Source organism: Malus sylvestris, chromosome 10 (assembly GCF_916048215.2).
Source record: "Malus sylvestris chromosome 10, drMalSylv7.2, whole genome shotgun sequence".
Classification (NCBI taxonomy): domain Eukaryota; kingdom Viridiplantae; phylum Streptophyta; class Magnoliopsida; order Rosales; family Rosaceae; genus Malus; species Malus sylvestris.
In genome coordinates this window covers 15,049,319-15,121,407 of record NC_062269.1, presented here as the reverse complement: position 1 = coordinate 15,121,407, position 72,089 = coordinate 15,049,319, and the positions used below count along the sequence as shown (strand labels likewise).

The window sequence follows — 72,089 nt, the reverse complement described above, 5'->3', positions numbered from 1 at the left end:
GGTGCAGCATAGACTTTAGGGAAGGTTTAGGGCTTCTAGAATATGTAATTAAATGTCCTAACATATTTTGGAATCCTTTTGTGGTTGGAACATAGGTGAGGAAGGATTAGGAAACTTCCAAACCAAGAATAGAAACTTTCAGGAATGGAAACCTCCAACTTTAGAAACTTTGGTTTCCAATTCTGAACTCTTTGTTCTTCATTTTCATTTCTTCATTTCATTATTCATTCCTAGCCTCCTTTGATCTTCAATTTCATCCATCTCCCTTGCTCCATTGATAAGTTATCCATTCCATGCTCAAAACTGCTCCAAAAAAGCTCCAAAATGCATTTTTTTGCCTCTTTAACCTTTTGGACCTACAAACACACAAAAATGGCTTTAAACACTAAAATAACTATGGAATAACAACAAAAATGAACAAGAACAAGCTAACTAAGTCGCATAAATATGCTCCTATCAAATTCCCCCACACTTAGCTTTTGCTAGTCCTCGAGCAAACTAAAACAAACAAAACAAACAAAACAGAAACTAGACCTTCCAACATTTGCCTCAGGTATTTTCAATGAAACATAACATGCCAAAGATCACCACTTCACATAGATTTAAGCAATCCTTACCCTCGAGCATACTTAATCATAGTCACCATTCACTAGCTCACATTTAATCAATTAAAACAACATTTTGAATGTAGTAACATGCCTTAGAGAATTCTCTCAATTCCTTACTAGATATGCACTCAATTTTCACTCAGATTTTCTGACTACTCACCCTACACTAGGTATATGTGAGAAGATTGATGTAAACATGAAAACTAGTACTCACATATGTTATAACAAAGAAAGCAATTTTCTGGAATTATGAATGCATGTATATATATGATCTGATGAGCGGAATGCCACTACTTAGATACAAGAACCAGTGATATCATATGCTTATACCAATTCCAAACTCCACATATTGAAACACACAACACTCATGATGGAAGTCAAAGGTTGTAACGGGGCTTAGGGAATTGGCTAACAAAGAAAGGTAAAGATAGACAAACGTTCTTAAAGCAATAGTGAACAAAGTAATGATTTTGACACTTATAATTCACTTTTGAATGCAAAAATCCACTTTAAACACAAAGGGAAGGTTCATGCAACACTTAGAGTCAAATTCAAACTTTTGGACCCTTTCTTCAACAACCAACACTTGTGAGCTCATTCTCACTTATTTTCAACTTTTTTTTTTTCTTTCTTTTCACACATTTTTTTTTCTTTTTCCATTTATGCCGTGCCTTTTCACTTTGGTACACAAAACACACACTTTGAAAACCCTTCCACCACACTTGTTTTCTGCAATAATGTCACTCAAAAGGAATTCCTTCTCCATCATGCTCCACTATACTTCAAGAACAAGGGTATGGAAAGTCCTATTATAGGCTAGGTAAGGATAATGTGTTTAACAAAGAAAATAGGCTAAACAAGGCTCAATGGGGTTTAAACCTACAAAACAAATGACAAAGGTGGGTTTGACTATTTGGCTTTGGTTCACTAAACAACTTCATCTTGAATATTTGTTATGCAAATCAATGTCATGCTTTGAATGGAACGGGCATGAGTTATAGTATTTGGATCTATAATGATGAAACACATTCTAAGTAGCAACCAAGCAAAGAATAATGAGATCATGCAACGACTTAGAAAACAAGAATGCACAGATTAATAACTCTCCACATAACGTTTAGGCTCAAGTCTCTCAGGGATGTAGCTTTAGTTTGAGTTTTTTCCTTCAAGCATGTTACAAAAACTGATTTTATCCTTTGTGATTACATGTGAATTCGTAAACTATAACTACAACCAAGCATAAACCAAAGAGCATATCAAACTTCCATCCATGTTTGTAACTTTCTTTAACAGTCATGTACTTAAAAACCAAATCCTCACCATTGTGTTGGAAGGTACCCTAAGACACAAACAAACACACAAAAACAACTCAAAAACAACTCTTTCTGGGTTTTCAAAACAATTTTTACAGTTTTTTTTCAAATTTTTGGATTTTTACTTCAAAACACATCAAAACAGCTCACTAAAAACACTGAAAAACAGTGAGAAACAACATTGTAAGTGATAGGGGAATAAAACCCACGAAAATCATGCAAAACATCTTGTTTACCCCCCCCCCCACACTTAAACCAAACATTGTCCTCAATGTTTCAAACATAAACTCACATAAAAACAATCAAACAAGCAAAAAATAAACATGGAACAATAAAACAGCAAAGGGAAGAATTTAGGAACGCAAATCTAAGTTTAGAGTGAAAGTTCCATCTTCTCCTTGTTGTTTGCATGTGTTGCCTCCCAAGAAGCGCTTGCTTTAACGTCTTGCAGTTGGATGATGCCACTTCAATGAAACTCCAGGAGACCCCACGGCATGGAGGGTGATATCATCTACTTCATGCTCCTCGAAATGATCGTAGTAAGGCTTTAACCGATGTCTGTTCAATTGGAATTCATGGCGTATTCTTTGACTTCAAATCTGGACTGCATCATAAGGAGATACGTTACAAACGGTCCAATCCACTTAGAAAGTAACTTACCGGGGAACAACCATAAACGGGAATTGAACAATAACACTTTCTGCCCTATGGAGATGTTTTGCCACGAATCATCTTGTCATGGAAAACCTTGGTCTTCTCCTTGTAAATGCGAGAATTCTCATACGCCTCGTTCCTTATCTCATCAAGTTCATTCAATTGGAGCTTCCTATAAAGTCCCGCTACATCTAGGTCCATGTTGAACTTCTTAATTGCCCAATAAGCTTTGTACTCCAATTCGACGGGAAGATGGCATGGCTTGCCATAGATGAGCCAAAATGGGGACATCCCAATGGGTGTTTTGTAGGCCGTACGATATGCTCATAGTGCATCATCTAGACGTAAGCTCCAATCCTTCCTTGTTGGTCCAACAATCTTCTCCAAAATCTGCTTGATTTCTCGATTAGAAATCTCGGCTTGCCCATTGGTTTGAGGATGATAAGGTGTTGAGACCTTATGCTTGACATTATACTTCTTGAGTAGCACCTCAATGGTCCGATTGCAAAAATGAGACCCTCCATCACTTATGAGCACTCTTAGCATCCCAAATCTGGAAAAGATGTTGGTCTTGATAAAATCTGCAACCACTTTAGAATCATTAGTCCGAGTGGCTTTTGCTTCCACCCACTTCGACACATAATCAACTGCAAGCAAAATATAAATGAAACCATACGAGGAAGGAAAGGGACCCATACAATTAATACCCCAAACGTCAAAATTTCAACATTGAGGATAGGAACCTGCGGCATTTGATCTCTTGCACTTATATTTCCTGTTCTTTGGCACTTATCACATGTTATGCAAAAAGTTCTAGCATCCATAAAGATACTAGGCCAATAAAATCCACATTGTAACACCTTAAGTGTTGTCCTTTGTGTGCCAAAGTGACCACCACATGCATATGTATGACAAAAGCTTAAAATTGAATGAAATGCAGAATCATGCACACACCTACATACAATCTGATCTGGGCAATATTTCCATAGATATGGATTATCCCATACATAAAATCGTGCATCATTCATGAGCTTATCACGTTGGTGTCGAGTGAAAGTGCTTGGAATTCGTTTAGCCACTAAGTAATTTACCAAATCTGCATACCAAGGTTCACTTACCTTAATGGACAACAATTGTTCATCCCGGAATGTTTCTGAAATAGGCAAGGACTCCTCCTCATATACCATACGGCTTAGGTGGTCAGCCACAACATTTTCACTCCCTTTTTTGTCTCGAATTTCAATGTCAAACTCTTGAAGAAGCAGCATCCATTGAATTTTCCTTGGTTTGGCTTCCTTCTTGGTGAGCAAATACTTCAAAGCTGCATGATCAGTGAAAATAATAACTTTAGTACCAAGTAAATATGATCGAAATTTATCTAAAGCAAAGACAACGGCAATAAGTTCTTTTTTCAGTGGTAGAATAGTTTAATTGAGCATCATTTAATGTCCAGGATGCGTAGTAGATAAAATGCATCTTTTTGTCCTTCCTTTGGCCTAAAACAGCCCCTAACGCATAATCGGAAGCATCACACATAAGCTCAAAAGGAAGGCTCCAATCAGGTAGAACAATGACTGGGGCCATGGTCAGCAACTCCTTGAGGTGGTTGAAGGCTGCCTTGCATTCTTCGTTGAAGTCAAAAGTCACTTCTTTTTTATGGAGGTGGCAAATAGGTTGGGACACCTTTGAGAAATCTTTGATGAATCTTTGATAGAATCCTGCATCTCCAAGAAAAGAATGAACTTTTCTAACTGAAATAGGAGAGGGTAAGTGGCGTACAAGATCTATCTTTCCTTTATCAACCTCAATTCCTTTTTCAGGTAGGCACAAGCTCATTTTCGGCATTTGGCACCACAGTTACTCCAGATTTCTTTGGAACACATTGAACTGGTAAAACCCAACGACTATTCGAGATTGGATAGATCACTTCACAATCAAGTAGCTTGATTATCTCCTTCTTCACAACTTCCATCATTGGAGGTTAAGTCGGCGTTGAGCCTCTCGAGATGTTTTAGACCCCTTCTCCAAAAGTATACAATGCATACATGTGGTAGGGCTTATTCTCTTGATGTCGGCCAAGGTCCAACCTATGGCTGTTTTGTACTCCCTTAACACCCTCACCAACTTGTCCTCCTCTTGTGCCGTGAGTGTGCTTGAGATGATGACGGGCAACGTCCCCCCAAAAAGACATACTTCAAATGGCTAGGTAACAGTTTAAGTTCAAGGGAAGGTGGCTGTATCACTGAAGGAAACATTTTATTAGTAGAAACGGGAATTGAAAGTGGGTTAGAAGACTTACCAACATGACTTGGCAATGTTTCAAGGGCTGCAAGTATCTCGGCCTTGTCCTCACAAGTAGGTGAAGGAAATTTTGTGAAAAAACATGTTCATTTGAGCAACATCTATAGCATCCAATTAACAAATTAAAAGGCGGAATCATGCTTGTATGCACTTAAAAAACAAAACATTAACCATGAAATTCAAAGCCTAGTAGTTAGGTGAACCAAGACTCAACTCAAAAGAAAGTGAGTTGAGAAATTTATACCTTTGTAGATTCCTCTTTGCAAAAGCAAAGGATAATCACCCAAGAGATAGGGCATTCATTCTTTGCTTCTTAGATCCATGGATTTGGATGGAAAAATAGGTTTCTCCAAGTTCCCAAAATTGAGAACCTCTAAGTCTCCACACCAAGGTAAGATGTGAAGAAGAGATGAGTGACCTTGGAGGAGAAAGATTACTAGCTAATCCCTCTAAGGGTGGCCGGCCTCTTTAGAGAGAAAAGAGAGCTTGTGTTCTCATCCTTTCCCCAAAAGAAAACCCTAAATGAATTTTGGCTATAAAGTCATATTTATACCTTTATTCACTTGAGTGGCAAACTTGTAATTAAAGCAAGTTCACTACCCTTCCTCTAAATGGCCGGCCATAGGGTTCTATTGGGCTTTTTGGGCCTTTGTGAATTAAGTTGTCATACAACTTAAGTTAATGGGCTTGACGTTCGAAGCCCATTGGGCCTTGAGGCCCAAAACTAACCCGTGGTCTTTTAACGAACTTTATTCGTTTGATTAATTAACATATTAATTAATCCTTGCCATAAATATATAATCAAACCATTTAATTATTCTTACTCATCTCTTTTGTTTCTTCAATCTCTACTTTACACGGTGTACGATCCATTAGGTTCCATTTAGCGAAGCAGTGAGCGATTAAAACTCTTTCAAATCGATTGTGAATTGAAACTTACTTTCAATTCTCCCCTTAGTGATTATACACGTTTAGGGCTTCCACAAACCATGAGTGACACCTAGCAGTATGTCATGGTTACCCAAGCTAATCAGAAGAGGTGGAGAACCTATTCAGTTTAGGATTACAATGCAATACGGTCTTTCTCTAATACAATACTCTTGATCACATTGTTTGGTTTGATAGTTTATTCATGTCTACTATCCAATGTGATTCATTTTACTTATATGATTACTTTGAATGTGATTTGGAACGACTTCCTAAATCTCATTCATACACTGGCCAGAGATTCTTAATCATATCATAGAGTATTCTCCCTCAAACGGTTAGAGATCCCTTGTTGCGCATTCACTTGCCTCCATGGCTAAGTGGCTTAACCCCAACTATGCCGTGGACACCCGCGAATGGAGTGACTTTGACATAATCAAAGATCAAGGACCTAACCACAAAACAACTATGATGCCTCAGCTCAAAGGACTACTTTGCATTATCCCAACCATAAGTTCTCATGTGACATGAGTATGAGAACTCTTCGTTGATCGTGTTCAATGAACTCATTCCTTATTGAGCACCTACGTACTTGTCTTGGTGTCAGTCACACCAATGACTCGAGACCAGTCACTCTCACTAAGAGAAGACATAGCACATACTGATCTTAACGGACTGTGAATGCCCAATTGGCAATCCTATGATCATGAACGCTTAGGATATGTATACGAAAGAGAATGGTCTCATGAATCTAACTTCTTTAAATTACATTCTCCTAATTACATATTCATTGGACTTATCATTTAAGCATATAACATTTATATGAGACGGCTTAAAACAATAATCTTTGCCCTTGATATTAAACTAAATTAGTTTAACATGTGAAATGTCCGTAAAGTATCATCATATGATTGGTTTTAGGGCACATTTCCAACAGTAGGCACGGCAAGGAACTCCTCATTCATGCCGTGGGTATCCTTGCATTCTGCCCCTTCATTTTTCACTCCCATTCCTTGTACAATGGTGGTTTCAAGGGTGTCCTCATTCAAATTATCAAAATATACCTGCACCAATGAATCAATTATATCAATTGAAAAATAAGAATGGTCTTCAAGTGGATGTTTAATGGTTTCTGAAATATTAAAATTAATAATGTCCCTATCCAACTCCATGGTCAAGGTCCCTGTAAACACATCAATCTTCGTTCGAGCCGTCTTCATGAATGGTCATCCAAGCAAGATTGGCAATGGGGAAGAATGGCTTGAATCTTCCATCTGTAGAACATAGAAATCTGCTGGGAAGATAAGATGATTAACCTGCACCAAAACGTCTTTCAAAACTCCCTTTGGATAGGCATTAGAACGATCGGCCAATTGGATAATAACTCCATCATTTTTCAACTCCTCTAAGTTCATTGATGCATAAATGGAGTATGGCATGACGTTAATGGATGCACCTAAGTCTAACATGGCATGCACCAATCTAGTATTCCCAATAACGCATGGAATTGTAAAACTACCCGGATCTTGGCATTTGTGTGGGTGTGTATGGCCTTTGGTAGAATCCCGGAGGTTGCTGCCTAAATGCACTTTGTTGTTGGGTTAGTTGAGGCTCCCTCCACTTGAAATTCGGATGATCTTTCCAACTTGGATTGTATGTATTAGAGAAGGGCTCACACTTTGGTTGGTTTTGGCTCCCAAAACCCACGACATTGGCAGATTCCCACTCTCCATTCTCGATCAATTGAGGGCACTTATCTGTGAGATGTCCATGAATTGAGCACACGCCACAAGAAGCTACACTTTGTACCTTTGGTATTTCAACCACCTGCGAAAAAAGAGTAGTAAGATTAGCCATTTGATTTTGAAGTTCAGAAATAGCACTTACCTCATTAAAATGTTGCTGCCCGTGGGTTGTTTCTTTGACCAACGCCTTCATATTGTTGAGCATTCAAAGTTCGGTTAGCAATTAAGGTCTTAGCAGCCGTGGGTGTTTTGTCCACCAAAGCTCCTCCTGCTGAGGCATCCAACATTTGGCGTTCAATTGATAGAAGCCCTTCGTAGAAATATTGAAGAAGAAGCTCCTCTTTCATTTGGTGTTGAGGACATAAGGCAACAAGGATCTTGAATCGCTTGTAGTATGCTCAGAATGATTCCCCTTGGTTTTGTTGAATGCCACTAATAGTTTTGCGTAGAAGAATAACTCGAAAAGTTGGGAAAAACTTCTCTAAGAACGGCCGTTTCATGCTCTCCCAAGATGTGACAGTTCCGAGGGCTAGTTCATACAACCAATCTTTAGCCTTTTCCAAGAGAGAAAACAGAAAAGCCTTCATTATCAGAATGCTCCCATCAACATTCACAGGAGTCATGCTCGAACAAACAACCTCAAACTCCTTGAAATGTTTATTAGGATGTTCCAAGTACAACCCATAGAACTTAGGAATATGGTGCAATAGGCTAGACTTTAATTCAAACTCGTTGGTCTTGTCTTGGGCCGCCCTTGGATATTGAATGCATAAGGGCATGGCATTGTCCAACCCCGAAGCGGAAATTTCTTTGATTGTTCGGTTGTCCACTACCATAACTTGTTCTTCCTTAAAAATCTGAGTCGTGGCCTCCTCTTCCATTTGTACTTCGTCTTCTTCAAGATCTGGTGTAGGTTGAGGTGGTTGGGGCTCTTGTTGATTCCTCTTTCTTTTCAAAGTCCTCTCGAAATCGTCGTCAAAGTCTAAGATATGCTCACGAACCGGTTGGGAACTCCGAGTCACAAACTAGTACCTAAAAACAAGAAAACAAAACAAGGTCAAAAGCAAAAACAAAAACATACGAAAATAAACAAAAAGAAATAACAAGGGATTAGCAAAGTTGCTAATCCCCGGCAATGGCGCCAAAAATTTGATGCAAAATATATAAGCACACAAATTAAACCCTCTTTTGACAATTGTAGTATATGTATAAGTAGGGATCGTTCTAGACTGGGGATTAGGAGGGATTGCTACAACACTTGAAACTGACTTGAAAACGTAAAACTAAGTTTGGAACACTAAGCTAGACTCATGATGCGAAAATTAACTTAACACACAAATTAAACCCTCTTTTGACAATTGTAGTATATATGTAACTAGGGATCGTTCTTAAACCGAGGATTAGGAGGGATTGCTAAAACACTCTAAACTGACTTAAATACATAAAAAAAAGTATTAAAAACATTTGAATAGACTCAAAGGATTCAAAACAGGTTCAAAAGACTCAAAACAACTTAAAAAAACACTTAAAACTGCCTAAAAACACCAACTAGGCAGTTTCTGATTCTAAAACAATTCTGGACGAATTTTGGTTTTATATTGATTCAAAACACTTAAAAACACAATCTAAAACAAGCTCTAACTAATATGACACAACAAAGTAAAGGGGGATTTGGTTTTGGACGAAAATAAAGTAAAATAAAGCAAGAACTAGAACTAGATAGATTTGCACGAAATTGGTTGAATTAGATGAATGATGGGTTAGCTAGAGGGTTCTTCTCCACACATGACACACTTGCATTCAAATTGAATTCCAATTGTTTCTTTCAATAGACCATGAAACTCAATACTCAATACTTCAATGACACCTAAAACATTCCAGCAACTCTAACTTAAATGGCAAGCACGTCCAAGGATTCTCCTTCTTCTTCTTTGCTGCGGCACAAGGTGTTTTGATGGTTTGGAAGGTTGTTTGTATGGAGGAATGGATGGGAACAGGTATGGTGGTGTTTGGAAAGGTTTCTGATGGTGTAAGGATGCGGCTAAGGTGTATGGAAGTGGATGATGATGAATGGTCCCCCAATGACTCGACTAGGGTATTTATTTAAAGACTTTAGGATATTTAAGGCTAGGAAATAATTTAGGTAACAGAAATTAAACCAAAACATAAAGGGAAATAGGAATTTAAAATCAGAATCTTGAGAAAAAGTTAAGGAAGGTGCGGCTAAAGGGAAATAGGAAAGGGAAAGGCTTTTAATTGAAAAGAGAATGTGATTTATGGCAGCAAATAGGAAAGGGATGGCTCCCTTTCACGGCAAGGGAGAAGAAAGAGAGACAACGTGCGGCAAGGCCTTGTATGGTGCAAGGACCCTTTGGTTTGTGTCCTGAAATGCATAGGAAACCTTCAATATTGCTGGACCTTAGGGACATTGAGGATTAGGAAAGGTCAAACCAAAATAGGAAACCTTGGCTTAACTTTCCTACTTCAAATAGGAATCCTCATTCTTCTAGGAATCCATCTTCAATTAGGAATCCTTCTTCAATTAGGAATCCTTGCATCTTTTGGTCTTCAATTTCGTCCATCTCACTTGCTCCAAGCATATGATATTCATTCCATGCCCAAAATTGCTCCAAAAAGCTCCAAAATGCACTTTCTTGATACTTTAGCCCTGTGGTCCTACAAACACACGAAAATGACTTGAAATACTAATTTAACTTAAGAAATAACAACATAAATGCACAAGAACAAGCTAACTAAGTCGCATAAATATGCTGCTATCAAATTCCCCTACACTTAGCTTTTGCTAGTCCTCGAGCAAAACAAAACAAAATAAAACAAAAGAAACAAAACATACAATCTAAACCTTGCAACATTTGCCTCAGGGATTTTCAATGAAACATGTCATGCCAAAGATCACCACTCACATAGATTTAAGCAATCCTTACCCTTAAGCATACTTAATCATAGTCACCATTCACTAGCTCACATTTAATCAATTAAAACAACATTTTTAATGGAGTAACATGCCTTAGAGAATTCCCTCAATTCCTTACTAGATATGCACTCAATTTTCACTCAGCTTTTCTGACTACACACCCTACACTAAGTATATGTGAGAAGAATGATGTAAACATGAAAACTAGTACTCACATATGTTTTTCAACAAAGAAGCAATTTCTGGAATTATTAATGCATGTATATATATGATGTCATGAATAGAATGCTACTACTTAGAAGCGAGAACCAGTGATATCATATGCTCATATCAATTTCAAACTCCACATATTGAAACACACAACACTCAAGATGGAAGTCAAGGGTTATAATGGGGCTAAGGTATTGGCTAACAAAGAAAGGTAAGGGAAAACGAATGTTCTTAAAGCAATAGTGAGCAAAGTAATGAAATAGAGACTTAGAATTCACTTTTAGAATGCAAAAATCTACTTTTAAACACAAGGGAAGATTCATGCAACACCTTAGGGTCAAATTCAAACTTTTGGACCCTTTCTTCAACAACCAACACTTGTGAGCTTATTCTCACTTATTTAGAACTCTTTTTCTTTCTTTTCAACACACTTTTTCTTTTTCCACAAAATTTTCTCTTTTTTTTTCTTTTTCTATTTATGCCGTGCCCTTATTTTTGGCACACAAAACACACTATTTGAAACAATCTTTCCCCACACTTGTTTCCTGCAATAATGTCTCTTAGAAGGAATTCCTTCTAAGTTATGCTCCACTATACTTCAAGAACAAGGTATGAATGGTCCTATTCTAGGCTAGGTAGAGATGATGTGGTTAACAAAGAAAATAGGCTAAACAAGGCTCAATGGGGTTTAAACCTAAAAATCAAATGACAAAGGTGGTTTCGGCTAATTGGCTATGGTGATGACTACTAAACAACTTCATCTTGAATATGTGTTATGCAAATCAATGTCATACTTTGAATGGAACGGGCATGAGTTCTAGTATGTGGATCTATAATGATGAAACGCATTCTAAGTAGCAACCAAGCAAAGAATAATGAGATCATGCAATGACTTTAGAAAACAAGAATGCACAGATTAATAACTCTCCAAATAAATGTTTAGGCTCAAGTCTCTCAAGGATGTAGCGTTTGTTTGAGTTCCTTCCTTCAAGCATGTTACACAAACTGATTTTATCTTTTGTGATTACATGTGAATTCATAAACTATAACTACAACCAAGCATAAACCAAAGAGCATATCAAACTTCCATCCATGTTTGTAACTTTCTTTAACAGTCATGCACTTAAAAACCAAATCCTCATCATTGTGTTGGAAGGTACCTTAAGACACAACAATCACACAAACACACAAAAACAACTCTTTTTGGCTTTTTCAAAACACTTTTTTCAGATTTTTTTTTTCAAATTTTCGGATTTTTACTTCAACACACACCAAAACAGCTCAAACTGCACTAGAAACACTTAAAAACAGTGAGAAACAACATTGTAAGTGATAGGTGAAAAAAACCCTCGAAATTGCATAAAAACACTTGTTTACCCCTCCCCCCACACTTAAATCAAACATTGTCCTCAATGTTTCAAATATAAACTCACACAAAAACAAACAAACAAACAACAAACTAAGCATGGAAAAATAAAACAGCAAGGGGAAAAGTTTAGAAATGCAAATCTAGGTTTGGAATGAAAGTTCCATCTTTTCCTTGTTGAATGCATGGGTTGTCTCCCAAGAAGCGCTTTAACGTCTTGCAGCCGGACGAAGAATTCCATTCACTCCTCATTGGAGCCCACGGCCTGAAAAGGGATCTTCTCCACGACATGCTCAACAAAGGTCTCATAGTATGGCTTCAAATGATGCCCATTCACCTTGAATTCTTGCCCAGTTTTCAAGCTTTTGATATGGACTACACCATGAACAAAAACATTAGTAATAACAAACGGACCAACCCACTTTGAACGTAACTTACCAGGGAATAAATGAAGACAGGAGTTGAATAACAACACTTTCTGCCCTATTGAGAAAATTTTGCCTTATATCATCTTGTCATGGAATGTCGTGGTCTTCTCTTTGTAAATTCGAGCATTCTCATAAGCTTCATGCCTAATCTCTTCAAGTTTACTCAATTGAAGCTTTCTATGAATTCCAGCTTGGTCCACGTTCAAATTGAAGGTCTTGATAGCCCAATGTGCCTTGTGCTCTAATTCCACGGGAAGATGGCATGGTTTGCCATAAATGAGCCGAAATGGAGACATACCAATGGGTGTTTTGTAAGCCGTACGATACGTCCTTAGTGCATCATCCAAACGCAAGCTCCAATCTTTTCTATTTGGCCCAATGGTCTTCTCCAAAATCTGTTTGATTTCTCAATTTGAAAGCTCGGCTTGGCCATTTGTTTGGGGGTGATAAGGCGTGGAAACTTTATGCGTCACATTATATTTCTTAATCAGTGCCTTAATGGTGCAATTGAAAAAATGAGACCCCCCATCACTTATGAGCACCCTAGGCATCCCAAATCTGAAAAAAATGTTAGATTTCACAAAATCTGCAACAACTTTAGAATCGTTAGTTCAGGTGGCTTTTGTTTCCACCCACTTCGAAACATAATCAACCGCAAGTAATATGTAATTGAAACCAAAGGATGAAGGAAAAGGACTCATAAAATCAATACCCCAAACATCAAAAATTTCAACAAGTATGGGAACCCGCGGCATTTGGTCTCTTTAGCCTATATTTCTTGTCCTTTGGCAACGATCACATGTTAAGCAAAAGGTTCTAGCATCTTTAAACAAAGTAGGCCAATAAAATCCACACTCAAGACCTTAAAAGCTGTCCTTTGGGTGCCAAAATGACCCCCACATGCATAGGTGTGACAAAAACTTAAAATTGAATGAAATTCGGACTCATGCACACACCTACGTAGAATCTGATCTGGGCAATATTTCCACAAATATGGATCATCCCAAACATAAAATCTAGCATCCTTTTTAAGTTTATCATGTTGGAACTTGTTAAGAGTGGTGGGAACTTGTTTAGACACCAAATAATTGACCAAATCAGCATACCAAGGCTCACTTACCTTAATGGACAATAGTTGCTCATCTGGAAACATTTCTGGAATGGGAATGGACTCCTCTTCATGCACCAATTGACTTAGGTGATCAGCCACCACGTTGTCACTCCCTTTCTTGTCCTTAATTCGAATATCGAACTCTTGAAGTAGAAGCATCCAACGAATGAGTCTTGGTTTAGCATCCTTCTTTGTGAACAAGTACTTCAAGGCTGCATGATCAGTGAAAATAATGACTTTAGTGCCAATTAAATAAGATCGAAACTTATCTACTGCAAATACAACAGCCAAGAGTTCTTTTTCAGTTGTGGAATAGTTCAATTGAGCATCATTTAAGGTACGGGAAGCATAACAAATAACACGTGGCTGCTTATTTTTCCTTTGTCCTAAAACAGCTCCAATTTCATAATCTGATGCATCACACATGAGCTCAAAGGGAATGCTCCAATCTGGTGGAGTGATGATAGGTGCCGAAGTGAGCAAGGTTTTGAGATGTTTGAATGCTTCCTCACACGCCTCATTGAAGTCGAAAGGTACATCCTTTTGGAGGAGACGGCAAAGAGGTTGTGCAAGCTTTGAAAAATCCTTGATAAATCGTCTATAGAAACCTGCATGCCCAAGAAAAGAACGAACCTCTCTTACCAAAGTTGGAGAGGGTTAAGGGAAATTTTGTGAAAATCATGTTCATTTGAGCAACATCTATGGCATGCAATTAACATTTAAAGGCGGAAGCATGTTTGTATGCACTCAAAACAAAACATTACCCATGAAATTTAAAGCCTAGTAGAAAGGTGAACCAAGACTCAACACAAGAACAAAGTGAGTTGAGAGATTTTATACCTTTGTTGATTCCTCTTTGCATAAGCAAAGGCTAATCACCCAAGGAGAGGGCCTTTATTCCTTGCTTCTTAGATCCATGGATTTCTTGGATGAGGATGGTTGAAAGGATTCTCCAAGTTCCCAAAATTGAGAACCTCTAATTTTTCCACACCAAGGAAGGACTTGAAGAAGAGATGAGTGACCTTGGAGGATGAGAGATTGCTAGCTAATCTCCTCCAAGGGGGCCGACCTCTTAGAGAGAAAGGGAGAGACATTGTGTTCTTATCTTTTCTCTAAAAGAAACCCTAACGAAGAAAAGGCTATAAAGCCATATTTATACCTACCTTCATTGGAGTGGCAAACTTGTAATAAGTCCAAAACCCACTCCTTTATCAATATGGCCGGCCATAGGGTGTTATTGGGCTGTTTGGGCCTTTGTGAATATTTAGTCATTAAGTTTTCATATAACTTAAGTTAATGGGCTTGACGTTCGAAGCCCATTGGGCCTTTAGGCCCCAAAACTAACCCGAGGTCTTTAATGAACTTTATTCGTTTGATTAATTACCATATTAATTAATCATTGCCATAAATAATTAAACCATTTAATTAACCTTACTCATCTCCGTTGTTTCTTCAATCTCTACCTTACACGGTGTACGATCCAATAGGTTCCTTTTAGCGAGGTAGTGGGCGATTAGAACTCTTTCAAATCGATTGTGAATTGAAACTTACTTTCAATTCTCCCTTTAGTGATTATACATGTTTAGGGCTTCCACAAACCATGAGTGACACCTAACAGTATGTCATGGTTACCCAAGCTAATCAGAAGAGGTGGAGAACCTATTCAGTTTAGGATTACAATGCAATATGGTCTTTCTCTAATACAATACTCTTGACCACATTGTTTGGTTTGATAGTTTATTCATGTCTATTATCCAATGTGATTCTTTTACTTATATGATTACCTTGAATGTGATTTGGAACGATTTCCTAAATCTCATTCATACTCTGGCCAGAGATTCTTAATCATATCATAGAGTATTCTCCCTCAAATAGTTTGAAGATTAGAAATCCCTTGTTGCGCATTCACTTGCCTCCATGGCTAAGTGGCTTAACCCCAACTATGCTGTGGACATCCTCTGATAGAGTGACTTTGACATAGTCAAAGATGAAGGACCTAACCACAAGACAACTATGATGCCTCAGGTCAAAGGACTACTTTGCATTATCCCAACTATGAGTTCTCATGTGACATGAGTATGAGAACTCATCATTGATCGTCTTCAGTGGACTCATTCTCTATTGAGCATCTACATGCTGTCTTGGTGTCAATCACACCAATGACTCGAGACTAGTCACTCTCCCTAAGAGAAGACATAGCACGTACTGATCTTAACGGATTGTCAATGCCCAATTGGCAATCCTATGATCAGGAACGTTTAGGATATGTATACGAAAGAGAATGGTCTCATGAATCTAACTTCTTTAAATTACATTCTCCTAATTACATATTCCGTGGACTTATCGTTTAAGCATATAACATTTATATGAGACGGCTTAAAACAATAATCTTTTCCCTTGATATTAAACTAGATTAGTTTAACATGTGAAATGTCTGTAAAGTGTCATCATATGATTGGTTTTAGGGAACATTTCCAACAATCTCCCACTTGCACTAGAGCCAATCAGCTTAGTCATCAGTGATGATACCTCTTCTGTAGTCATTTCAAAAATGGCTGAGTAGTAGGCCTAGACAATGGATATCTATATGTTATCCATAGAAGCAACCTTGAGAATAACGACGTCACGATTATACATGATCCTTAATCATGTGGTTTAGTCTCTCATTTGAGTTTGGATCTTGATGAGACCTTGATTCCCTGGCTTGAGCTATCGCCCCATTAGTGTCATAGTGTCGGTACACTAGAGACACTTTCTGGTTGGAACCGAATAGAGAGTTCATAAATGAATTTTCCCATCCAAACAACATTGTTGTAAGCTTCTATATGGCAATATATTTTGCATTCACAATGGAACACACTAAAGTCATTACTTTTAATGTTTCCATCCAAATATCTCTTTAGTCATAATAAAAAGATATATGATTATCTCTTCATTCATAATGAAGAAACATCCAATGATGGATTAGATTCATAATCTAATACATTGACGCTTCCATTACGTTACTCTAATTCTTCCTCATTCTTGAGGAATCTATCCTTTAGTATTTCTCAAATACTTAAGGATTCACTTGACAGTTGCCATGGTTCTGATCCTGGGCTTGCATTGATATCGTCTTGTACCGATCTTGGTGCAACTCATATCAACATTTTTCATACAATATGATTGCGTATGCATAAAGGATTCTATTTACGCATTATTTCTTTGGGAGTCAAAGGGTACGTTCCCTTTGAGAAGAGCTACCTCCTAGTCTCAATAGAGTTGTTCTTCTGATTGAATTTTATCATCATATGAGAAACTTCCTAACATCTTTTGTCTATTATGAGGGATTAATATAATCCAATTATATCTTGAAATCTATCATTGTAGATTTACATCCCATGTATATAGACTATGTCTCCCATATCCATTCTATCGTTCTAGAATGTTTAAAGTCATAACTTTAACGAAGAAGTATTCTTTTCATTTCCAAAATTAATATATCATATATATGTTAAATTTTTAGGAACATGATTAACTCCCACTAATCTTTTGTAAACCTAGTAAACAAAAGATTCATTTACATCTTTATGAGAAATCCATTGATTTGATCTTTCTCTCATAAGACGCTTATAGCTCCCACTAGCTTGCTAAGATCCATGATGGATGGATCTCTACAACTTACATGTCTTATGATTCATAGTTTTAGACATATATTATCAAGACTATCTTAATAATGGTTTTGGAAACCCATATTATGTCCAAACGTTGAATCACCATTTAGTTGTAGCTAGCAATCTTCAAATTAAATAAAACCAAGACTACGTCAAAGATGGTTTCTTCCTAGTCTACCATTCTCTTTGATTGTAGTCACCTTAAGCTAACCATTAGCTATGAAGGTTTCATTATTTCAGGTCAAATGGTACTTTACCATTTCCTTGAGTATATGTCGTATATACACTCAATGTAGTCATAAGGATTTTCATTCTTATTTCTTTCGAATTAAGAGGTGTAACTCTATGACATAGTCATAAAGTTCAAACCATTCAACTGAGATAGTTTATAAATCCTTCTCGACTACCTTGGAGTTTGTGGTGTAGGAACTAGGTTGTTATATTTGTTGATTATCATCTTGTCTCTCAAAGAACCCATTCTTTGAGTTCTATCTCTCGTTCATTTGCGCTTAGGCAAATCATATTGTAGGATTACAATGAACTACCCAACAAAACAACATTTGTTAGTTGGTTTATAGAAGTGATACCCGAAAGTTAATTTAAGGATATCCACAAGATAATTTTCAAACAAATATTGCTTATTAGCACACAACCCCAAATGTTAACATGATTAAGATTTGTCTTTCTTTCCAACTACATCCTATGGAGTCATGAAAATTTTGGAAGATCTTCTAATTGACAATCATATTGTCTTAGAAGTATATATCCTATATATATGGGTAATTGATAACATCCAACAAAGTAAATCTTATTCGAGTTCGTTCTTCTCTTAATGGAGAAATCCATTATCATATGATGCTTCTTTCCTTGATATCTTTCAAGGAAATTGTTCTAAAGTGTTACCTTTCCTTGGATCAAATCTAAGGAGGTAAATACTTTAGACATCTTCCTCATCAACTTAAATTTCTTGAATTCTTTGAAACCTTTTGCAAAGTATTCGGACTAGTGTTTATTCAAAATAAATGATAGTCCAACCGAGAGTGATCTTCGGTGAATGTCATACAACATGAGTAGTATTATGTTGTGGACAAGTGCCACTAACATCTAAGTGAATTAACCTCAACAACTTTGTGATTCTTTCTTCCTTTCCAAAAGAATAAAGATTCAAACATTTTGCCTCTATACAATTTTAACAAGAAGGCATTGGATTCGGATCTAATGATCCAAAGCATCCATCTATGACCAACTTGTAATTTATGTTTTAGAGGTATCACAACTCAGTTGGGATTAATCACTACCTTGCAACCTTTTGGGTTTTAAGCATTGTTATATTCTAAACAGTTAGCACTACCATATCGTCTCTACTATAGAGATAATAAATTAGATTACAATAATCTAATCATTCATTAATAAAGAACAATGTTTCGTCAAACAAAACATTTATCCATCTCTCATAGTGACGAAATTAAGTTCCTTAAAATTGGAATGTAAAGACAATCTTTGGTTTTTCCAATTTCTTTGGTAATTCATATGAGGAAGTAAGTACGATCTGCTTTCGCAGAGATCTACATTTGATTGACGTTCTGAATGTGAAGTACTTTCTCTTCTCTCATTAATCTACTACTTCTTATTAGCCACACTTTTACAACGATTGTAAAACATAGTTACTAATACGGAATCAAGCATTCAAGTAGAAGAACCAACTGTTTTGAACTTTTCAAGAACAATTTACAACACCTTCGAAAGGTGTGTTCTTGACACTTGCAAGACATTTCTTGCAAATACCCCTTCCAATGTCCATCCTTTCATAAAGAAAGTTTGTTCTCTTGGAGTTATTTCGCCTTTTTCATTTGACTTCTCCTTTGACTACAATAGTCATGGTCCCTAAACTCCCACTGTCTCTCTTGAAACTTATTTCAATTGTGTTATACATATCAAACGAGTTGGAGAGCGTGTGGTTATTGTTCACTATATAGTTTACAATAAACTTAGTGAACCATTTGGATAGGGACACAAAGGTGAAGTCCTTGCCTAGTTTCCATCTCTAGAAGTGGTTTAACACTTCAACACTCAATGATTCAAAATCATTATAAGTCCATGTTGATGGACTATTTTTGTCAACCAACCATTATGTTCTAAACATAATTACAAACTTTCAAGAGTTGTTCAAGGCAACTCTCATTTCTTCATACAACAATTTGTAAGTGAAGAATCATGGCACATAAAGTGTCCATGCCCTTGTGCTTACTTCTCAAGTTCCTTGTTCATGTAACAAAGAAACAAGCACTAATGTTTGCGTTAGCTAAGCGTTGTTCAAAGCAACTCTTATTTTTGTTGGAAATGTGCCCTAAAACCAATCATATAATGATACTTTACAGACATTTCACCTGTTAAACTAATCTAGTTTAATATCAAGGGCAAAGATTATTGTTTTAAGCCGTCTCATATAAATGTTATATGCTTAAACGATAAGTCCAAGGAATATGTAATTAGGAGAATGTAATTTAAAGAAGTTAGATTCATGAGACCATTCTCTTTTGTATACATATCCTAAACGTTCCTGATCATAGGATTGCCAATTGGGCATTGATGATAAGCTCATATTTATATATATATTTTACATAAAATTCACTTGTCTTTTCTTAGTTAGTTCCTTATATTTTTGAGCTATTTACTATGTTTTTGTGTTTTGTGTGATTTATCAAGCAAAGAAAAGAAAAGTAGCACAAGTGAATTATTAAGTAACAAATTCGTCAAAACTGCCTGTGCAGATTATCTGACTTTGGAAGCATGTTACAAACAGCTCAGAATGAATGAGAGAATGAGCCTTATATGCGTGGAAAGCTACGGATGTCTATTTTCTGGAGCAATTTACGGATTGTTAATCTCATGTTTCTAAAAGACGTTATGGGCATTGTAACACTGAAAGGTCAGAAAAGGGCTAAGCAGATTTGGCTAATAAAAAGAGAAAGGCAACACATGGGCAAAGGAAACACACAAACATGGGTAGGAATTGTGTGTGTTTGGTGGTTGAAATGATGAAGCGTGTGTGTGTAAATGTAAAGGAAAACATGGCAGAAAATGTGTGTGTTTGGTGGTTGAAATGATGAAGCATGTGTGTGTAAATGTAAAGGGGAAACATGACAACACACACCCACACAAGCTGCACATGCAAAGGAAATGGAGTGGTCCTCTCTCAAGCCTATAAATACCACCTCCCATATTCATCAACACAACAGATTTTCTCCTTGCTTTGGCCGAAACTTCCCACCACCATTCTCTCTAATTTCAGCCAAAAACCACCCCTAGCCACACCACCCATCAATCCTAAACCTTTCCATACCATTCCCCATCCATTCTACACCATAAAAACCACCCAAAACCGTCCAAAACCTCTAGTGCCGCTGCTTGCAAGGAAGGAAAGAGAAGGAACATCTTGTGCCGTGCCTATGCCCAAGCCTTGGGAGTGTTTGAGCGTTTCTAGGTGTTTTCTATCTTTGTTTTTAATGTCTAAATTTATGCATCTTTGCTTTGTAAGTATGAGGAACTAAACCCCTCTTAGTTAGGGGGTGATTCGAAACTATGTTCTTGCTTGCAATATGATTTAATTACATCCAGTTGTGATTCATAAGTTGTGAATTCAATTTATTTATCCGTTCATATAAAAACTGATTTGTGTATGTTGGTTGAGAGTGCACGCTTAATTTTCATGCATGAATTTGACGCTAGAATATAAGGGAGTTTCACCTAATCGTTATGAACTTATATTCACAAGTAGTGAAGGTTGCTAGTCACAATCACGTTAAGTAAATTCTTGGCATAAGTTTCATGCAAATCATAGTAACGAGTGCCTCGTCAATGCTTATGTTTTTCATAGAACTTAATGATTCTTGCTTGTATCTCTATTATGCAATTCATGTAGGGAACTTGTAGGGAATGTTTTGGGTTGTCGTATGCAATCATCCAACCTAATAACTTGTGGAAAAACTGAGGGTTAATTAGTGCAATTCACGGTTAATTTGGGGCGTTGAGTATTCATAGTTTATCGAAAAGCAACTGGAAATCGTTTTGTATGCAAGTGTGACATGTGTGGAGAAGAACCTCCTAGCTAGCCTTCCATCCATAAGTTAAATTCAAATTCATTTACAATCTGTTTTGATTCACCCAAATTTGTCTAAGAATCTGTTTAAGTGTTTTAGTCAACCCCATAATTATTTCTTTGAGTCATATTAATTAGAACTTGTCTTAGATTATGTTTTTAAGTGTTTTAGTCCATTAGAAAACCAAAATTCGTCCAAGTTTGTGTAAGGTGTTCAAAACTGCCCAGAAAGTGTTTTTAAGGCAGTTTGGAGTGTTTATTTGCTGTTTTGAATCTTTTTGTTTCTCTTAGTATTTTAAAGTATAGTTTTGCATTCTTTGAGTCTAGTTTAGTGTGTTTAAACTTTGTTTTTACGTTTTCAAGTCAGTTTCCAAGTGATTTAGCAATCCCTCCTAATCCCCGGCCTAGAACGATCCCTACTTACATACTTTACTACATTTGATAAAAAGAGGGTTTAATTTGTGAGCTTATATATTTCGCATCAATTGACAGTCCGTTAAGATCAGTATGTGCTATGTCTTCTCTTAGTGAGAGTGACTGGTCTCGAGTAATTGGTGTGACTGACACCAAGACAAGTACGTAGGTGCTCAATAAGGAATCAGTTCACTGAACACGATCAACGAAGAGTTCTCATACTCATGTCACATGAGAACTCATGGTTGGATAATGCAAAGTAGTCCTTTGACCTGAGGCATCATAGTTGTTTTGTGGTTAGGTCCTTGATCTTTGATTATGTCAAAGTCACTCCATTCGCGGGTGTCCACAGTATAGTTGGGGTTAAGCCACTTAGCCATGGAGGCAAGTGAATGCGCAACAAGGGATCTCTAACCTTCAAACCGTTTGAGGGAGAATACTCTATGATATGATTAAGAATCTCTGGCCAAAGTATGAATGAGATTTAGGAAGTCGTTCCAAATCACATTCAAAGTAATCATATAAGTAAAATGAATCACACTAGATAGTAGACATGAATAAACTATCAAACCAAACAATGTGATCAAGAGTATTGTATTAGAGAAAGACCGTATTGCATTGTAATCGTAAACTGAATAGGTTCTCCACCTCTTCTGATTAGCTTGGGTAACCATGACATACTGATAGGTGTCACTCATGGTTTGTGGAAGCCCTAAACGTGTATAATCACTAAAAGGAGAATTGAAAGTAAGTTTCAATTCACAATCGATTTGAAAGAGTTCTAATCGCCCACCGCCTCTCTAAAATGAACCTAATGGATCGTACACCGTGTAAGGTAGGGATTGAAGAAACAAAGGAGATGAGTAAGAATAATTAAATGTTTGATTATTTATTTATGGCAAGGATTAATTAATATGTTAATTAATCAAACGAATAAAGTTCGTTAAAAGACCACGGGTTAGTTTTGGGCCTCAAGGCCCAATGGGCTTCGAATGTCAAGCCCATTAACTTAAGTTGTATGACAACTTAATTCACAAAGGCCCAAAAAGCCCAATAGAACCCTATGGCCAGCCATTTAGAGGAAGGGTAGTGAACTTGCTTTAATTACAAGTTTGCCACTCCAATGAAAAAAGGTATAAATATGACTTTATAGCCAAAATTCATTAAGGGTTTTCTTTTGGGGAAAGGATGAGAACACAAGCTCTCTTTTCTCTCTAAAGAGGCCGGCCACCCTTGGAGGGATTAGCTAGTAATCTTTCTCCTCCAAGGTCACTCATCTCTTCTTCACATCTTACCTTTGTGTGGAGACTTAGAGGTTCTCTATTTTGAGAACTTGGAGAAACATATTCTTCCATCCAAATCCATGGATCTAAGAAGCAAGGAATGAAGTCCCTCACCTTGGGTGATTAGCCTTTGCTTATGCAAAGAGGAATCTACAAAGGTATAAATTTCTCAACTCACTTTGATTTGAGTTGAGTCTTGGTTCACCTAACTACTAGGCTTTGAATTTCATGGTTAATGTTTTGTTTTTAAGTGCATACAAGCATGATTCTACCTTTTAATTGTTAATTGCATGCTATAGATGTTGCTTAAATGAACATGTTTTTCAAAAAATATACTTATCAATAGGAAGATTGTGAGGATGAGACTACTTATCAATTTGTAATTGAAGAATTATGACATTAAAAGTGTTGTCCTCTTTATGATAGACTTATCTAACATGTTCTTCCAATGATACATTATCAATAGGAAGATTGTGAGGATGAGACTACTTAGGTACATATACAAGCCATTAAAGACAATCTATGGGATTGTGGTACCAAGTCCGGAAACTAAAGCATTAGGATTTTCTTTGTCAAGTTTTGGATAGCGTTTGCAAATATATTGGTAAATAAATGCACTACGAATATAAATTGATTGATTTTAAGCCATTTGATCCGGGTCTTTAAATCAAATAGCACCACCCACTATTTTTAGCAAATTCCATATCCCTCATCGGAATTCGAGAGTTTTGGAGGAAACTCTTAGTAGGGTATGGGAGTCATCATTACCAAGCCCACCTCACAATGATATGATGTTGGCTAGCATCAATAATAATGAGAGAGTACGCTTACTCATTTGCATCTCTTGCAAGTACCCATCTTATTTGGCCTCTAGAGAATGAAGCCTCATAATGATATGATGTTGGCTCCATTGCACTTAGTTAAGTCATTCCCACCATGCAAGTTCGAGTAGGGGTTCAAGAACAACCTCACGATGATATGATGTTGGCTATTCTCGTTGCCTACCTTCACAACATCATGTATGCATATAGAACTCCTCCTGAGTGTAAGCACGCACTTTGTACTCCCCCATGATAGGGTGAAGTCGGTGTACGAGTCACAAACGATCGGAGCCTACCACGGTGGAAGGCCACGAAAGAGTGTTCAAAGCACTCTCACACTTGTTGAGGGTTTTAGGTCTCATCACATATAAACATACATTTTAATCTTATTAAAACAATTTGGTCCTATTACAACTATTGGTCCATGTGATTGATTTAGTAGTATATAATACTCCCACTAAGCTTGTAAAACGGTTTTTAAAGCAAGAGTATATGGTACTACTAACATAAGGTTTGCATTCATTGATGGACTATATAGTTGCCTTAGGGCCTTAGGATGACTATGAACCTTTGATTAGATCCAACACGAGCCTAGTGTTGAATCTTGGTCTAGGGATGGTGATTGATTTTAGTTACGCGTTTAATCATATTAAGGCGTGTTTTTCCTATTGGGCGTTGGACCCAACTACTCCAATTTCATGCATATCAAATAAAACAAGAAAATGAGTACTTGAAAGTAAAGAAGAGCTTATGCTCTTTTACAACATTTGATCAAAACAAATTACTTTAAAGTAAAGAAGAGCTTATGCTCTTTTACAATATTTGATCATATCAAATTACAACCAAAATCTAATCTACACATTCCCATGGTTCAAACAAATTTGAGACGGCCTTTCACATAGCTCAATTATCGTAGGCTTAGGTTCATAATCACCCTTTAATTAATTAACGCTTTAACTAATTAAACTTGAATGCAACATTGTCATTTGGTTTTTGTATCCATAGAATTGATTTAAATGGAGCTAAATGAAATGAAAATCCAATTCTCATTTAAAGAGACAAAACCATTTTGTTCTCAACCTGATTTGGGCCGAAAAGCAATAACCTCAACTTTTTGGGCTATATTGCAAAACATAAACTTTTGAGGTCACTTTGTAAAAACACAAAAGTCCACTACTTCATGTAATTACAACTAGAACCCAAAAAATTTCAACAAATTCAAAAAACTTCATTAAAGGAACAAAACAATTTGTCCTTTAGTGATTTTGGGCCTTTACATAAAAAACGTAAACTTTTGGGTCAAACTACAAATACACAAAAGTATCAAAACTTTATGTAATTGCATAAAAGCCCCAAAAGTACCCTACTTGTAGGGTGGCCGGTTTTGGAGTAGTGTGAGTGATGGTGTGTGTGTTGATTTTTGATGAAAAGCAAAGTCATAAAGTCATGCAAGTTGAACAAGTGGGTGATGGGTTGGTGTGTAATAGAAGTACCAATCATGTCCAAAAATTCAAACACAATTTCAAATTTCAATCACTTTTCAAAATTTGAAAAAATCACACCAACCAACACAAAACAAAGACTTTATGAAATCAACCAAAAACTTTGAATCAAAACACCAAACTTTTTTGTTCTTGGTAAGAACATCAAGAACAATGAAGAACATCCATGAAAACCCATAAGAGTTCCATGAACATTTTCACTCAATAAAACTCAAATTTTCACTACTCAAAATGGGGTTAACATCCTAGGGTACTTAGGGGTTCCAAAAGTCACTTTAAAACACTTTTAACAAGACAAACATGAACCCAAAAAATCACCCTTTGGATTTGGCCGAATTTCCCCAAAAACATGGCACCAAATTTTAGCTCCAAAATTCATGCTCATATGAACTACATCTACAACATTTGAGATGGCAAATTTTCTAACAAAATTTACATTCAAAGAAGCAAGAATAAAGCTTGTAACAATTACAACATTCAAATCAAAGAGTATGAACTACAAAACCCAAAAGGATTCACCAACTACTAGACCTAGGCTCTTGATACCACTTGAAGGAAATTTTGTGAAAAACATGTTCATTTGACCAACATCTATGGCATGCAATTAACATTTACAGGCGGAATCATGCTTGTATGCACTCAAAACAAAAAAGTACCCATGAAATTCAAAGCCTAGTAGAAAGATGAACCAAGACTCACCTTAAGAACAAAGTGAGTTGAGAGATTTTATACCTTTGTTGATTCCTCTTTGCATAAGCAAAGGCTAATCACCCAAGGAGAGGACCTTCATTCCTTGCTTCTTAGATCCATGGATTTCTTGGATGAGGATGGTTGAAAGGATTCTCCAAGTTCCCAAAATTGAGAACCTCTAATTTTTCCACACCAAGGAAGGACTTGAAGAAGAGATGAGTGACCTTGGAGGATGAGAAATTGCTAGCTAATCTCCTCCAAGGGGGCCGGCCACTTAGAGAGAAAGGGAGAGACATTGTGTTCTCATCTTTTCTCTAAAAGAAACCCTAATGAAGAAAAGGCTATAAAGTCATATTTATACCTACCTTCATTGGAGTGGCAAACTTGTAATAAGTCCAAAACCCACTCCTTTATCAATATGGCCGGCCATAGGATGTTATTGGGCTGATTGGGCCTTTGTGAATATTTAGTCATTAAGTTGTCATACAACTTAAGTTAATGGGCTTGACGTTCAAAGCCCATTGGGCCTTTAGGCCCCAAAACTAACCCGAGGTCTTTAATGAACTTTATTCGTTTGATTAATTAACATATTAATTCATCCTTGCCATAAATAATTAAACCATTTAATTATCCTTACTCATCTTTGTTGTTTCTTCAACCTCTACCTTACACGGTGTACGATCCATTAGGTTCCTTTTAGCGAGGTAGTGGGCGATTAGAACTCTTTCAAATCGATTGTGAATTGAAACTTATTTTCAATTCTCCCTTTAGTGATTATACACGTTTAGGGCTTCCACAAACCATGAGTGACACCTAGCAGTATGTCATGGTTACCCAAGCTAATCAGAAGAGGTGGTGACCCAATTCAGTTTAGGATTACAATTCAATACGGTCTTTCTCTAATACAATACTCTTGACCACATTGTTTGGTTTGATAGTTTATTCATGTCTACTATCCAATGTGATTCTTTTACTTATATGATTACCTTGAATGTGATTTGGAACGATTTCCTAAATCTCATTCATAATCTTGTTGGAAATGTGCCCTAAAACCAATCATATGATGATACTTTACGGACATTTCACATGTTAAACTAATTTAGTTTAATATCAAGGGCAAAGATTATTGTTTTAAGCCATCTCATATAAATGTTATATGCTTAAACGATAAGTCCAAGGAATATGTAATTAGGAGAATGTAATTTAAAGAAGTTAGATTCATGAGACCATTCTTTTTTGTATACATATCCTAAACGTTCCTGATCATAGGATTGCCAATTGGGCATTGACAGTCCGTTAAGATCAGTATGTGCTATGTCTTCTCTTAGTGAGAGTGACTGGTCTCGAGTCATTGGTGTGACTGACACCAAGACAAGTACATAGGTGCTCAATAAGGAATGAGTTCACTGAACACGATCAACGAAGAGTTCTCATACTCATGTCACATGAGAACTCATGGTTGGGATAATGCAAAGTAGTCCTTTCACCTGAGGCATCATAGTTGTTTTGTGGTTAGGTCATTTATCTTTGATTATGTCAAAGTCACTCCATTCGTGGATGTCCACGGCATAGTTGGGGTTAAGCCACTTAGCCATGGAGGCAAGTGAATGCGCAACAAGGGATCTCTAACCTTCAAACCGTTTGAGGGAGAATACTTTATGATATGATTAAGAATCTCTGGCCAGAGTATGAATGAGATTTAGGAAGTCGTTCCAAATCACATTCAAAGTAATCATATAAGCAAAATGAATCACATTAGATAGTAGACATGAATAAACTATCAAACCAAACAATGTGATCAAGAGTATTGTATTAGAGAAAGACCGTATTGCATTGTAATCCTAAACTGAATAGGTTCTCCACCTCTTCTGATTAGCTTGGGTAACCATGACATACTACTAGGTGTCACTCATGGTTTGTGGAAGCCCTAAACGTGTATAATCACTAAAGGGAGAATTGAAAGTAAGTTTCAATTCACAATCGATTTGAAAGAGTTCTAATCGCCCACTGTCTCGCTAAAAGGAACCTAATGGATCGTACACCATGTAAGGTAGAGATTGAAGAAATAAAGGAGATGAGTAAGAATAATTAAATGGTTTGATTATTTATTTATGGCAAGGATTAATTAATATGTTAATTAATCAAACGAATAAAGTTCGTTAAAAGACCACGGGTTAGTTTTGGGCCTCAAGGCCTAATAGGCTTTGAACGTCAAGCCCATTAACTTAAGTTGTATGACAACTTAATTCACAAAGGCCCAAAAAGCCCAATAGAACCCTATGGCCGGCCATTTAGAGGAAGGGTAGTGAACTTGCTTTAATTACAAGTTTGCCACTCCAATGAAAAATGGTATAAATATGACTTTATAGCCAAAATTCATTTAAGGTTTTCTTTTGGGGAAGGGATGAGAACACAAGCTCTCTTTTCTCTCTAAAGAGGCCGGCCACCCTTGGAGAGACTAGCTAGTAATCTTTCTCCTCCAAGGTCACTCATCTCTTCTTCACATCTTACCTTGGTGTGGAGACTTAGAGGTTCTCAATTTTGGGAACTTGGAGAAACCTATTCTTCCATCCAAATCCATGGATCTAAGAAGCAAGGAATGAAGGCCCTCTCCTTGGGTGATTAGCCTTTGCTTATGCAAAGAGGAATCTACAAAGGTATAAATTTCTCAACTCACTTTGATTTGAGTTGAGTCTTGGTTCACCAATCTACTAGGCTTTGAATTTCATGGTTACTGTTTTGTTTTTAAGTGCATACAAGCATGATTCTGCCTTTTAATTGTTAATTGCATGCTATAGATGTTGCTTAAATGAACATGTTTTTCACAAAATTTCCTTCAAGTGGTATCAGAGCCTAGGTCTAGTAGTTGGTGAATCCTTTTGGGTTTTGTAGTTCATAGTCTTTGATTTAAATGTTGTAATATGTTACAAGCTTTATTCTTGCTTCTGTGAATGTAAATTTTGTTAGAAAATTTGCCATCTCAAATGTTGTAGATGTATTTCATATGAGCATGAATATTGGAGCTAAAATTTGGTGCCATGTTTTTTGGGAATTTTCGGCCAAATCCAAACGGTGGATTTTTGGGTTCTTGTTTGACTTGTTAAAAGTGTTTTCAAGTAACTTTTGGAACCCCTATGTGCCCTAGTTTGGTTATATGTTATTTCCCTTAAGTTGGAGTGGTTTTGGGATGTCTTTGGGTGAAAAATGTTCATGGAGATTTTTTTGAGTTTTTCATGAATGTTCTTCATTGTTCTTGATATTTTAACCAAGAACAAAAAGTTTGGTGTTTTGGATTCAAAGTTTTGATTTATTTCATAAAGTTTTTGTTTTGTGCTTTTCAAATGTTTAAATGTATTAGATATTGATTTTGAAAGGTGAAAGAAATATTGGTGGGTGTCACAGCCCGTCCCGGAATTTTAATTCCGAGGACGTGAAAAGACCAAAATGCCCTTAAGCGGGACTAAGGGGCGAAAATTTAACAATTAGATTTATATTTGTATGTGTTAAATTGTGTTTGGACTTAGGTAGGGCCTCCTACCCTCAAAACATTCCCTAAAACCCGTAACCTTTCCTTCTCTCTCTTTTTCTTCTTTCATCTCAGAAAACTCTCTCACTCTCTCTTACTCTCGAACATACGGACTCACACCCAACCTCAATCAAACCTCCACGAACGTTCCATTTAAGACCACCATCGTGATCCTGAGGACTTCACGAGCTCGGGGATACCAAACTCAGGTGAGTTTCACTTCGGAAAACCCTAGTTTCAGTGTCACCGTAATATTGCACTGTTCACGATTTTCGAATTGGCTTTGTTTTAGGTGAAACCAAGCTCACAGTGAGCTTAAGGAAGTCCCAAGGAAGCTCGGAGTGCTTCGTTGGAAGTTTTTGGACGTAAGAACACGGAGATCGACAAGTTCAAAGTTTGGCCGGAACTTTCGAGGCTCTTTTCGGCGAATCCCCGGCGAGTTAGGAGTTGAGGTAGGTATCAATCTCTTCGTCTCGTCAATTACTACAACTTTCCTTTTTGTTTCACTCAATTTCGTTGAGTATTGAAGACGTTATACTCATTTGAAAAATACCCAGTTTCCGGCGACCTCCGAGGCTTCCGAGGAAGTTTCCGGCCAAACCACGGCGAACTAGGTGTTGTGCAAGGTACCATTCTCTTTGTCTCTTCAAGGGCTACAACTTTTGTTTTTGAATCACTTGATTTCGTTCAGAAATGACAAAGTTATGGCAATTTGAAAAACGGCCGCCGGAAAAACCAGTCCGGCGACCCAAGGAAGAAGAAGGTGCGCGTGGGGGCGCGTAGGTCCGTGCCTTCCTTGGCGCGTGGGGGCGCGTGCTACAGTACAAAATTATTTTAAAAATATGTCGACGTCCGTGACGTCGAGTAGATCACCGTGGTATATTCATATACCCAAATTGAGCTCCGTATGAGAAAGTTATTAAGGATTGTTGGTTAGGTGTTCGAATAACGTTTTATAGTTTTCACATTTAGGTAAAAATGTGAATTGATGATCCGACCGTTGGATAGTTACCAAACTTTGATACGTTGTAATACGTAATATTTGAGGATTATTGGAACTTACGGATTGGGAATCCGAGTTACGGATCTTTCGGAATTGGAATTGTAAGTCCATAATATAAAATGTTAACCGTCACTTAGTTTTGGAAATTGACGGAGATCCGACCGTTGGATGGTGATGAAATTTTAGGATGTTGTCCTAGAGATATATTGTGGACCTCTGGAAGTTATGGATTTAAAATCTGAGTGGCAGATCTTCCGGATCGAACTACGTAGTGACGTATTTTATATAAGTTATATATTCTATCGATATGAATTCTGAGGTTGGATTTGATTACTATTCTAGGCGGCGATCGTCGTGACGCCTTGATGTGTGGTGCTAGGGAGTTGTTGGACGAACTCCAGGTGAGTGGGCAGTTTTGTTTTCCGTATATATATATACTTGACGTTTCCCAGAAATTGAATTGAAATGAAAATATGTTTAAAATGAAATGCATATGAGTTATGTGGAAAAACGGGAAGTGAAATACCATGCATAGAATTGATATGAAAAGTATATAGAAATGTGAGTTGAAATGCCATGCATGAATTAATATATGATGCATATGTATGAATTGGTGCGGTGGACGCACAGGTAAGAATTGATTTATGATGCATATGTATGAATTGGTGCGGTGGACGCACAGGTAAGAATTGATTTATGATGCATATGTATGAAATGGTGCGGTGGACGCACATGTGAGTATTTATTTCTGTTATGATGATGTTGATGTATATTGAGCTCAAATCCTGCACCATAGTTTAGTGCTTATAGTATTCACCGCATCGCACGCTCGTCTTGGATCCAAGTAGATGCTAGTCGTACAGTCCACGCGGAGTGGGTACGACAGGCCAGTCGCGAGAGTGTTAGTGAGATTCCGACTGGTGGGTGACCTTAGATTATGTGCACAGATGATTATGAAAAGCACTAGAGCGTAACTTATGTGCAGAAGGCCGTACAGGTCACGCGGAGTGACTCCGGCAGAGTGTGAGAGTGATAGATTTTGAGCTCTAGGTTCAACCGTACAGGGCTATTAGAGGGCCTCCGGTTGATTACTTTCTTGCACCTGATATGATTATTGTTGATGCATCCATACTTAATTGTTGAATTAGACATGGCATGGCATGATTGATAAAGAAAAATGTTGAGATAGTAAAAATGAAGTTTTGAGAATATATATGTATATTTATATTTTACATTTCTGGGAAAGTATACAGGTTTTACGGAGAGGGGTTACAATGCTTTGAGAAAAAATTGGATTTGAAAAGAATTGTTTTACTGACCCACTCAATTTTGGTTTTGCGCCCCTCCAGGTTCAGGAATCACAAAGGTGTGGTGACTACGAGGAATTCGACAGTGTTCTGACAGATTGGACAAAATTAGGACTCACCTTCGGGTGTATCAACTTATAAATTGTATCTTAAAGCTTCCGTACTGTGCAAATGGTTACGTCACTCTCACGTGACGGCCAGCATGCCCTCCTTCGGGACGGGGTGTGTCAGTTGGTATCAGAGCATGGTTGCAATCTTGGACATCTTGAGAAGTTTCTAGTGAATTCTGTCAGAACTACACCGCCTCGTAGCAAACCACGTAGTTAGAGGAATTTAGTCTCCCTGATTTAGCGGTTTAGAGGAAACTATTATTATGGTGATTCAGTATATTATCAAAATGGACATTTTAAGACGGATTATGAGTCGAATTTGAATCACCTTATGAAATGATGAACCTGAGGGAGCGAAGTAACGGTTTAACCATTTGGAAAAGATGTTTCAGATTATGCAAGTTAAAGGAAATTTCCTTCTGACAAGGGGTCGAGACGACTACCTGGTTTTGGGTATGAATTTGTATCCTGGTGGAAACAGGATTGTTAATTGTTGTCACCGGAGGAAACAGCTGATTGAGAATTATTTAAGGACTTGTTTAAGGAAAAGTTTATCCCTCCGGCATTTATCGATGGTAGTAAGCAAGAGTTTGCAAATGTGAATCAAGGAAGTTGACGATAAATGAATATTATAGAAAGTTTTCAGACTTGCCTCGTTCCATCCAGATATTTGAGACAAGGTGTCTCGAGTAAAGGAAATGTACCTTGTGCAGCAGGTACAAAATTAACACTTTGAGAAATGTGAAATTAATGAATGTGTTTATGTGAACAGAGGGGACGCAGAATTGTGAATTGTCCCTAGAATCAGTTGTACTCAACAATTTTCCATGATATCATAGTGTCGATTCAGCAGAGTTATGGACTTAGTAGTTTGGTCGGATTGACCGTGAGTACAGAGAGATTTGGTGAGTTATAGGTTCGGCCGTACCGACCACGCGGAGTGGATCCGGCCGACGTATTATTGAGATAAGAGGTGAATCAGCCGTATTGATCATTCTAGTTGACTTCGGCTGATATATTTCTTATTATGTATGTTATATCTTTGAGAGTGGTTGCCTACTTATCGAGACAACGATGATTTATCAGTATTGCGGGCTGCAGACCGTAATATTAATAACTCATTCGTGGATTCGTTAAGCAAGTAACCCGGTAGATTATTTTATGTTAGTATTGTACTTATTCAGAATGTTCAGTAATAATAAAGTATGTATTGTGTCAGTTAATTCTGTTCCATTAGATTGGTTGGTTATAATTGTGACAAGACGGAATGTTACGGAAAACCAGTACTTTCCATCGATCTGGATGACCAGAGATTACTTTTGTAAATATGCAAAGTGGATTGAGTCAGGCCGTTATTTATACTGTAAGAGCAAAGAGATTGTTTTCGAAAGGCTGTCAAAAATACTTAGCTCATGTGGTGCTAAATGATGTTGTTTGGAGTAGTGTGAATAATATCGAAAGGGTTAGACTTTTCTTGATGTCTTCCCTGAAAGTATACCTGGATTGCCTTCAGGCAGAGATATGAGATTCACTATTGATTTGTTGTCAGGTATAGATTTATGTTAAAGATTGGTTCATGATGAGTTAAGGGAATTGGAAATTCAGTTGAAAGAATTGGTTGATAAAAGCTTCATTCAACCTAGTACAACACTTTTGAGGAGCCCCAGTTTGTTGGTGAGGAAGAAAATGGATCTTGAGACTGTTCATTGATTATAGACAATGGAGTCGGGTAACGATTGAGAACTGTTATCCATGGTGATGTACTGATGTTTATTTAACCAGCTCAGAAGTAATTGCGAAGATTCAAAGATTGAATTGAGATCTGGTTACTACCAATTGAATATTATAAGTGACGTTGATCATAAGATGGTTTCTGGACTCGTTATAGTCTTTATGAAGTTTGGTGATGCTATATGGATACTCATGTTGTTTTATGAGTTGATGGATGAAGTATTCCAATAATGCCTTGATAAATAGATATCATTTTCATTGAAGATATCCTGGCATATTCTGAGCCAGAGCAGAGCATGTAAACGTATTAAGTCGGTGGAACAAAGATTGGAAGAATGTCGATTGTATGCTAAGTTTAGCAAATGCGAATGTTGGATGAATCAGGTGGCATTCTGAGATTTGTTATATACTCTTAAGGTATTCAAGTGAATCCTTAAAAGATAGCAGAAATTGAGAATTTGGAACAACCACGAGTCGTAATTGAGATTTGGAATTTCTTAGCTTACCAGGCTATCTTGGATGGTTGTGAAAGATTTTTCAGTCATTGCTTTGTCATTGACGAGACTGTTGAGAAAAGAGGTTATGTATGAGTGGGAAGGAAATTGTGAGCAAAGGATTCAACAACTGAAGTATTTCCTCACTCATGCACGTATTTTAGTAATCCCAGAAGATAGCGGTAATTATTGGTTTATGGTGATGGTACATTAAATATTCTTGGAGATGTATTGATGCAAATGTTAGGGTGATTGAATATGTTTCACGACAAATGGAACCTAATGAGATGAATTACCCTACTGGTGACTTGGAAGTCACGATTATCATCCTTGCTGTGAAGTTGTGGAGACATTATATGTTGAAAAGAATGCAAGATTTTACAAATCAAAAGAGTCTCCAATATTTGTTTATTCGGAAAGATTTTGATATGAGGCAGCGAAAGTGAATTGTATTGTTAAATGAACATGATTGTACGATCAGGGTGATCGTAGAATTGTTCTAGCTGAAGCACTTGGTGAGAAGACTACAGTAAGATTAATGTCAGGCACGCTTGCCAAGATTATCTTCTCGTGGATTGAAAATCAATTAAAGTAAAGTTAAGAATGAAAGATCGAGAAGAAGTTATACTTGTTAATTTTCAAGTTAGGCCTGTTTGGTAAGGTCGTACTCGAAATTTAAATGTTTGACGAGGAAATTTAAGAATTAACCAAGGCAGAGAAAGAAGGGAAAAAGAATGAGTACATGATTCGTGAATCAAATGGTATGTGGATACAAGAAAACAAAAAGTATGTGCCTAATGCTGAGGATTTGAAGCAAGCAAATATTGGACGAAGTTCACTGTTCAACTTCTGCAATATTCCAAAAGTAATAAGATTTATCATACCATTCGACAGTTTTATTTGGTCAGCAGATTGAGGCAGAAAAAGATAAACCTTTGGATTGAGATAACTATTTTCTGTTTCGCAGTGGAAATGGAAAGATATTACTTTGGATTATGTGTACAAGTTTCCTTGTACATAGGATGGGTATGATTGAATTTGAAGCGATAGTTGGTCAATGTACCAAGTTAGTACATTTACTCCAGGGTTGAGTAACGGTACTTATTTGTTTTATAGAAAGAAGAATTGGTTTACGGAACTGCTAAGTTTCTTAAGTATGTTGGTTGCGCAGTTTCCGAAGTGAAGCCATAAGGTTCATGAAGTGTGTCATGTGTGTGTTTTGTTGACTTGTGAATGGAATATTTCTGGGTAGAGAAAGATTCGATCAAGAAAGAGTTTTAGTAGACCCTGAGACTATGGATGAGTCTCCTCAAAGTATTCAGGTGATTAAGTTAACCTGAAGAAACCAGGAATGGCAAAAGAGATCAACAGATGAATATACCACTAATCGAGTGTATAACGTAGATGATTTTATATTTTTGGAAATTTCACCATGAAAAGAAATAGCAAGATTTGGAAAGGAAGACAAGATAAGTCTTAGACACATCAGATCGATTTGATCACTAAAGGAATCGATGAAGTTGCATACAAGTGGTGATGTCTTCAGAGTTGGCTAAGGTACTTAATGTATTTTGGGTTCGATACGTTGTCACTAGGTGGCAAATTCGTCACATGAGATCCTGATGCAACTATTGAGAGTTAAATTGGATTCGACTTGATAAGGAACCAAGGATGACTTTGGATTGGAAAAAAAAAGAAGGTCCTGAGAATTAAGACAGAGTAAGTGGTAAAAGCTTTGTGAAGGAAATCATTCAGTAGAAAATTATGTGGGAGAAAGAGAATCGGATGAGAGAGATTTACCCGAAGCTATTGTTGGAGTATGGTTGATTTAGTTGGTTGCTGGAATTTCGAGGACGAAATTCTATAAGGAGGGAAGATTGTCACAGCCCGTCCCGGAATTTTAATTCCGAGGACGTGAAAAGACCAAAATGCCCTTAAGCGGGACTAAGGGGCGAAAATTTAACAATTAGATTTATATTTGTATGTGTTAAATTGTGTTTGGACTTAGGTAGGGCCTCCTACCCTCAAAACATTCCCTAAAACCCGTAACCTTTCCTTCTCTCTTTCATCTCAGAAAACTCTCTCACTCTCTCTCTTACTCTCGAACATACGGACTCACACCCAACCTCAATCAAACCTCCACGAACGTTCCATTTAAGACCACCATCGTGATCCTGAGGACTTCACGAGCTCGGGGATACCAAACTCAGGTGAGTTTCACTTCGGAAAACCCTAGTTTCAGTGTCACCGTAATATTGCATTGTTCACGATCTTCGAATTGGCTTTGTTTTAGGTGAAACCAAGCTCACAGTGAGCTTAAGGAAGTCCCAAGGAAGCTCGGAGTGCTTCATTGGAAGTTTTTGGACGTAAGAACACGGAGATCGACAAGTTCAAAGTTTGGCCGGAACTTTCGAGGCTCTTTTCGGCGAATCCCCGGCGAGTTAGGAGTTGAGGTAGGTATCAATCTCTTAGTCTCGTCAAGTACTACAACTTTCCTTTTTGTTTCACTCAATTTCGTTGAGTATTGAAGAAGTTATACTCATTTGAAAAATACCCAGTTTCCGGCGACCTCCGAGGCTTCCGAGGCAGTTTCCGGCCAAACCACGGCGAACTAGGTGTTGTGCAAGGTACCATTCTCTTTGTCTCTTCAAGGGCTACAACTTTCGTTTTTGAATCACTTGATTTCGTTGAGAAATGACAAAGTTATGGCAATTTGAAAAACGGCCGCCGGAAAAACCAGTCCGGCGACCCAAGGAAGAAGAAGGTGCGCGTGGGGGCGCGTAGGTCCGTGCCTATATTCATATACCCAAATTGAGCTCCGTATGAGAAAGTTATTAAGGATTGTTGGTTAGGTGTTCGAATAACGTTTTATAGTTTTCACATTTAGGTAAAAATGTGAATTGATGATCCGACCGTTGGATCGTTACCAAACTTTGATACGTTGTAATACGTAATATTTGAGGATTATTGGAACTTACGGATTGGGAATCCGAGTTACGGATCTTTCGGAATTGGAATTGTAAGTCCATAATATAAAATGTTAACCGTCACTTAGTTTTGGAAATTGACGGAGATCCGACCGTTGGATGGTGATGAAATTTTAGGATGTTGTCCTAGAGATATATTGTGGACCTCTGGAAGTTATGGATTTAAAATCTGAGTGGCAGATCTTCCGGATCGAACTACGTAGTGACGTATTTTATATAAGTTATATATTCTATCGATATGAATTCTGAGGTTGGATTTGATTACTATTCTAGGCGGCGATCGTCGTGACGCCTTGATGTGTGGTGCTAGGGAGTTGTTGGACGAACTCCAGGTGAGTGGGCAGTTTTGTTTTCCGTATATATATATACTTGACGTTTCCCAGAAATTGAATTGAAATGAAAATATGTTTAAAATGAAATGCATATGAGTTATGTGGAAAAACGGGAAGTGAAATACCATGCATAGAATTGATATGAAAAGTATATAGAAATGTGAGTTGAAATGCCATGCATGAATTAATATATGATGCATATGTATGAATTGGTGCGGTGGACGCACAGGTAAGAATTGATTTATGATGCATATGTATGAATTGGTGCGGTGGACGCACAGGTAAGAATTGATTTATGATGCATATGTATGAAATGGTGCGGTGGACGCACATGTGAGTATTTATTTCTGTTATGATGATGTTGATGTATATTGAGCTCAAATCCTGCACCATAGTTTAGTGCTTATAGTATTCACCGCATCGCACGCTCGTCTTGGATCCAAGTAGATGCTAGTCGTACAGTCCACGCGGAGTGGGTACGACAGGCCAGTCGCGAGAGTGTTAGTGAGATTCCGACTGGTGGGTGACCTTAGATTATGTGCACAGATGATTATGAAAAGCACTAGAGCGTAACTTATGTGCAGAAGGCCGTACAGGTCACGCGGAGTGACTCCGGCAGAGTGTGAGAGTGATAGATTTTGAGCTCTAGGTTCAACCGTACAGGGCTATTAGAGGGCCTCCGGTTGATTACTTTCTTGCACCTGATATAATTATTGTTGATGCATCCATACTTAATTGTTGAATTAGACATGGCATGGCATGATTGATAAAGAAAAATGTTGAGATAGTAAAAATGAAGTTTTGAGAATATATATGTATATTTATATTTTACATTTCTGGGAAAGTATACAGGTTTTACGGAGAGGGGTTACAATGCTTTGAGAAAAAATTGGATTTGAAAAGAATTGTTTTACTGACCCACTCAATTTTGGTTTTGCGCCCCTCTAGGTTCAGGAATCACAAAGGTGTGGTGACTACGAGGAATTCGACGGTGTTTTGACAGATTGCACAAAATTAGGACTCACCTTCGGGTGTATCAACTTATAAATTGTATCTTAAAGCTTCCGTACTGTGCAAATGGTTACGTCACTCTCACGTGATGGCCAGCATGCCCTCCTTCGGGACGGGGTGTGTCAGTGGGTGTGTAAGAATTAATTCCCTTTCACACACACCACTTGCATGACATTTATGTCATGCACCACTTGCATGACTTTATGTCTAAAACTACAAATCAACACACACATCACTCCCTTTTCTCTAAAACCGGCCACCCTATTTAAATAGGGTACTTTTGGGGCTTTTTTGCAATTACATAAAGTTTTGATACTTTTGTGTATTTGCACTTTGGCCCAAAAGTTTACGTTTTACGTTTAGGTCCAAAAACGCTAAAGGACAAATTGTTTTGCTCCTTTAATGAAGTTTTTGTATTTGTTGAAATTTTTGGGTTCTAGTTGTAATTACATGAAGTAGTGGACTTTTGTGTTTATACAAAGTGACCCCAAAAGTTTATGTTTTTGCAATATAGCCCAAAAAGTTGTGGTAATTGCATTTTTGCCCAAATTTGGTTGAGAACAAAATTGTTTTGTCTCTTTAAATGAGAATTGGATTTTCATTTCATTTAGCTCCATTTAAATCAATTTGTGGATACAAAAACCAAATGACAATGTTGCATTCAAAGTTTAATTAGTTAAAGCGTTAATTAATTAAAGGGTGATTATGAACCTAAGCCTACGATAATTGAGCTATATGAAAGGCCGTTTCAAATTTGTTTAAACCATGGGAATGTGTAGATTAGATTTTGGTTGTAATTTGATTTGATCAAATGTTGTAAAAGAGCATAAGCTCTTCTTTACTTTAAAGTAATTTGTATTATTCAAATGTTGTAAAAGAGCATAAGCTCTTCTTTACTTTCAAGTACTCCTTTTCTTGTTTTATTTGATATGCATGAAATTGGAGTAGCGGGTCCAATGCCCAATAAGACAACGCGCCTTAATGTGATTAAACGCGTAACTAAAATCAATCACCATCCCTAGACCGAGATTCAACACTAGGCTCGTGTTGGATCTAATCAAAGGTTCATAGTCGCCCTAAGGCAACTATATAGTCCATCAATGAATGCAAACCTTATGTTAGTAGTATCATATACTCTTGCTTTAAAAACCATTTTATAAGCATAGTGGGAGTATTATATACAACTAAAACAATCAAATGGACCAATAGTTGTAATAGGACCAAAATTGTTTTAATAAGATTAAAATGTATGTTTATATATGATGAGACCTAAAACCCTCAACCAAACCATTATTAAGTTGATAAGCGAGAGATGTTTTGAACATCTCTTCGTAGGCCTTCCACCATGGTGGGCTTCAATCGTTTGTGACTCATACACCGTATTCGTCCAGTTCTGGGGTATGCAAAGTATGTGCTTACATTCAGGAGAAGCCTATAAACATATGATGAAGTGAAGGTAGGCAACTAGTATGGTCAATATGATATTCTTCTGAGGCCATTCTTGAACCCCTACTTGAACTAGCATGGTGGGAATGACTTAACAAAGTGCAATGGTGCCAATATGATATTCTTCTGAGGCATCATTTTCTAGAGGCCAAATTAGATGGGTAATTACAAAAGTTGTAAATGGCTAAAGCGTTATCCTCTCATCATTATTGTTGCTAGCCAATATGATATTCTTCTGAGGTGGGCTTGGTAATGGTGAGTCTCCCATACCCTACTAAGAGTTTCATCCAAAACTCTCGAATTCCAATGAGGGATATGGAATTTGCCAAAAATAGTGGGTGGTGCTATTTGATTTAAAGACCCGGATCAAATGGCTTAAAATCAATCAATTTATATTCGTTATGTATTTGTTTACCAATATATTTGCAAACGCTATCCAAAACTTGACAAAGAAAAGCCGAATGCTTTAGTTTCCGGACTTGGTACCACAATCCCAAAGATTGTCTTAAATGGATTGTATATGTACCTAAGTAGTCTCATCCTCACAATCTTCCTATTGATACTGTATCATTGGAAGAAAATGTTAGATAAGTCTATCATAAGGAGGACAACACTTTTAATGTCGTAATTCTTCACTTACAAATCGTTGTATGAAGAAATAAGAGTTGCTTTGAACAACCCCTAGTCAATGCAAACACTTAGTGCTTCTTTCTTTGTTACATGAACAAGGAACTTGAGAAGAAAGCACAAAGGCATGGACACTTAATGTGCCATGATTCTTCACTTACAAATTGTTGTATGAAGAAATGAGAGTTGCCTTGTACAACTCTTGAAAGTTTGTAATTATGTTTAGAACATAATGGTTGGTTGACAAAAATAGTCCATCAACATGGACTTATGATGATTTTGAATCATTGAGTGTTGAAGTGTTAAACCACTTCACGAGACGGAAACTAGGCAAGGACTTCACTTTAGTGTCCCTATCCAAATGGTTCACTAAGTTTATTGTAAACTATATAGTGAACAATAACCACATGCTCTCCAAATTGTTTGATGTGTATAACACAATTGAAATAAGTTTCAAGAGAGATAGTGGGAGTTTAGGGACCATGACTATTGTAGTCAAAGGAGAAGTCAAATGAAGAAAGCGAAATAACTCCAAGGGAACAAACTTTCTTTATGAAATGATGGACATTGGAAGGGGTATTTGCAAGAAATGTCTTGCAAGTGTCAAGAACACACCTTTCGAAGGTGTTGTAAATTGTTCTTGAATAGTTCAAAACAGTTGGTTCTTCTACTTGAATGCTTGATTCCGTATTAGTAACTATGTTTTACAATCGTTGTAAAAGTATGGATAATGAGAAGTAGAAAATTAATGAGAGAAGAGAAAGTACTTCACATTCGGAACGTGAATCAAATGTAGATCTCTGCAAAAGCAGATGGTACTTACTTTCTCATACGAACTACCAAAGAAATTGGAAAAACCAAAGATTGTTTTTACATTCCAATTTTAAGGAACTTAATTCCATCACTATAAGGGATGGATGAATGTTTTGTTTGACAAAACATTGCTCTTTATTAATTAATGATTAGATTATTGTAATCTAATTGATTGTCTCTATAGTAGAGATGATATGGTAGTGTTAACAGTTTATAATATAACGATGCTTAAAACCCAAAAGGTTGCAAGGTAGTGACTAATCCCAACTGTGTTGTGATACCTCTAAAACATAAATTACGAGTTGGTCATAGATGGATGCTTTGGATCGTTAGATCCGGATCCAATACCTTCTTATTAAAATTGTATGGAGGCGAAATGTTCGAATCTTTATTCTTTTGGAAAGAAGAAAGAATCACAAAGTTGTTGAGGTTAATTCACTTAGATGTTAGTGGCACTTGTCCACAACATAATACTACTCATGTTATGTGACATTCACCGAAGATCGCTCTCGGTTGGACTATCATTTATTTTGAATAAACACAAGTCCGAATACTTTGCAAAAGGTTTAAAAGAATTCAAGAAATGTAAGTTGATGAGTAAGACGTCTAAGTATTTACCTCCTTAGATTTGATCCAAGATAAGGTAACGCTTTAGAACAGTTTCCTTGAAAGATATCAAGGAAAGAAGCATCATATGATAATGGATTTCTCCATTAAGAGAAGACCGAACTCGAATAAGATTTAGTTCATTGGATGTTATCAATTACCCATATATATAGGATATATACTTCTAAGACAATATGATTGTCAATTAGAAGATCTTCCAAAATTTTCATGACTCCATAGGATGTAGTTGGAAAGAAAGACAAATCTTAATCATGTTAAGATTAGGGGTTGTGTGCTAATAAGCAATATTTGTTTGAGAATTATCTTATGGATATCCTTAAATTAACTTTTGGATATCACTTCTATAAACCAACTAACAAATGTTGTTTTGTTGGGTAGTTCATTGTAATCCTACAATATGATTTGCCTAAGATAGAGCAATGAACGAGAGATAGAACTCAAAGAATTGGTTCTTTGAGAGACAAGATGATAATCAACAAAATATAACAACTTAGTTCCTATACCACAAGCTCCAAGGTAGTCAAGAAGGATTTATAAACCGTCTCAGTTGAATGGTTTGAACTTTATGACTATGTCATACAGTTGCACCTCTTAATTCGAAAGAAATAAGAATGAAAATCCTTATGACTACATTGAGTGTATATACGACATATACTCAAGGAAATAGTAAAGTACCATTTGACCCGAAATAATGAAACCTTTATAGCTAATTGGTAGCTTAAGGTGACTACAATCAAAGAGAATCGTTGACTTTGAAGAAACCATCTTTGACGTAGTCTTAGTTTCAATTAATTCGAAGATTGCTAGCTACAACTAAATGGTGATTCAATGTTTGGACATAATATGGGTTTCCGAAACCATTATTAAGATAGTCTTGATAATATATGTCTAAAACTATGAATCACAACACATGTAAGTTGTAGAGATCCATCCATCATGGATCTTAGCAAGCTAGTGGGAGCTATAAGCGTCTTATGAGAGAAAGATCAAATCGTTTGATTTCTCATAACGATGTGAATGAATCTTTTGTTTACTAGGTTTACAAAAGATTAGTGGGAGTTAATCAAATTCGTAAATTTGAATATATATATGATATATTAATTTTGGAAATGAAAAGAATACTTCTTCATTAAAGTTATGACTTTAAACATTCTATAACGATAGAATGTATATGGGAGACATAGTCTATAAACATGGGAAGTAAATCTATAATGATAGATTTCAAGATATAATTTGATTATATCAATCCCTAATAATAGACAATAGATGCTAGGAAGTTTCTCATATGATGATAAACTTCAATTAGAAGGACGACTCTAGTGAGACTAGCAAGTTGCCCTTCTCAAAGGGAACGTGCCCTTTAACTCCCAAAGAAATAATGCGTAAATAGAATCCTTTATGCATACGCAGAAAGGTGATTTATGAATTTCATATTGTATGAAAACATTGATATGAGTTGTACCAAGATAGGTACAAGACGATATCAGTGCAAGCCCAGGATCAGAACCACGACATTTGTCAAGTGAATCCTTAACTATTTAAGAAATACTAAAGGTTAAATTCCTCAAAGAATGAGGAAGAATTAGAGTAACGTAAAGGAAGCGTAAATGTATTAGATTATGAATCTAATCCATGATTGGATGTTTCTTCATTATGAATGAAGAGATAATCAGATATCTCTTTATTATGACTAAAGAGATATTTGGATGGAAACATTAAAAGTAATGACTTTAGTGTGTTCCATTATGAATGCAAATATATTGCCATATAGAAGCTTACAAACAATGTTGTTTGGATGGGAAAGTTCATTCATGAACTCTCTATTCGGTTCCAACCAGAAAGTGTCTCTAGTGTACCGACACTACGACACTAATGGAGCGATAGCTCAAGCCAGGGAATCAAGGTCTCATCAAGATCCGAACTCAAATGAGAGACTGAACCATATGATTGAGAATCATGTATAATGGTGACGTCGTTATTCTCAAGGTTGCTTCTATGGATAACATATAGATATCCATTGTCTAGGACTACTACTCAGCCATTTTTGAAATGACTACAGAAGAGGTATCATCATTGATGACCAAGCTGATTGGCTCTAGTGCAAGTGGGAGATTGTTGGAAATGTGCCCTAAAACCAATCATATGATGATACTTTACGGACATTTCACATGTTAAACTAATTTAGTTTAATATCAAGGGCAAAGATTATTGTTTTAAGTCGTCTCATATAAATGTTATATGCTTAAACGATAGGTCCAAGGAATATGTAATTAGGAGAATGTAATTTAAAGAAGTTAGATTCATGAGACCATTCTCTTTTGTATACATATCCTAAACATTCCTGATCATAGGATTGCCAATTGGGCATTGACAGTCCGTTAAGATCAGTATGTGCTATGTCTTCTCTTAGTGAGAGTCACTAGTCTCGAGTCATTGGTGTGACTGACACCAAGACAAGTACGTAGGTGCTCAATAAAGAATGAGTTCACTGAACACGATCAACGAAGAGTTCTCATACTCTTGTCACATGAGAGCTCATGGTTGGGATAATGCAAAGTAGTCCTTTGACCTAAGGCATCATAGTTGTTCTGTGGTTAGGCCCTTGATCTTTGATTATGTCAAAGTCACTCCATTCGCGGGTGTCCACGGCATAGTTGGGGTTAAGCCACTTAGCCATGGAGGCAAGTGAATGCGCAACAAGGGATCTCTAACCTTCAAACCGTTTGAGGGAGAATACTTTATGATATGATTAAGAATCTCTGGCCAGAGTATGAATGAGATTTAGGAAGTCGTTCCAAATCACATTCAAAGTAATCATATAAGCAAAATGAATCACATTGGATAGTAGACATGAATAAACTATCAAACCAAACAATGTGATCAAGAGTATTGTATTAGAGAAAGACCGTATTGCATTGTAATCCTAAACTGAATAGGTTCTCCACCTCTTCTGATTAGCTTGGGTAACCATGACATACTGCTAGGTGTCACTCATGGTTTATGGAAGCCCTAAACGTGTATAATCACTAAAGGGAGAATTGAAAGTAAGTTTCAATTCACAATCGATTTGAAAGAGTTCTAATCGCCCACTGCCTCGCTAAAAGGAACCTAATGGATTGTACACCGTGTAAGGTAGAGATTGAAGAAACAAAGGAGATGAGTAACAATAATTAAATGGTTTGATTATTTATTTATGGCAAGGATTAATTAATATGTTAATTAATCAAACGAATAAAGTTCGTTAAAAGACCACAGGTTAGTTTTGGGCCTCAAGGCCCAATGGGCTTCGAACGTCAAGCCCATTAACTTAAGTTGTATGACAACTTAATTCACAAAGGCCCAAAAAGCCCAATAAAACCCTATGGCCAGCCATTTAGAGGAAGGGTAGTGAACTTGCTTTAATTACAAGTTTGCCACTCCAATGAATAAAGGTATAAATATGACTTTATAGCCAAAATTCATTTAGGGTTTTCTTTTGGGGGAAAGGATGAGAACACAAGCTCTCTTTTCTCTCTAAAGAGGCCGGCCACCCTTGGAGGGATTAGCTAGTAATCTTTCTCCTCCAAGGTCACTCATCTCTTCCTCACATCTTACCTTGGTGTGGAGACTTAGAGGTTCTCAATTTTGGGAACTTGGAGAAGCCTATTCTTCCATCCAAATCCATGGATCTAAGAAGCAAGGAATGAAGGCCCTCTCCTTGGGTGATTAGCCTTTGCTTATGCAAAGAGGAATCTACAAAGGTATAAATTTCTCAACTCACTTTGATTTGAGTTGAGTCTTTGTTCACCAATCTACTAGGCTTTGAATTTCATGGTTAATGTTTTGTTTTTAAGTGCATACAAGCATGATTCCGCCTTTGATAGGAGCATATTTATGCGCCTTAGTTAGCTAGTTCTTATGCATTTCCATGGTGTTTTCTTAGTTAAAGTAGTCTTTTAAGCTAGTTTTATGTGTTTTCAGGTTTTAAGGCCAAAGGATGCAAGAAGATGCATTTTGGAGCTTTTTGGAGCAAAATTGGGCTTGGAATGATTATCACATAATTGGAGCCAAGGTTTGGACGAATTTGAAGACTTGAAGATGATGATTCCTACTTGAACAAGGTTTCCTAGTTGAAGTAGGAAAGTGCTTACATGAAGGAGGATTCCTAATCGACGAAGGATTCCTAATCAACGAAGGATTCCTAATTGAAGATGGATTCCTAATCACATGAGGATTCCTAGAAGAACAAGGATTCCTCCTCCAACAAGGATTCCTACTTGAAGTAGGAAAGTTAAGCCAAGGTTTCCTACTTTGGTTTGATTTTTCCTAATTGTCCCTAAAAGTTCCAGCAATTATGAAGACTTCCTAAGCATTCTAGGACATCAAATACACATTTCTTGCACCTTTTGAACCCTTGCCGCACCCCCCTTGGTATTTCCTCTTTCTTATTTCCTGATTCTAGGCTTTAAAACACTTTCCTTTTGTGTTTTTAACCCTAGCCGAATTTCCCTTGCTATTTCCTTTAATTTTCTGATTTGTTTCCTTAATTCTAGAAGCTTTAAACTTAATTCCTGATTACCTAATTAGTCTAGGGTTTTTAATTTCCTAATCCCTTTAAATAAACATGTTTGTGCAGCCACAAACATGTCCATTCAGCCACACACTCTCCCAAAAATTCGTCAAAACCCATCCACAACCTCAGAAACCAGTCCTCCTCCATCTCTGCCGATTTCCACCACCATTCTTCATCTCCACACCTTCCACACAACACCCATACACTACCCCCAAGCCTTGCCGTGCCCCTACACCATCCATAATCCATTCTACATCACAAAAAAACCCCCCAGAAATCATCCTCCCCCAATCTGCCGCAAGGAGAAGAGAAGGAGACAGTTCATGAAAATTGTTTGGCTCTTCAATCTGAGTTGTTGAACAATTTTAGGTGTATTCTATCTTATATTTCAATGTCTACTTCTTGTAATCTTTGTTTTTCATTGAGTATGATTGGCTAAATTCGTTTTGGCTAAGGGTGTATTCAAAACCATGTTTATTTATGTGAAATAAGTTGATTACTTCCAGTTATCGTTGCATAAGTCGTGAATACAATTTGCTTAACCGTTTAATTCAAAACTTATTCTTGTATGTTGATTGAGAGTGCACGCTTGATTTGCATGCTGGAATTTGGTGCTAGAATATAAGTTTGTTACACCTAATCGTTATGAATTTATATTCGCAAGTAGTGAAGATCGCTAGTCACGATCGTGTTAAGTAGATTCATGGCAGGAGTATCATGCTTTTCATAGTTACAATTGCCTTGTCGATGCTTATGATTTCCAAAGAACTTAATGATTCTAACTTGTATCTTTATCATGCTGTTCATATAGAGAACTTGTTAGGAATAATTTGTTTGCGATGCATATTCATCCAATTCAATGATTCTAGGGAAATCTGAAAGTTAATTTAAGCGGACCTAATTAACTTGGAGTGTCGAGGTTCATAACTTATTGAATTGATAACTGGAAATCGATTACGTTGCATAAATTTCATGTGTGGAGAAGAACCCCTTAGCCATTCCATCACCCATTGATTCATCACATTTAGTTCACAATCTGTTTTAATTTACAATCTGTGCATTTAGTTCAAATTCGTCCAAACACAATTCCCCCATATTTTGTTAAGTTTGAGTCTTCATAATCTGTCCTCTTTGGTGTTTTTAAGTATTTTGAGTCATAAGTTTTGTCAAATTCGTCCAAATCTTGTCTTAGTTGCTGTTTGAGTCAATTAATTTGTTTTAGTCAGTTTTGGGCAGATTTGAGTGTTTCAAATCTGTTTTGAATCTTAGTAGTCTAATTAGAGTCTTTAAGTTTAGTTTTTGTGTTTCTAAGTCGATTTGTATTAGATTAGCACCCCTAGTTAATCCCCGGTTAGAACGATCCCTACTTACATCATTACTACAATTGTCACAAATAGGGTTTAATTTGTGTGTTAAGTTAATTTTCACATCAAATTTTGGCGCCGTTGCCAGGGATTAGCAAAGTTGCTAATCCCTCGTTATTTATTTTTGTGTTATTTTTGTTTGTTTTAAATTCAGTTTCTGACTTGGTTTCTTGTTTTCTTGTTTTAGGTACAAGTGTATGACTCGAAGTTCCAAATCTGTCCAAGCAAACATTTTGGAGTTCGACGACGATTTTGAGCGAACTTTGAGAAGAACAAGAAGGCAACAAGCATCCAATCCACCTAGCCCAGAACCTCATTGCGAAGAAAACGAATTTGAAGAGGAAGAAGAGCCCACAGCTAGAGTTGTAGAGGAGAACCAAGAGATGGCAGCGGACAACCGAACCATTAAGGAGCTTTCTGCCTCGGGTTTGGATAATGCAGCCCCTCTTTGCATCCAATACCCCGCGGCAGCCCAAGGGAAAACCGAAGAGTTCGAATTGAAGTCGAGCTTGTTACATCATGTTCCAAAGTACCATGGGCTGTCCATGGAAGACCCAAACAAACACTTGAAGGAGTTTGAAGTTGTTTGTTCAAGCATGACGCCGGTAAATATTGATGGCAACATTTTGAAGATGAAAGCTTTTCCATTCTCTCTAATGGATAAAGCTAAAGATTGGTTATATGAATTGGCCCCGGGGACGGTTACCTCGTGGGAGAGCATGAAACGAGCGTTTTTGGAAAAATTCTTTCCAACCTCAAGAGTCATTCTTTTGAGGAAACGCATTAGTGGCATCCAACAAAGCCAAGGTGAGTCATTTCCAACATATTATGAACGTTTTAAAACTCTTGTTGCTTCTTGTCCACAGCATCAAATGAAGGAGGAGTTGCTCCTTCAATACTTCTACGAAGGACTCCTTCCCATGGAACGCCAAATGCTAGATGCCTCGGCGGGTGGTGCATTGGTGGACATGACTCCGGTGGCTGCCAAGACTCTCATTGCGAACCGAGCACACAACGCACAACAATATGAAGGTGTTGGGCAGAGAGATACCCCACGGTCACATCATGTAAATGAGGTAAGTTCTATTTCTGAGTTACAATCCCAAATGGCTAACCTTACTTCTATGTTATCGCAGTTTGTTGAAGGCCCCAAAATGCAAGGAACTACAATCTGTGGTGTATGCTCCATTCGAGGACACCAATCGGATCAATGCCCTCAATTAATTGAAAATGGAGGGTGGGAATCTGCCCATGCCGTGGGTTATGGGAATCAAAACCAACCAAGGGGTGATCCTTTCTCTAATACATACAATCAAGGATGGCGTGACCACCCAAATTTCAGATGGAGAGATGCACAACAACCTGCCCAACAAGGTGGATTCCGACAACCTCCGGGTTTCATTCCAAGGCCAATGGCACCACAACCACCTCCTCAAGCACAATCATCACAAAACAACTCAGGTACTTCTATGAATGATGATAAAACTTATCAATTACTGACCACAATGGCGCAGGGATTGCAGACCCAAGCAAAGGAAGTTAATGAGCTCAAGAAGCAAATGGGCCAAATGGCAGAATTTTTGGGGCAAATTCGTGAGAATGGTAAGTTACCAAGCACTACGGTAGTCAATCCTAAGGGTGGGTTCGAATCTGCAAAAGCTATCACCCTAAGAAGTGGAAAAGAAGTAGGAAGCAAAGCACATGAATCTGCCCAAAACAAGGAGGAGGAGCCATCACACCCCACGGCAAGGGTGGTACCACCTATGCCGCAGCCACCTAAGCCCTCCCATCCGTCCACCTCAGGTAATGTTGTTCCAAATGTTGTGAATTCAAACACTAATCTGCCCAATGTTCCTTTCCCTCGCAGATTTGCGCAATTCAAGAATGAAGAGGAGGAAAAAGATGTTCTAGAGACATTTAGGAAGGTTCAAGTTAACATACCTCTCTTGGATGCAATCAAGCAAATCCCGAAGTACGCCAAGTGTTTGAAGAAGCTTTGTACAACAAAGAAACGTTTTCGGGAGAAAGAAGTGGTACAGGTAAGTGAGAATGTGTCTGCCATGATACAACGTAAACTACCTCCTAAATGCAAAGATCCGGGTAGTTTCACCATTCCTTGTGTCATTGGTAATACTAGGTTCAAATCTGCCATGTTAGACTTAGGTGCATCCATAAATGTTATGCCATATTCAATTTATGCATCTATGAACCTAGGCAAGTTAAAAAATGATGGTGTAATCATACAATTGGCCGATAGATCTAATGCATATCCAAAGGGAGTTGTGGAAGATGTTTTGGTGCAGGTTAATCATTTGATCTTTCCGGCGGATTTCTATGTTCTTGAGATGGATGAATCGGATCATGCTCCTTCATTGCCCATTCTCCTTGGACGGCCTTTCATGAAAACGGCTCAAACCAAGATTGATGTAGCCAAAGGAGAAGTAACTATGGCATTTGGTGGTGATATGATTTGTTTTAAAATTTCTGAATCCATTGAGACTCCTAACGTTGTTCATTCTTGTTGTGTTATTGATACAATAGAAAAGATAGGGACGGACCATTCAGCCCCTAACACAAAGGTTGCATCAAGAGCCATGCAAGACGAGGGAATTAAAGTAGAGCATAAGGACCCCACGGCCACTGCCCTTAAGATACCCAATGTGGCCGAGAACACCATGAGGAAAAAAGTTCATGTTGCTGCCACTTCATCACAACACCAAGGTAAGGCACCTAGTCCAAATCCAATTCCCATTAAAGTTGATAGTTGGTTCCCTTCTTTGGTGCAGGTACCCAAGCAAATCCCTGATGGTGGGCGCATGAACATGAACCTTAGGCAACACAACGCACCCATCAACAAACATCACTATCCATTTCCGTTCAAGGATGCAATGTACAAGAACTTTGTGGGGCAGGTTGTGGAGGAGATCCCACTCCATGCCGTGGGCTCCAATGGGGCATGATCATGTTCTTCGTCCGGCTGCAAGACGTAAAAGAAAGCGCTTCGTGGGAGGCAACCCATGCATTCGACAAAGGAAGACCTAGAGAGCACTCCAATTCCAGATTTGAATTTCTCAGACCCTTCTCTTTGTTGTTTACCATCTGCCATGATTAGTGTGTTTAGTTGCTGTTTGTTTGTTTGATTTTTGTTTATGTTAGTTTATGCTTGAAACATTGAGGACAATGTTTGATTTAAGTGTGGGGGGGTAAACAATATGTTTGCATGAAAATTCGTGGGTTTTATTCACCTATCACTTACAATGTTGTTTCTTGCTGTTTTAAGTGTTTTTAGTATGTTTTGAAGCATTTTGGTGTGTTTAGACATAGAAATCCGAAAATCTCATAAAAATTTGAAAAATTTGTTTTGAAAAACCCAAAAAGAGTTGTTTTTGTGTGTTTGTTTGTGTCTTAGGGTACCTTCCAACACAATGACGAGGATTCGGTTTGTAATTACATGGCTGTTAAAGAAGAGTGATTAACATGGATGAAAGTTTGATTTACTCTTTGTTTATGCTTGGTTGTGGTTATAACTTATGAATTCACATGCAATCATAAAAGAAAAAATCAGTTTTTGTAACATGCTTGAAGGAAGGAACTCAAACTAACGCTACAACCTTGTGAGACTTGAGCCTAAACGTTTATTTGGAGAGTTAAATTCTGTGCATTCTTTGTTTTCTAAGTCGTTGCATGATCTCATTATTCCTTGCTTGGTTGCTACTTAAAAGGCGTTTCATCATTTAGTTCCAAATGCTAGAACTCATGCCCATTTCATTCAAAGCATGTTATTGATTTGCATAACACATATTCAAGATGAAGTTGTGTAGTGACCACCACCTTAGCCAAAAAGCCGTGTGCCCTGCTCCATTATATGTTTAGGTTTAACCCCGTTGAGCCTTGTTTAGCCATTGTCTTTGTTAACCCACATTACACCTACCTAGCCTAGATTAGGACCATCCATACCCTTGTTCTTGAAGCATAGTAAAGCATGATTCAAATTGAATCCCTTTTGATTAATGTATGGCAGAAAACAAGTGTGGGGGAATTTGTATGTGTGTGTTGATATGCCAAGAAAAGAAATAAGGCATGAGTGAAAATAAAAAGAAAAAAAAAATTCATGGAAAAAGAAAAGAAAAAGTTGTGGAAAGAAAGAAAAGAAAAAATTCATTACTTTGCTTATTATGCTTTAAGAACGTTTGTTTCCCTATCCTTTCCTTGTTAACCAACACCCCAAGCCCCATTACAACCCTTAACTTCTATCTTGAGTGTTATGTGTTTCAATTTGTGGAGTTTGAATTTGGTATGAGCATATGGTGTCACTGGCTCTTGCATCTAAGTAGTAGCATTCCATTCATGAGATCATATCTAAACATGCTTCTTAACTCTAGAAATTGCGTTCTTTGTGAAACATATATGTGAGCATTCGTTTTCATATCTACATCAATCTTCTCACATATGACTAGTGTAGGGTGTGGAGTTAGAAAATCTGAGTGAAAATAGAGTATATATCTTGTAAGGAATTGAGGGAATTCTCTAAGGCATGTTACCACATTCAAAGCATTGTTTTAATTGATTACTTGTGAACTAGTAAGTAGTGGCTTTAATTAAGTATGTGCTTACGAGTAAAGAGAACTCAAATCTGTGGGGATAACAATCTTTAACATGTCATGTGCATTGAAAATCCCTAAGCAAATGTTGGAAGGTTTAGGTTTTGTTTTGGTTAGTTTGTTTCGTTTTGTTTCCTTTCTTTTGTTTGTTTTGCTCGAGGACTAGCAAAAGCTAAGTGTGGGGGAATTTGATAGGAGCATATTTATGCGCCTTAGTTAGCTAGTTCTTATGCATTTCCATGGTGTTTTCTTAGTTAAAGTAGTCTTTTAAGCTAGTTTTATGTGTTTTCAGGTTTTAAGGCCAAAGGATGCAAGAAGATGCATTTTGGAGCTTTTTGGAGCAAAATTGGGCTTGGAATGATTATCACATAATTGGAGCCAAGGTTTGGACGAATTTGAAGACTTGAAGATGATGATTCCTACTTGAACAAGGTTTCCTAGTTGAAGTAGGAAAGTGCTTACATGAAGGAGGATTCCTAATCGACGAAGGATTCCTAATCAACGAAGGATTCCTAATTGAAGATGGATTCCTAATCACATGAGGATTCCTAGAAGAACAAGGATTCCTCCTCCAACAAGGATTCCTACTTGAAGTAGGAAAGTTAAGCCAAGGTTTCCTACTTTGGTTTGATTTTTCCTAATTGTCCCTAAAAGTTCCAGCAATTATGAAGACTTCCTAAGCATTCTAGGACATCAAATACACATTTCTTGCACCTTTTGAACCCTTGCCGCACCCCCCTTGGTATTTCCTCTTTCTTATTTCCTGATTCTAGGCTTTAAAACACTTTCCTTTTGTGTTTTTAACCCTAGCCGAATTTCCCTTGCTATTTCCTTTAATTTTCTGATTTGTTTCCTTAATTCTAGAAGCTTTAAACTTAATTCCTGATTACCTAATTAGTCTAGGGTTTTTAATTTCCTAATCCCTTTAAATAAACATGTTTGTGCAGCCACAAACATGTCCATTCAGCCACACACTCTCCCAAAAATTCGTCAAAACCCATCCACAACCTCAGAAACCAGTCCTCCTCCATCTCTGCCGATTTCCACCACCATTCTTCATCTCCACACCTTCCACACAACACCCATACACTACCCCCAAGCCTTGCCGTGCCCCTACACCATCCATAATCCATTCTACATCACAAAAAAACCCCCCAGAAATCATCCTCCCCCAATCTGCCGCAAGGAGAAGAGAAGGAGACAGTTCATGAAAATTGTTTGGCTCTTCAATCTGAGTTGTTGAACAATTTTAGGTGTATTCTATCTTATATTTCAATGTCTACTTCTTGTAATCTTTGTTTTTCATTGAGTATGATTGGCTAAATTCGTTTTGGCTAAGGGTGTATTCAAAACCATGTTTATTTATGTGAAATAAGTTGATTACTTCCAGTTATCGTTGCATAAGTCGTGAATACAATTTGCTTAACCGTTTAATTCAAAACTTATTCTTGTATGTTGATTGAGAGTGCACGCTTGATTTGCATGCTGGAATTTGGTGCTAGAATATAAGTTTGTTACACCTAATCGTTATGAATTTATATTCGCAAGTAGTGAAGATCGCTAGTCACGATCGTGTTAAGTAGATTCATGGCAGGAGTATCATGCTTTTCATAGTTACAATTGCCTTGTCGATGCTTATGATTTCCAAAGAACTTAATGATTCTAACTTGTATCTTTATCATGCTGTTCATATAGAGAACTTGTTAGGAATAATTTGTTTGCGATGCATATTCATCCAATTCAATGATTCTAGGGAAATCTGAAAGTTAATTTAAGCGGACCTAATTAACTTGGAGTGTCGAGGTTCATAACTTATTGAATTGATAACTGGAAATCGATTACGTTGCATAAATTTCATGTGTGGAGAAGAACCCCTTAGCCATTCCATCACCCATTGATTCATCACATTTAGTTCACAATCTGTTTTAATTTACAATCTGTGCATTTAGTTCAAATTCGTCCAAACACAATTCCCCCATATTTTGTTAAGTTTGAGTCTTCATAATCTGTCCTCTTTGGTGTTTTTAAGTATTTTGAGTCATAAGTTTTGTCAAATTCGTCCAAATCTTGTCTTAGTTGCTGTTTGAGTCAATTAATTTGTTTTAGTCAGTTTTGGGCAGATTTGAGTGTTTCAAATCTGTTTTGAATCTTAGTAGTCTAATTAGAGTCTTTAAGTTTAGTTTTTGTGTTTCTAAGTCGATTTGTATTAGATTAGCACCCCTAGTTAATCCCCGGTTAGAACGATCCCTACTTACATCATTACTACAATTGTCACAAATAGGGTTTAATTTGTGTGTTAAGTTAATTTTCACATCAGCCTTTTAATTGTTAATTGCAAAGGGAGGGCCTTCATTCCTTGCATCTAAAATCTATGGATTTGGATGGATGAAAAGGTTTCTCCAAGTTCCCAAAATTGAGAACCTCTAAGTATCTTCACCAAGGTTAGATTGGAGAAGAAATGAGTGACCTTGGAGTAGTGGGATTGCTAGATGCACCCTCCAAGGGGGCCGGCCTCTTTAGAGAGAAATGGAGAGACATGTTCTCTCCAATTTTCTCCAAAACAAACCCTTAATGAATTTTGGCTATAAAGTCATATTTATACCTTTATTCATTTGAGTGGCAAACTTGTAAATAAGACCAAGTTCACTACCCTTAACCATATGGCCAGCCTTAGGGTGTTGTTTGGGCTTTTGGCCTTTTGTGAATTAAGTTGTCATACAACTTAAGTCAATGGGCTTGACGTTCGAAGCCCATTGGGCCTAAACGTCCAAAACTATCCCGAGGTCTTTAACGAACTTATTCGTTTGATTAATTAACATATTAATTAATCCTTGCCATAAATAATTAAACCATTTAATTATTCCTACTCATCTCCATTGTTTCTTCAATCTCCACCTTACACGGTGTACGATCCATTAGGTTCCTTTTAGCGAGGCAGTGGGCGATTCAAACTCTTTCAAATCGATTGTGAATTGAAACTTACTTTCAATTCTCCCTTTAGTGATTATACACGTTTAGGGCTTCCACAAACCAAGAGTGACACCTTGCAGCATATCATGGTTACCCAAGCTAATCAGAAGAGGTGGAGAACCTATTCAATTTAGGATTACAAATGCAATACGGTATTTCTCTAATACAATACTCTTGACCACATTGTTTGGTTTGATAGTTTATTTATTCATGTCTACTATCCAATGTGATTCGTGTGCTTATATGATTACCTTGAATGTGATTTGAAACGCATTCCTAAATCTTATTCATACTCTGGCCAGAGATTCTAAATCATATCATAGAGTATTCTCCCTCAAACAGTTTGAAGGTTAGAGATCCCTTGTTGCGCATTCACTTGCCTCCATGGCTAAGTGGCTTAACCCCAACGATGCCGTGGACATTCCAATGGAATGACGTTTGACATAATCAAACATCAAGGACTTAACCACAAAACAACGACGATGCCTCAGGTCAAAGGACTACTTTGCATTATCCCAACCATGAGTTCTCATGTGACATGAATATGAGAACTCTTCGTTGATCGTGTTCAGTGAACTCATTCTCTATTGAGCACCTACGTACTTGTCTTGATGTCACACACACCAATGACTCGAGACTAGTCACTCTTCCTGAGAGAAGATACAGCACGTACTGATCTTAACGGACTATCAATGCCCAATTGGCAATCCTATGATCAGGAACGTTTAGGATGTGTCTACGAAAGAATGGTCTCATGAATCTAACTTCTTTAGATCGCATTCTCCCAATCACATATTCCTTGGACTTTATCGTTTAAGCATATAACATTTATATGAGACGGCTCAAACAATAATCTTTGCCCTTTATAGTTAAACTAGATTAGTTTAACATGCAAAATGTCCGTAAAGTATCATCATATGATTGGTTTTAGGGCACATTTCCAACATAGGGTGGATTCCTCCTCTTCAATTTGCAACCTTTCATCTTCCTTGTGACCTGATTTTGATGGTTGTGAACCTGCCCCGACTTCCTTGCCACTTCTTAAGATGATTGCCTTGGCCGTTTCAAAACCTCACTTTGGATTTGCAATGGTGGAACTAGGGAGTTTTCCTTGGTCTTGAAACTGCCCTACAAACTCAGCAATCTGCCTAATTTGCTTCTCCAATTGATCCACCCTTTTATCTTGGTTTTGCATTGCTTTGGTTTGATTTTCTTACCCTCGACACAAATTGGTGAGTAACTTAATAAGTGTGTCATTATCCAAATAAGTACCTGAAGTTTTTTGGGCAGATTGTTGTGGAGCTTGTGTGGATGCGTATGGGATTGTGTAGAAGCTCGAGGGTTGCTGTCTAAAGCCTCCTTGTTGTTGGGTTTGTTGGGGCTCCCTCCACTTTAAATTTGGATGGTCTCTCCAACCTGGATTATATGTGTTGGAGTATGGATCGTTCCTTGGCTTGTTTTGGCCTTGAAATCCAATAGCATTAGCGCTTTCCCATCCACCATTCTCAATTAATTAAGGGCACTTTTCAAATGCATGTCCTTGGATGGAACACACGCCACACACACTTGGTCCTTGCATCCTCATCCCTTCGGCCATCTGAGATACAATGGAAGTAAGATTAGTTAATTAAGATTGAATATCGGATGTGGAACTTACCTCCTTTACTTGTTGCCGTGGGGTATCCCTTTGCCCAATGCCTTCGTATTGTTGTGCATTCAATTCACGGTTTGCAATTAGTGTCTTGGCAGCCATGGGTGTTTTGTCCACCAAAGCTCCTCCCACTGAGGCATCTAGCATTTAGCATTCTATTGGTAGAAGTCCTTCGTAGAAATATTGAACAAGAAGCTCCTCCTTCATTTAGTACTGTAGACATGAAGCAACAAGAGTTTTAAAACGTTCATAATAAGTTGGAAATGATTCACCTTGGTTTTGCTAATTGCCACTATTCCTTTTGCGTAGCAGAATGACTCGAGAAGTTAGGAAAAACTTCTCCAAAAATGCCCATTTCATACTCTCCCATGATGTGACAGTTTTGGGAGCTAGTTCATACAACCAATCTTTAGCCTTTTCCAAGAGAGAAAAGGGAAAAGCCTGTTCCCGTCGACATTCCCGAGGGTCATACTCGAAAACAAGGGATTAGCAAAGTTGCTGATCCCCAGCAACGGCGCCAAAATTTGATGCGAAAATTAACTTAACACACAAATTAAACCCTCTTTTGACAATTGTAGTATATATGTAAGTAGGGATTGTTCTTAAACTGAGGATTATAAGGGATTGCTAAAACATTCTAAACTGACTTAAATACATAAAAACAAAGTTAAAAATGTTTGAATAGACTCAAAGGATTCAAAACAGGTTCACAAGACTCAAAACAACTTAAAAAACACTCAAAACTACCTTAAAACACCAACTAGGTAGTTTCTGACTCTAACACAATTTCTGGACGAATTTTGGTTTTATATTGATTCAAAACACTTAAAAACACAATCTAAAACAAGCTCTAACTAATATGACTCAACAAAGTAAAGGGGGATTTGGTTTTGGACGAAAATAAAGTAAAATAAAGCAAGAACTAGAACTAGACAGATTTGCACGAAATTGGTTGAATTAGATGGATGATGGGCTAGCTAAAGGGTTCTTCTCCACACATGACACACTTGCATTCAAATTGAATTCCAATTGTTTCTTTCAATAGACCATGAAACTCAATACTCCAGGATAATTGTGACAGCACTTTTTTAACCTTCAAGTTTTCCTTAAGTTAATGAATTAGATGGGAAAGCACATACAACAATTCAAAACATTCTCTAAAAGTCCTCTACGTGAAAAACACAATAAAGGTACAATCAAAGATCATTAAGCTTCATGAAAACTAGAAGTATTGACAAGACATTCGTAACTATGATGAGCATGATACTCTTGCCAAGAATTCACAACTTATGAAATAACAACTTAAGGTAATCAATTCATAATGCAAGCATAATCATGGTTTTGAATAGCCCCCTAGCTAAGAAAGGCTTAGTTCCTCATAATCGCAAAACAAAGATAAACAGATTTATACATTGGAAACAAAAGAAAGAAAACACCTAAAACATTCCAGCAACTCTAACTTGAATGGCAAGCACGTCCAAGGATTCTCCTTCTTCTTCTTTGCTGCGGCACAAGGTGTCTTGATGGTTTGGAAGGTTGTTTTGTATGGAGAAATGGATGGGAACAGGTATGGTGGTGTTTTGGATGGATAAATGTTACAGCAAAGGTGTTTGGAAAGGTTTTTGATGGTGTAAGGATGCAGCCAGGGTGTATGGAAGTGGATGATGATGAATGGTCCCCCAATGACTCGGCTAGGGTGTTTATTTAAAGACTTTAGGATATTTAAGGCTAGGAGGTAACAGAAATTAAACCAAAACATAAAGGGAAATAGGAATTAAAATCAGAATCTTGAGAAAAAGGTAAGGAAGGTGCGGCTAAAGGGAAATAGGAAAGGGAAAGGCTTTTAATTGAAAAGAGAATGTGATTTATGGCAGAAAATAGGAAAGGGATGGCTCCCTTGCACGGCAAGGGAGAGGAAAGAGAGATAAGGTGCGGCAAGGCCTTGTATGGTGCAAAGACCCTTTGGTTTGTGTCCTAAAATGCATAGGAAACCTTCAATATTGCTGGAACTTAGGGACATTTAGGATTAGGAAAGTTCAAACCAAAATAGGAAACCTTGGCTTAACTTTCCTACTTCAAATAGGAATCCTCATTCTTATAAGAATCCATCTTCAATTAGGAATCCTTCTTCAATTAGGAATCCTAGCATCTTTAGGTCTTCAATTTCGTCCATCTCCCTTGCTCCAAGCATATGATATTCATTCCATGCCCAAAATTGCTGCAAAAAGCTCCAAAATGCACTTTCTTGATACTTTAGCCCTTTGGTCCTACAAACACACAAAAATGACTTGAAATACTAATTTAACTTAAGAAATAACAACCTAAATGCACAAGAATAGGCTAACTAAGTCACATAAATGCACAACATAAATGACGAAAATTGGTTTTAACTGGACTTAAAACACTTAAAAACAGAAACTAAAACAATTTCTAACTAATATGACTCAACAAAGTAAATGGGGAATTGGTTTTGACAAAATTGAAAGTAGAACAAGTAAATTAAAGACTTATGGAAATCTGCACGAAATCAGGGAAAAATATGGATGATTGGTTAGCTAGAGTTCCTTCTCAACACATGGCACACTTGCATACAAATTGATGTTCAGTTGTTCTTTCGATAAACCATAAACCTCAATGCCCCAGATTAACCATGAATTGCACTAATTAACCCTCAGATTTTCCTAGTTTCATTGAATTGGATGAATGCATGCGACAACCCAAATTATTCCTCACAAGTTCCCTACATGAATTGCATAATAGATATATGAGCAAAGATCATTAAGTTCTTTGAAAATCATAAGCATTGACAAGGCACTTGTAACTATGAATTGCATGATACTTATGCCAAGAATTTACTTAACACAATTGTGACTAGCAACCTCCACTACTTGTGAATATAAGTTCAAACTCCCTTATATTCTAGCATCAAATTCATGCATGCAAACTAAGTGTCGACCCTCAATCAACATAGAAGAATAAGTTATCAATCAAGCCATTAAGTAAATTGCATTCAAGGTTTATGAAATCACAACTGAAAGTAATCAATTCATAGTTCAAGTATATTCATGGCTTTGAATTCCCTCTAGCAAAAAGGGTTTAGTTCCTCATGTTCACAAAACAAAGGTAAACAGATTTATACATTGAAAACAAAAGAAAGAAAACACCTAAACGCACCAGCGATCCAAATTGAACAGCAAGCATGTCCAAGAACTTTCCTTCCCTTTCTTTTCTACGGCACAAGGTATTAGTGATGGCTTTAAGGGTTATCTATATGGAGGAATGGATTGGAAAAGGTATGGTGGTATTTAGGATTAATGATGGATGTGGCAAAAAGATGGTTTTGATGTATTTCTGATGGTGTATAGGTGCTGCTAGATATGTATAGAAGTGGATGGAATGGTAGATATAAGGCCAAAGACAAGGAAAAGATCTTAGGGAAGTGAATGAAACTTAGCTATTTTGTCCCAAGAGAATTAAAAGTCAAGAATCCACCAAAATAAGTAAGAAAGGTATAGAATTTAAAGAGAATAGGAAAGGATATGCGGCAGGAATTTATGTAGGAAAAGGAATGTGATTTTAGGTCAGAAAATAGGCAAGAAAGGAGAGAAAGGTGCGGCTGGTTGCTTGAATAAAAGGGAATGTGGTTTTAAGATCAGAAAACAAGCAAGAAACAACCTCCTTGTGCAGCAAGGAAGGAAGATCCTCTAAGATGGTGCGACATGCACTTTAGGGAAGGTTTAGGGCTTCTAGAACATGTAATTAAATGTCCTAACATATTTTGGAATCCTTTTGTGGCTGGAACATAGGTGAGGAAGGATTAGGAAACTTCCAAACCAAGAATAGAAACTTTCAAGAATGGAAACCTCCAACTATAGAAACTTTGGTTTCCAATTCTGAACTCTTTGTTCTTCATTTTCATTTCTTCATTTCATTATTCATTCCTAGCCTCCTTTGATCTTCAATTTCATCCATCTCCCTTTCTCCATTCATAAGTTATCCATTCCATGCTCAAAGCTACTCTAAAAAGCTCTAAAACTGCTCTAAAAAGTTATCCATTCCTTTTGGACCTACAAACACACAAAAATGGCTTTAAACACTAAAATGACTTAGGAATAACACCAAAAATGCACAAGAACAAGCTAACTAAGTCGCATAAATATGCCCCTATCAAATATATATATATATTTTTGGAAATTCGAAAATTCAAAAATTTGTAAAAAAAAAAAAAAAAAAAAAAAATTGCCTAGGCCTCCTCTTCTTTGGGCCTTACAACTTTCATAACAAATATATATGAAGGAGGAGTTTTGGGCTACCACTTAGAAAGGAAATGCCTCATTCTTCAACTCCCTCAACCGGAGACTTGGGGGACTCTTACCATATGCTACCGCACCTTGATACTCGGAAGTCTTACGACCACTCAGTGACTTGGATTTTTCAAGTCTCCAACCGAGAAGTTTTCCTCACTCGGGAAATTAAGGGAGCACTACCTCAACATACATGCTTCACTCACAAAGCTTCAACATACAAGCTTCAACAAAAGAAAAAATTCAAATAACTTAGTGAAGAAGGCCCTGGTGTATTTAACACAATACGTTGAAATGAAGTAAAGCTTGTTTATTGATATCTCCGATAAGTTACAAATATGTACATATACATGAATCAAAATAAACAAACAAGAGGAAGCCTTCACAAAGGTTGCTCAGGAGAAGTCTCAGCAGTCGACAGAGCTCCAGAAAGAGGACGCACCAGAGGGTAATTATTCGAAGCCTCAGTACTAAGTGAAGGAAAAATTTTGTCCTAGCTAAGAACAAGTAAGAACATTTGAATACATATGCAAACTATTAACACATTAAAGTAGGCATGCATTAAAAAACAATTCATAAAACCCATGACTTTCAAAGCCTAGTATATGGTGAACCAATAAACTCTTTAACAATATTAAAGAGAAGGAAAGATTTAGAGTTTCTTTACCCTTGAAGCTCATCCTTGATTACACAAGGGATTCACCCAAGTGGAGGGCCTTCAAGTCACCTCTTTGCTTCTTGGATCTTCCTTGTGATTTTCCTCCTTTTAGTGCTCCTTTGCTTCTTTGAGGATTTGAGGATTTGTTCTCCAAAACATCAAAAGCTTGATGTCTCTAAGTCTCTTCACCAAGGATGTGATGTGAAGATGAAATGGATGACTTAGGGAAGAAGAGATTGCTAGCTATTCCTTCCCTAGGTGGCCGGCCTCTTTTGAGGAAATGAGAGAAAATGTTTCACCTCATTTCACCAAGAAAAACCCTAAATGACAATAAAGCTATAAAGTTGAATTTATACTTCATCACATGTGAGTGGCAAACTTGGAATTAATCCAAGTTTGACACTTCTCACCCTAATGGCGGGCCATATCAAATTGATTGGGCTAATTGCCCATTTTGTTTTAGTTGTCATACAACTTAAACATAATAGGCCTTGTGGACCAAAACGCTTTTGGGCCCCGAAACCCAAAACCAACATATAAGCCCAATACGAACATTTCGTATAATTAATTAAGTAATTAATTAACCTTGACCATTCTTCAATTAAACCATTTAATTGCTTATCCATTTCATTTAATTTCTTCACCAACATCCTTACTCGGTGTACGATCCATTAGGTTCCATTTAGCGAGGTAGTGGGCGATTGTTACTCTTAACGATCGATTGTGAATTGAAACCACATTTCAATTCTCCCTTAAAATCAATGTTTGCTAATCTTTAGGGCTTCCACAAACCATGAGTGACACCTAGCAGCATATCATGGTTACCCAAGCTAAGTAGAAGTGGTTGGAGAACCTATCCAGTTACAACTACAATGCAATACGGTCATTCTCTAATACAATACTCTTAATCACATTGTTTCAGGTGATAGTTTGTTTCATGTCTACTATCCAATGTGATACTTATCTATATGATTCATTTGAATATGACTTCGGAAGTTTGGAACAAACTTCCGAAGTCATATTAATATGTTTTGGCCAAAGACTCTCGAATCATATCTTAGAGTATTCTCCTTCCACCATGGAAGGTTAGAGATTCCTGGTTGTGCATTCATATGCCTACATGACTAGGTAGCTTGACCACAACAATGCCGTAGACACTCAAATGGAATGGCTTTGACATGATCAAAGATCAAGGACCTAACCATTAGACATCAATGATGCCTCAGGTCAAAGGACTACTCTGCATATTGCAACTTTCGAGTTCTTACATGACATGTATGTTCGAACTCTCTTTTGATCGTTGTTCAGTGTACTCGATCACTCTTTCAAGCACCTATGTGTTTGCCTTAGTGTCCAACACTAAATGACATGAGACTAGTCATACTCACGCTTGAGTCGACATAACACATACTAACCTTAGCGGATTGTCAATGCCCAATTGGCAATCCTATGGCTAGGAACGTTTTAGGAATGAACATAAGAGAAAGGTCTTGATAATCTAACTTACTTAAATCACTTATCTCTTAGATCAAATACATTCCTTGGATTCCCTTATTGCTTAAACACATGATACAATAAATAGTGATTAACAAAAAGCTTTGCCCTTCATTAAACATATAAAAGTTTAATACAATAAGTATTCCAAAAGCTATTACATCAAATGAGTGGCTTTGTGGGCATACTTCCAACACTAGGTAGAACTCCAGAAGGAGGAGGTGATAGGAGCATATTTATGCGACTTAGTTAGCTTGTTCTTGTGCATTTGTGTTGTTATTTCTTAGTTAATTATGTATTTTAAGCTATTTTCATGTGTTTATAGGTCATAATAACAAAGTTGGCAAGAAAGTGCATTTTGGAGCATTTTAGAGCATTTTGAGCCAAGATTGGATAGTGCAAGCATGGAGACATGAGGATGGACATTTTTGAAGATTTGAAGGCTAGAAATCAGCATGTGTGTGTGCAAGTGTGTTGACCTACAACTCCAAACATCCATCCACTACACCCATTGCATCCACTCATTACCAAACATCCACCCACTACACCCATTACATCCACTCATTACCAAACACTCATCCACTACACCCATTACATCCACTCATTACCAAACTTCCACCCACTACACCCATTACATCCACTCATTACCACAACACTCACCCATTACACCCATTACATCCACTCATTACAACTCCATACACTCCTCTCCCTTGCCTATAAATACATCCACCCTTCACCATAATTTAGGGAGATCAATCCAAACACATCCATTCATCTTCACATCCATTCCTCCATACAAACAAATCTTCAAACACTTACCAACACCTTGTGCCGTAGCAAAAGAAGGGAAGGAAAGTGCTTGGATGTGCTTGCTGTCCAACTTGGATGGTTGGAGCGTTTAGGTGTTTTCTTTCTTTTGTTTCTAATGTTTAAATTCATTTTATTTTGTTTTGTTGTGAAGATGAGTGGTTAAACCCCTCTTGGCTAGGGGTGATTTCAAAGCCATGATTATGTGTGTAATATGATTTGATAAATTCCAGTTATGAACTCTTGAATCGTAAATGCAATTGGCTTAACTATTTGATTGATAACTTATTTGTATTTGTTGATTAAGGGTCGACACTTAATTGGCACGCATAAATAGGTTGCTAGAATATAAGGAAGTTTTACATAATCGTTACAAACTTATATTCACATGTAGTGAAGGTCGCTTATAAACGATCGCGTTAAGTTCAATTCCTAGCATGAGTGACATGATGTCATAGTTGCAAGTGCTTTGTCAATGCTTATGATTTTCATTAAACGTAATGATCTTTGATTGTATCTCTATTATGATGTCATGTAGGGAACTTTAGAAGAATGTTTTGGGTTGTCGAATGATGTCATCCAATCCAATAAAACAAGGAAAATATGAGAGTTAATTAGTGATGTCACAGTTAATTTGGAGCATTGTCATTCATAATTCAATGAAGTAGTAACTGGAAATCGAGTTATTTGCATACATGTCATGTGTGGAGAAAAAGCCTCTAGCTATCCCATCCATCATCTTATTTCTCAAATTTGTTTTACAATCTGTCTAGTTTTTCATAATTGTTTGTTTGTTTCAACTTCATCCAAATCAAAACCCCCCTTTTAGTTTCTTGTTTTGAAGTGTTTCAAATCTGTTTTAGTTTGTGTTTTTAAGTGGTTTGATTCAAGTAAAAGTCAATTTTCGTCCTAAGTCATTCCTAGTGTCTAGTTTAAGTTTATTTGGTTGTTTTAAGCTGTTTTGAGTATTTTGAGTTTGTTTTGAGTCTTGAGAGTCTTGTTAAGTGTTTTTAAGTTTACTTTTATGTTTTTGAGTCAGTTTAGAGGTTATTAGCAAGCCCTCCTAATCCCCGGTCCAGAATGATCCTTACTTATACTTGTACTACAATTGTCAAAAGAGGGTTAAATTTGTGTGCTTATATATTTCGCATCAAGTTTTTGGCGCCGTTGCTGGGGATTAGCAACTTTGCTAATCCCTTGTTATTTCTTTTTGTTTATTTTCGTGTCTTTTGTTTTTAGTTACTGACTTTGTTTCTATTTGTGTTTTTTTTTTGTTTTACTTTTGATATTTGATTTAGTTTTGTTTCCCTGATTTCAGGTACTAGAGAAGTAAGACATGGATTTTGCTATCATTCAAGCTCAATTGGCAGAACTTACTTCTCAATTGTCATAATATGCCGAAAGGACCACAATGCAAAGTGTTCCTACATGTGGTGTATCCTATGGGCAAGGATATCCAACTCATCAATGTTCTCAATTCGATGCGAATGAAGATGCTTAGGGTTATCAAGGCCATAGCCAATCATGGGACAACATGTTTTCCAACGCTTACAATTCGGATTGGAGAGATTATTCAGATTACATAGAACCTCAACAATTCCAACAAGATGGATATTGGCAACAAGAAGAGGAGTTCCTTTCAAGACCTATGCAGCCACCAGAGCTTCCCCTACAACAATTCCAATCAAATTCAAGTATGTCCATGGATAGTGATCAAATTTTTCAATTACTAACCTCTTTGGTGCAGGGACAGCAAAATCAAAATGAAACAATGCTTAATCAAGCTAAGGAGATGAGCGAATTGAAAAATCAACTTGGAGAGATTATGGAGTTCACGGCATAAATTCAAGAGCAAAGTGAACTCTCCAACTCAACTATTGAAAATTTGAAGGAAGATTTTGAAATTCATGATGCTATCACTTTGGGAAGTGCTATGAAGGTTGAAGGTGAACCCAAGACATCCAAACCAAGCCAAAACATGGATGAACAGCTGCTGCTCGAAGAAGAGGAGAATAACAAGGCCACGACAAGGGAATAACCACCCTTGCCACAGCCCCATATGCCATCTATGTCGTCCACTACAACCAAGGTAAGCTTAAATTCAATTTGTCCTGACCCCGTTTCACCAAATGTCGTTATTCCTTGCAGGATCATGCAATCCAAGGAAGTAGAAGGTGAGAAAGGCATCTTCAAAACCTTTCCAACGAATCAAGAGCAAGAAGCGGATGAGGAATGTCTAGAATTCATCAAAAAAGATACATTTGAGACGAAAATTCCCAAAGAAGTTGGATTTTATGACACGGGACAAGTCATAACTCTCAAAACACCAAATCTGGCCAAGTCCCATATCCTTGCAACCTTCAATGATGTGGTGTTCGTAATTGAGTTTGTGTTGGAGCAAGCAAGTAAGCCATCTTCTCCAACTTTGATTTTATTATATACTAACTTGCTGATTTTGATGATTCAGACACCTATACTAGAATTTAAACCAGTGCCGGATCACGTTAAGTATTACCTTCCATTCAAGGATCAATTCCATGCTATGGGCCCTATCCAAGTTTAGAAGGAAGTTTCGTCCGGCTGGAAGACGTTAAAGCAAGCGCTTCTTGGGAGGCAACCCATGTATTCAAATAAGGAAGGTTTTTGAATTGCTCCACAATCAGTTTTGCGTTTCTATAAACCTTCCCTTTTCTGTAGTTTTATTTTGCCATGATTGTCATTTTTATTTGTTGCTTGTTTAATTGTTTTTTGTGTGGGTTTATTTTTTTGAAACACTAACAGTTATGCAAGGTATTTTTACATTCATAAAAAAAAAGGGAACATTAAGCAGATAAATACAAGAGGGAGCCTTCACAAAGGCTGCTTAGGAGAAATCTTAGTAGTCGGCGGAGCCCTAGAAGGAGGAGGCATTGGAGGTTGATCATTTGGAGCTTCATTACGCAGTACAGCCTTAGAAGACGAAGGCAGATGATGTTGGAACAAACCCACAAACCTCTGATGATCAAGTAAAATCTGACCATCAGATTCCTGCATCTGGTCAATCTTCCTCTTCATGTTTGTAACATAGTTATGTGCGAGCCTGTGCAACTGTTTATTCTCATGCTTAAGCCCTCTAATCTCTTGCTTAAGACTCATCACTTCAACCGCCAATGATTCAACTTGACGGGTTCGGGCAAATACGGGTTGGGCCATATTGGACATGGAACCTGCGCACTGCACACTGAGAGCCAGAGAATCCTTAATAGCAAACTCATCAGACCGTTTGGCAAGTAGTCTGTTATCTTTGGGAGTGACAAGGTTCCTAGCCACCACCGCAGCTGTCATATAATTTTTCATCACCGAATCCCCAACGGTAAGGGGACCAGTAGGGGATATGAAGGATAGGCGCCATATGTTGTCTGGAGAAGGCGGGGCTGCCTCTTCACTAAGGTTCAAGTTAAAACGACGGTCGGAGGGGCCAGACATTTTTAGAGGTGTTAAAGAAAGAAGAGGTCGGACAAGTCAAGATCATAGAAGTGCAAGAAGGGAGTTTTTACAGGCAGAAATTCAAATGTGCTTTGAACGTCCTACGATGGGATTTCAGAAATCAAAGAAGCGAGCGCAGAAATCGAAGAGGCCAACTCAAAAATCAAAGAGGCGCTAGCTTTCTCAAAAGCTGGGCTTGCTTAGAAACCACGGCCAATCTTCTTTTCCAAATTTGTCCGCACTTGTCACATGCAACCTTTACACTCGACGTGATTTCAGAGATTGAAGAGGCAAGCTCAGAAATCGGAGAGGCATCTACTTTTCCAGATGTGTCAGCATCTGTCACATGCAGAGTCAGCTTTGCGGAAATCACGGGCAGTTTGTCGAAGCGCCAATTCCAGATATCGGAGAGGCATCTACTTTTCCAGACGTGTCAGCATCTGTCACATGTAGAGTAAGCTTTGCGGAAATCACGGGCAGTTTGTCGAAGCGCCGATTCCAGATATCGAAGAAGCAATTGTTTTTCCAGACGTGTCAGCATCTGTTACATGCAGAGTCAGCTTTGCAGAAATCACGGGCAGTTTGTCGAAGCGTCGATTCCAAATATCAGAGAAGCATCTGCTTTTCCAGACGTGTTAGCACCTGTCATATGTAGACTTAGCCTTGCGGAAATTACGGGTAATCTGTCGAAGATCTCTTGTGAAGTAGAAAGCACGTGAAGTTCACTATTAAATCATCCAACGGTTGCTGACAAGAGTAAGAAAATAGTACCGGTTATTAATTCCTATAAATGGCACCCTTTGTAGGAAATGTGCCCTAAAACCAATCATGTGATGATAGTTTACGGACATTTCACATGTTAAACTAATTTAGTTTAATATCAAGGGCAAAGATTATTGTTTTAAGCCATCTCATATAAATGTTATATGCTTAAACGATAAGTCCAAGGAATATGTAATTAGGAGAATGTAATTTAAACAAGTTAGATTTATGAGACCATTCTCTTTCGTATACATATCCTAAATGTTCCTGATCATAGGATTGCCAATTGGGCATTGACAGTCCGTTAAGATTAGTACGTGTTGTGTCTTCTCTCATGGAGAGTGACTGGTCTCAAGTCATTGGTGTGATTGACACCAAGACAAGCATGTAGGTGCTCAATAGCGAATGAGTCCACTGAACACAATCAACGAGGAGTTCTCATACTCATGTCACATGAGAACTCATGGTTGGGATAATGCAAAGTAGTCATTTGACCTGAGGCATCATAGTTGTCTTGTGGTTAAGTCCTTGATCTTTGACTATGTCAAAGTCACTCCATCAGAGGGTGTCCATGGCATAGTTGGGGTTAAGCCACTTAGCCATGGAGGCAAGTGAATGTGCAACAAGGGATCTCTAACCTTCAAACCGTGTGAGGGAGAATACTCTATGATATGATTAAGAATCTTTGGCCAGAGTATGAATGAGATTTAGGAAGTCATTCCAAATCACATTCAAGGTAATCATATAAGTAAATGAATCACATTGGATAGTAGACATGAATAAACTATCAATCCAAACAATGTGGTCAAGAGTATTGTATTAGAGAAAGACCGTATTGCATTGTAATCCTAAACTGAATAGGTTCTCCACCTTTTCTGATTAGCTTGGGTAACCATGACATACTGCTAGGTGTCACTCATGGTTTGTGGAAGCCCTAAACGTGTATAATCACTAAAGGGAGAATTGAAAGTAAGTTTCAATTCACAATCGATTTGAAAGAGTTCTAATCGCCCACTGCCTCGTTAAAAGGAACCTAATGGATCGTACACCGTGTAAGGTGAAGATTGAAGAAACAACGGAGATGAGTAAGAATAATTAAATGGTTTAATTATTTATGGCAAGGATTAATTAATATGTTAATTACTCAAACGAATAAAGTTCGTTAAAAGACCTAGGGTTAGTTTGGGCCTTAAGGCCCATTGGGCTTCGAACGTCAAGCTCATTGACTTAAGTTGTATGACAACTTAATGATTAAATATTCACAAAGGCCCATACAACCCAATAACACCCTATGGCCGGCCATATTGATAATGGAGTGGGTTTTTGACTTATTACAAGTTTGCCACTCCAATGAAGGTAGGTATAAATATGACTTTATAGCCTTTTCTTCATTAGGGTTTCTTGTGGGAGAAAAGATGAGAACAAAAGCTCTCTTTGCTCTCTAAGAGGCCGGCCACCCTAGAGGAACATAGCTAGCAATCTTACTTCCTCTAGGTCACTCATTTCTTCATCAATCCTTCCTTGGTGTGGAGACTTAGAGGTTCTTCCATCCAAATCCATGGAGCTAAGAAGCAAGGAATTAAGGCCCTATCTCTTGGGTGATTATCCTTTGCTTATGCAAAGAGGAATCAACAAAGGTATAAATTTCTTAACTCACTTTGTTTTGAGTTGAGTCTTGGTTCACCTAACTACTAGGCTTTGAATTTCATGGGTAATGTTTTGTTTTGAGTGCATACAAGCATGATTCCGCCTTTAATTTGTTAATTGCATGCTACAGATGTTGCTCAAAAGAACATGTTTTTCACAAAATTTCCTTCACCCTTCAACCTCCATTTCAAGGCAGACATACATAACCCTTCTTCTTCTCCGAAAATGCCTTTCCAACAAACCCTCTCGAGTCACTCAGTGTTCCTTATTCCTTGGGGTACCTCTGCAAACAACTCATCCAAAGCAAAAGTATTTCATATCATGAAGGTTGAAAGCAAGAGTATCTCATATCATGCTTTCTCCCTATCGTTCTCCTTGTCGTTGTTTTGGGACAAAGAGAAAGAGAGCAATCAGCCAGCACTTGGTATCAATCTTCCGATCTGGAACCGACTGCCTGGAACCCCTTCCTGATTGCTTACCTAGCCTTGCTCTCGAGTACTCATTTTCATCATTTTATGCTTCCTCTTCGCCTACCACATCTGCTTGGGGAACAGATAAGGGAAGTGAAAATGATACCTCGAAGCATGTGGAGACAATTTGCCAATTCATCCTCAGCTAGGGACAAGGAGAAAGAAAGCAAGAGGTGGGCACTTGGAAAGATTGAAGAAAGAAACAGACCATCACCTCTACCTCGTGCCTGCCTGCCGTGCAGAAGAAACAAGCAGAGAAGAATGCAGACTGCACAACCAAGGAACTCTAATATTCCTCACTTAGAATCCCAAACCAGTTCGAGATCAAAGCTGTGGAAAGTCAACAAGATCATCTATCTCCAAAACCAGATTTGCTTTCTTAAACTCTACTCTGTCTGGTTTTTACTTTGCTATACTTGTCATGTTTATTCATTGTTTGTTTGTTTGCTTGTTTTTGTGTGAGTTTATGCTTGAAACATTGAGGACAATGTTTGATTTAAGTGTGGGGGGGGGGGGTAACCAAGTTGTTTTGCATAAAATTCGTAAGAGTTTATAACCCATTACTTCTAGTGTTGTTCCTTGCTGTTTGTAAGTATTTTTAAGCTGTTTTGGAGTGTTTTAGTGTGTTTTGACATAAAAATCCGAAAATCTCATAAAAATTTGAAAAATTGTTTTGAAAAACCCAAAAAGAGTTGTTTTTGTGTGTTTATTTGTGTCTTAGGGTACCTTCCAACACAATGATGAGGATTTGGTTTTTAATTACATGATTGTTAAAGAGAGTTATAAACATGGATGAAAATTTGATTTACTCTTTGGTGTATGCTTGGTTGTGGGTATAATTTATGAATTCACATGCAATCATAAAGGAAAAATCAGTTTTTGTAACATGCTTGAAGGAACTCAAATGAACGCTACAACCTTATGAGACTTGAGCCTAAACGTTTATTTGGAGAGTTAATAATATGTGCATCATTGTTTCCTAAAGTCGTTGCATGATCTCATTATTCTTTGCTTGGTTGTTACTTAGAAGGCGTTTCATCATTTAGTTCCAAATGCTAGAACTCATGCCTATTTCATTCAAAGCATGCTATTGATTTGCATAACACATATTCAAGATGAAGTTGTGTAGTGACCACCAAAGCCAAATTGCCGTGCCCCTATTTCATTATGTGTTTAAGTTTAACCCCGTTAAGCCTTCTTAAGCCTATCTTCTTTGTTAATCCACACTATCCTTACCTAGCCTAGTTTTAGGACCATCCATACCTTTGTT

The 72,089-nt window shown here is 37.4% G+C and overlaps 1 long non-coding RNA gene across 4 annotated transcripts; it reads left to right on the top strand.

The window, feature by feature from the left end:
- Window positions 1-29,460: 29,460 nt before the first annotated feature.
- On the top strand, window positions 29,461-38,489 carry LOC126584698 (uncharacterized). Of its 4 annotated transcripts, none has more exons than XR_007610082.1 (4): window positions 29,461-29,795; window positions 29,879-30,038; window positions 36,790-36,858; window positions 37,492-38,489. It is a non-coding gene; the product is annotated as an uncharacterized LOC126584698 (long non-coding RNA). The 4 variants fall into 4 exon arrangements; XR_007610083.1 differs by lacking the exon at window positions 36,790-36,858 and adding an exon at window positions 30,144-30,212; XR_007610085.1 differs by lacking the exons at window positions 29,461-29,795; window positions 29,879-30,038 and adding exons at window positions 36,300-36,441; window positions 36,525-36,684.
- Window positions 38,490-72,089: the final 33,600 nt, after the last annotated feature.